Source organism: Argiope bruennichi, chromosome 4 (genome assembly GCF_947563725.1).
Source record: "Argiope bruennichi chromosome 4, qqArgBrue1.1, whole genome shotgun sequence".
Taxonomy (NCBI): Eukaryota; Metazoa; Arthropoda; class Arachnida; order Araneae; family Araneidae; genus Argiope; species Argiope bruennichi.
The window spans coordinates 133,469,471-133,528,569 of NC_079154.1; the positions used below are offsets into that span (position 1 = coordinate 133,469,471).

The 59,099-nt window shown below is 30.3% G+C and overlaps 1 protein-coding gene across 2 annotated transcripts; it reads left to right on the plus strand.

Annotated features, from left to right (window-relative positions):
* Window positions 1-663: 663 nt before the first annotated feature.
* On the plus strand, window positions 664-50,950 carry LOC129966044 (Na(+)/citrate cotransporter-like). Of its 2 annotated transcripts, none has more exons than XM_056080392.1 (13): window positions 664-1,074; window positions 20,593-20,742; window positions 25,231-25,346; window positions 30,366-30,523; window positions 32,091-32,178; window positions 33,593-33,730; window positions 34,933-35,052; window positions 36,851-36,928; window positions 39,492-39,599; window positions 41,073-41,253; window positions 45,041-45,202; window positions 49,064-49,201; window positions 50,426-50,950. In XM_056080392.1, the coding sequence occupies exons 1-13, from the start codon at window positions 964-966 to the stop codon at window positions 50,639-50,641; spliced, it is 1,764 nt and encodes a 587-aa protein (XP_055936367.1). In that variant the 5' UTR covers window positions 664-963; the 3' UTR covers window positions 50,642-50,950. The 2 variants fall into 2 exon arrangements, with proteins under 2 accessions (XP_055936367.1, XP_055936368.1); XM_056080393.1 differs by having other exon boundaries at window positions 33,596-33,730.
* Window positions 50,951-59,099: the final 8,149 nt, after the last annotated feature.

Consider the following 59,099-nt stretch of genomic DNA (forward strand, 5'->3'; position numbering starts at 1 on the left):
TGGTTATTAAGATTTTTGAGAGATACCGTGTTGTCCGAATTCTTCTTAGACGAAAAAATGTAGTGTAATGAAAAAAAGGATATAGTTCTCAAATAGAAAGTATTCTTTCATTTTGATAAACCAGAGAAGTATCTTTATTAAAGTAATTTTCATCAAAAGCGGGATTCATTCATTTGCTTACGACATTTCTTCACAGTTTAAAGTCAAGAGAGTTTTCTCTTTGACACCTGTATTAATCCTATGAACATTAAAATAACCTCTGTCGAGTGTTTTTAAATGTCTTAATTCTATTATAATTTTGATAATAATAATATGGCTTGTACATCGCTATGATTTTATTTGAAGGCTTAATTTTTTTATTCAAAAAAGTTTTATTATACATCTTTTCGAATTTATCAAATTAAAACCCTTATTTAAGCGGAGAAAAATTATTTGAATATCTAAGATTAAAAAAAAAAAAACTTGAATATTTAAAGCGCTATCTGTAATCCTCAGCGCTGAAACAAAACTCATCACTTTCGCTTATGAGCTATTAGTGAAAAAATCTTTTTTAGACTGTGCGCAAGCGCAGTAGTCCTGCGCTTACTGAGTGGCCGCGTTTTGCGTGGATAGCCGTTGAGGCGTATCAAATCAAAACAAATAAGTATATTAAAACGGGTCCGACACTACGGATCTCCTTAGTCAAGCTCCCCGCGCTAGTTGGCCCCATCGCGCTGTCACGATAGGACAGAAAAAAAGGGGAAAAGAATTAAAAATAAAACAAAACAAATCCAATCCCAACTGTGCGGAAACAATCACACGCGGTTTTGTTTTTACATCTCTATTTGCATTCCAAACTCTTCGAAGAATGAGTAACTTGTTCGAAGAAAGGAAAAGTGGGGGAAGTTTTTCATTTGGTGTTCTGTTTTCTACGTGAAAAATTGGATTGCGAATTTTCTTCCTGAAAACATTCTTGAGGCAGTTATGTCATTCGTGAAAAGCTGGAAGACAGTTTTTGGAATTTGGTGGAGACCCGTTTTAGCACTTTTGATCCCGTTGGCTCTGCTTCCTCTCATCATTCTACACGACAGCAAAGTAAGTGGCATTTTTAGAATGGCAGCATGGTTTTGCTTATTTTTTTAAAAGAAATAGACATTTAATATAATTTGGTGATCGTTGTTTATACTGAAATAATAGTCTTTTTTTTATTTCAGTTTTATTTTCTAAAACAATATAAATAAGATCATATATTTATTTTCATTTTTAGAGAAAAAAAAAATGAAGTGTATGTGTATATGCAAGCACGGCGTTATTGCTATTTGCAATGCTCATTTATTCGTTTCTTTAAATTTTGTATGGCACAATTTATCTGAAATAAAGTTATTCTTTTTAAGAATTGATAGTGATAAAATGAAGAGCATTTTTAACTTAAGACATTTTTTACTGTTCATGTATAATATTTTTAACATGTATCGAAATTCTCTTCTGGTATATTTTATGGAATTGTTATTAATTATGTTCATGATATATATGAGTATCAAAAACAAAAGACAGAAATGGATAACAGCATAAATTACTTGTAATTTTGTTAAGAAGAATTTCTGACTTATGGATTTCGTTTCATTAGTGACACTTAAAAATCTAAATATTAAAGAATAAATTTATGTGAAGATAATTTTAAGAAACATTTGAAATTTCCTGTTGAAAATATACAAAAAAAAAGTCCTTTTTTTAAAAAAAGAATTTTATTAAGTTTAAGAACACGTTCACTATAATGTTCAACAAAATGTGCAACTGTTTTTTCATATAATGTAGTTACTGAAACTGTACAATGTCTCACAAAATTTTGCATATCATTTAAGATCTCTATCGAATAATTACAGAATAATATTACTGTATTCTGCTTTTTTCTTTGCTTTTTATTTTATTCCAGTTTATCTCGAAACACTGTTCGTGCTTCCGTTGTTCCGTGACACAGTTCTGTGTGAGCTTCATGTGTTTAATCCCTTTTTAGGATAAATGTTTTATATTCGCTTTAATTGCATTCTTGAATTTTAAGAATTTACTTCGTCAAATAAAAAACGATTGATATAAAATTTAAGGGAAAATGTAAGGAATTTAAGGGAATTAATTATATTTAATTTGTAAAACATTATTTTTTATAAACTAAAAAAAATTCAAAGACTTTTAAACGTAATCTCTGTAATTAAAAAATAAACTTTATAAATAGCTTGTGCATGAAAGAAATTCAGCTTACTGATCAGATTTTATTCATATTTCGCTAACAAATATTGTAAGGCATGAGGAAGGCTTCGTGGCAAATTAAATAGTTTCTTTTTTTATAAATAAAAACTATATTCACATTTATAGAAAATATTATTTTACTTTGAATAATGCCGTTTCTATTGAATGAAAATATTATAGACATTTTATTTTAATTTATTTATTTGTCCCAAATGGATGCTTAGAATTGTTAATTAAATTTTGTCTTATAAAAGCGTTACTTTTAGTAAATTAAAAAACATTTGGTATAATGCGTACAAAATTTAAAAGTGGCTTGACGATTTTTAGTTCATTTTAGATTAAAAAATAATTTTTCTGATTATGAGAGGATGTCAAAATATATTATATAAGAAATTCTGTACACTAAAATTATTAAATAGGATATTAAGGATCTGATTTACTTACAAGTTGGTAATTACGTTGAGATTAATATTAAATATATATTAATCTTTACCACATACATACCTGCATTCTTCTGATGACTTTCAGCAGCTAAAAATTACAGGACACCTGTAGTTCTTTTTTATTTGATAAATATTTCAAATGTTGCACAACAATACATGATTAAAAATTTTTATCGAAAAAACCAAGAAAATTAATTAAATAATGTATCATTTATTAATAATAGAAAATATTTCCATTCCGATCAACTCGCTGGTACATTAGTTAGTTCAGAAGAAAGTAAATGGTCTCAATGGCTTTAGAAATTATAAACTTTAATAAAAAAAACATGCAGATGAGCAAAAAGGAAAAAATTTAATTTCATCAATATAATAATTCTTAATTTCAATAAGAGGAGAGTATATTATGTTACAGCAGTTATAAAAGTTAACTATGCTACACTCATTCAGTGGACAACAGATCAGATAATGATGACTTGAATCTTCTGTCCACTGATGAGTAAAGCATTTACTTCATTACTTAGTTTTATCTTTCTTATTTGCACTGTGAGAGAAAAGGCAGAAGAAGAAGAAAAATATTTTGGCATGCCATTTAAGATACTACGTTCATTGAGTAAACAAACCATTTCTAAAAGTCTAGAAAAATTAAAAAACCGCACAATTTAAGTAAATGTTTCATTGTAACGTGATATCTTAATGTTATTAAAAAAAAGAATGAAACAATCGAAATAAAGAGTTTAGATGTTTTTGTCCTTGTGAATTATTTCTTACCGTACCGAATATTCTTATCAGTATATCCAAGCCAATTCCAATGTTTCGTCTTTCTGTCATCATTTCTTAATTAGGCTGTGAAAACAAAAAAAAAGATCTCAATGCTTAGGGCCACCGTTCGGAAAATAACAAAAATTAAATACTCCCAATATGTCCTGAGCGCAAAATGTTTATTAATTATTATAAAAAAAAAATGTCTTTAAACTTTTACACAAATTTTATGAAACATAATGCAATTTTTAATGAAGTTTCGTAATTGATTAAACGGAGGCCATTGGTTTAATTAATTTTACAGCCGACATTGATGCCTTTTGGTATAGCTAAAATTTGGCCTTTTCGGACATATTTTAAATAATTTCATTGCTACTCAATGAACAGTAATAATAAGAGTTTTGACATAAAAGTTCGCTTGTTTCAATAAAGAATTTGAAAATTTTCAATTAAATTGAATTGAAAATTAAACTTTAAAATAAGACATTTCTGATTATTTCTCTTGCTGTCCATTTATAAAGATTTATTCAATTGTTGTTGAAAAGTTAAAAAATTTTGAAACTGTAATGCTAAAGTAAATGTACATATCGAAATATTACTTTTATATTTGTTTGCTAAAAATTTAACATTAAGATATTTTTAATCAATTTTTACTATTAAAGTTTGCCATTCGTTTTTATATATATACGAATATCAGATTTGCAAAAAAAAAAAAAAAAATGCAGCAGTAAATTGTTTAAAATTCATTTCTGTTGTCTCTTAAATAGAAAGAGGGGCTGCTTATAACACAGCATTTTTCTCTTCTCTCAAACTATGGTGACTGATGAATGTTACTGCACTTGCGCATCGTCAGATATCGGCATCACTCTTTAGATAGTTCTAACCCAGTACAAATTTCGGAGAGCAAGGAATGAGCTTCGTTACTGAGCGTGCGCATAGATACAATCTATAATTATTGGAAATTTTCTTTCTACGAAGGGAGACATGCAGCTTATGCTGCATATTGGAAATAATAAAAACGATGTTAGTTTTAATCCTAGATTTAAACAATGAAAAAGATAATGGCGCAGCAGTTTTGCACCCTAGCTTCCTTCGTCCAACTTCATCGCTTTAATGTGCCTCCAAATTAAGAATAGAACAAGATCAACTGATAAATTCGTTTCAGATATACATTTTTAACGCATACCTCTTCTTTTAAATGAAAATGGCAAATAAGAATGCCATATTCAGTTTTTTTTTTTTTTTTTCGAACAAGATTGTTTACGCGGGAAAATTTTTATAGCATTAGTTTTTCTTCATTTCCGCTAATAAAGTTATGTTTTGTCTGGTATGCAAAGCAGTGCAAAAAAAAAAAAAAACTCTAGCATTTGCAGAACATGATTTTACACATAGTGTTATCTTAGCTATCCATTATGTAGTCTGAAACTAGAACTTTGTTCGTACTCGATGGTTTCCATCCATAGCGCTGAAAGCAGAGGTACAGAAATATCATAAATTGCATTTGGATGCAAATGATTTTCAGAAATGGAAAACCCCAGAGATTGAAAATTAATTTAGAAGAATTAGATGACTGTAACACCAACCGACTGTCAAAGAAGAACTACAAACGAAGATAAAGCGCCTTTGATTTACAAGAAGTTAAAGGAACTGTTAAAAAAAGACACATGAACTATGTGATTTTGCTAAGATTTGCCCATTTGATGAAAAAAGAAGGTATTTCAGGACAGATATTGGAAAAACTTTTCTCTCCTTACAGCGGCACATCAAAGAATTGCAACAGTCATTATCCCAAGCGAAAACCGACAGCTTAAAAAGTTACTATTATATACATAAATCATAAAAGTCCTTTCAGTAAATATATGTTTACTTTATCTTTTAATTATAACAATAATTAGTTCACTTACATTATGCATGCTTTCTTAATTTAAATCATACAACATTTTTTCTTTAAAAAATTAACTTTTCGGAACTCTATTTATTCAATATATTAAAGGATCTTTACATCTAATAAGTTTTCACTCATTTAAGCCCAATTTATAATACTCAATATCCGAGACATCTTCGTCAGATTACACAAAATTATGTATAGTTATATAAATAACATTTTTTAATTACTTACACTAAAACTGCTAAAGTGAATAAATTTCAATGTGAGATCTTTCGATTTCACATAGCTGTATAAGAGAAATTCCAACGCTATTCATTTGCAAGTACTTAAGAATTTACAGATGTAAGAGCAGCTGCCACACGCTGCTTTAAGCCCTGCATATTATTGTAAAGCTTCTGACGTGCGTAAGTCTTTCCATAAACCCATATGATAAAATATATTTAAGAAACTGGAAATCGCATCATTTTACTATTGTGTGTTATTTTCTCAATTAATCATCATCAGCTCTACACACAGCACCATCTGTCGGATTTTGAATAATAATTATATTGGGAAATTAAATTTTATAACTCATGTTGATATAATAGGCAACATCAAGGAAATGCTCTGATTTTTAATTAGTCTTTTACATAATTTGTAATGTATGTAAGAATTCTCGGACACATTAGATAAAAACCAATGACCCATTTGAATGAGTGGATAATTTTAGAAATTAATTATTGTTATACATTCATAGATTTTCTGAAAATCCGATAACAGTTATGAACAAGAAATAAAATAGGAACAAAATGAGAAAGCTAAAATTCGATGAAGCAGATATTACTTAAGTTTCTAAAATATAAGTTTCATGAGTTACAAAAACGCAAAGCAAACATTTTTGCGAAAAACTTTATCTATAATTTCTTTTTAAAAAATTGCAATAAACTTAATTTCAGTAGTAAAAATTATAGAACTAGTGTCTTACATAATTTTTTATGAAAACTGAAAGTTGCGTAAACGATATCGCACTGTCAATTATGATACAGATTTCTTTTCCCTCCTTTTTTTTTATCGGTGAACACAATCTATGCTCTCTCGAATAAACAGATTGCGACTTCTATAATCGTTTATTTATCTTTTAAGGAAAGAGCCTTTCAAAGAACAGAAGTTTCTACATCTAAAAAAAAAATTTCTCGGGAAAAGAAAAAAAATACATAATTTTTCAAATGCAAAATATTGAGCAATTAACGTTTCTAAAAATGCAATTAAACAGAAAAAATTCACCTTTTTATTATTATTATTATTATTATTAGAGTTTAAATTGTCTTTCCTTCAAAAACTATCGATAGAGAACAAGCCTCATTTCTTCGCAATGTTTTTAAAAATTTAATAACTTACCATGATATTATTTAAAATAATCTATGATATTAATTAACTGAAATTAATTAATTGACTCAATTATTAATTAATTGAACTTAATTAATTAATTAATTGAATAATTTTCAGAAATCAATTGAACATATTTAAGAATTATAGTTCATTTTAATAGCATTTTCAAGCATTTAAAAATGTCTGGATGCATAATCATATGTCTTATTCTAACGTGATAATATACATTCAATATAAAACATGCAAAAATTTCTAATTTATCACCGATCTAAAAATAATTTCCTAATTACTGGAACTTCGGCTGAATTTATTTAAATAATCGAATGAAGAAAGAAAAATGGACTTAGAAAAACTATTAAAATAAAAAATGAACTACATTACAACGAAACAAAGTTTTATATCTTGGGAATACAAATGAGTTCGGTCCATTTTCAAAAGATGGCTGTGACTCTTTGAAGGTTTCATAATAACAGCAGGCCGTGGTGGCTTAGTGGTAAGGTCTCAGTTTCTGAACGAGTTCCCGATTTCAAGTTCGAGCCAAGATTCCATCGAAGAGCCGGCGGTGATTGATGAGAGGTTAGACATCTGTCAATAACGATCAGTATATAACGCTTTCAATTTCATTAAAAAAAACTTATTTTTTATTTTGTTGAATATGTCAACATTTGTATTAACTAAAAGGATTTGCAGGAGGTTTAGTTTTCTACTTTAATTGGAAGAGAAGCGTAGTTGAAGCGCTTCAAAAGCTTATGGTGATAATGCTTCAACTGATATATCCTGTGGAGAATGGTTGCGACATTTCAAAAATGATGATTTCAATATTGAAATAAAGCCTTGTTCTGGACAGTCAAAAGAATCCGAGGCATTGCTGGTTGAAGATCTGAGTCAAATGCAAGAGGAACTTGCAAAATTATTGGATTAGCTTAATTTAATTTTGTTATATTAACGTCCCATTTCAAAGCGACACTAGAGTTATTTTTGTAACTATATTGTAACCGCGGACAGATGACAAGGACGATACCTGATCTCGCACCCGCTCTCCAAGCATCCATACCACATCAGCGGGAGAACGTTTGGCCCCTACAGATTTAACATGCATCAGGCCCGCTTGCATGGAGCTTCTTCAGTGCAATCGGGTCTCGAACTAAAAGACTCCGATTCCGAAGCCGAGACCTTACCACCAGGCCACCGTAGAATCATTCCAATTGATTCAACAAGCAGTTTCCGTAATGTTGAAATCCATGGAATAAATCAAAATCAAGGCGATTGGATGCCTTATGAATTGGAAATTGAAAAGTTGTGAAAGGCGATTTTCCATTTGCGAGCAACTGATTCAAAGGAAACATAATTGTTATTTTGTTGGAATTGGAATTTTTTTTTTTCCATCGCATTGTGACTGAGGATGAGAAATGGATATTCTACCACAACACAAGAAGAAAAATACTACGCTATGCCCTGTCAATCGTTCCCATCGAACTTCGACTCAATACCAAAGCCGAGAATGCCATAGTTCAAAAGTCATGTTATGTATCCGGTGGGATCAAAAGGGTGCTGTGTACTATGAGCTGCTACAACTTGGGGCAATAGCTAAACTGACTACAACTGCAGTATAGACTACAACTGATTCGTTTGAGCCGTGATTTGTGTGAGAAACACCCAGAATATGAACAAAGGCATGGTTAAGTTATTCTCCTGCATAACAACACTCAGCTTCATGTCGCAAAAGTCTTAAAAAATAGTTGGGAATGCTCAAGTGGACCGCACCTGCCTTATTTTCCCGACTTTGTTCCTTCTGACTACTGCTTGTTCTGACAGATGCAGCACGATTGTGTAGGTCACCGGTTCACTTTTTTCGCAGGAATCGAAAATTAGATCCTAACTTGATTCGCCTCAAAAGATGAGGCCTTTTTTCGAGATGGAGTTGTAAAATTGCCCGAGAGAAAAAAATAGTAACTAATGTTGGACAAATACTTTGATTAATCTGTCAATTCATTTTGCTCTGAAATAAATGCATTTTCGACCTCAAAAAAAAAAAGGGGGGGCTGAACTTATTTACACTCCCAATAGTAAGAATTAAAATATATTTTGCTCTCAAGTTCTTAACGGAAGAACAATAAAAGTATTATCAATTTGACAGAGCAATGAAATTGATCTAATTTATCATGACATATCTGGCATGTCATTAATAACATTAATAATTATGTCATTTATCATGACATGTCAACATATATGTCATTTATCATGACATATCTGATTTTTATCGTGACAATGCAAAACACTGTTGAAAGTTATGCATAAAATGTTTCTTAAATGTCAAAATCAAGAACAAAACACAAAATAAAACTGGCACCATTTGAAATACCGAAGAGAACTTAATGGATCTTAGTTGCAAGAATTATAAAATTTACAGCGCCTATACATCAAACAAACTTCATGATAAAATGTATGACAACTTTTATGAATTTTACAAAATCGTCTGCATTTCTAAGTCATTTAAGTGCACCATGAAAGGGTATTTTCAAAGATAAAAATGATTAAGAATAGATTGAGAAATTCATTATCTCAGGAAAACTTGAAACTTTATGTATTACTTTCAATTGAAAAGGAATTGTTAAACGATTTGGATTCAAAAATGATTATTGGTAAATTTACACAATCATCTAAAAACTAAATCTCTCGTTGACTTTCTTTTAAGTGATGAACTGCATGTACTGTATTCTGTATTTTGAACATTTTTTGAATTTTTTTTAATAATTAAATTGGTTGGTAATTAGCGCTTTATTTTATGTTTATATGAAAAAATTCCAAAAAATAACAATATAGTCACTTCATAAAAATTAAGTTTCTTCTAAAATTATGCATTCTAAACATAGCGCAGTCAACACATTCTCGAGGAAGCATGGGATACGTTTCAAGCCTAGATTATCAGTCTTTATTTTTAATATACGAAGAGAGAAGTCGCGCTGTCGAATCGGATTAATACCCCAACCACCGACAGACATTTTTGCGCCAATACACTATATAACAGTTTGTTTCAAATCCAAAAAGGAGGTAAATTCACCTCTTTTCAAAGCTCAATTTCTGAAAATAAGATGATGGGAAATGTTCTGCTGCGTCTTCTATTCTGCCACCCGCTGCCTTTGGCGATCAACTGATTCACAGGAATTAATTTAATTCATTCATTTATTTATCGCTTTTTTTTTTCTGCATTTCATTTACAACATAACATCTAGAATAATTTTCTTATCTATTATGTGCGATTTTACTTGGAAACTGTACTCGTGCTAAAATACTTTCTGTATACTCTTTTCATTCATCCCTTGCATTTGAAAATGTTCTCTTTGCCTCTTCATGCTTCCTTCTAATGACTCAATGTAATCTGCATTCATACTTTTGCATTTTTGAGACACTTGGTCACGAGACAAGCATTTAAGTGTTGATGCCTTTTATCACGCTGTCCTTGAAAATGGAATTTTCAATTCATAAATATAACGATGAGCTTGACAGTTGCATTAAGATAAACAGTTAGCTGGAATTCAAAATTCCATCATTTTAAAATTGCGAATGCTGTCACGTCTTTTAATAGCACGAAAGTGCATATATTATTATTATTAAAATCTTTCAATACGCTCTTTTTTTTTTAAGAAAGACTCTTTTCGTGTTGAAGTCAAAACAATAGATATTGTTCGCAATGCAGCGTTCTGGAAGAAGAGATGTTTAAAAGATTCATGAAATGCATGTGATGCGGAAAAGTGTTACATTATGAAATAAAGTGTCATATTAGTCCAGCCGATTTTCGTTTGATTAGAAATAAGAAAAGATTTTTAAATTCATGTATTCTTATTGACATCACCATTGTAACAATTTTTGCATTCCTGAGAGGGTCCATTTAAGATTACGTGTCTCACACCCTGCGAATTACCTCCGGAATTTGTTACATACCGGATGCAAGATTCACTGTTCTGAAGATTTGTTCTGAAGATTCACTGTTGAAACCCTATTAAATTATACTGATTGATAGATATAGTTAATAATGCTTTATAGGGATCTACCTTGTCGTTGATTTTTAGCATATTTTTTATGAAATTATTGTTTATGTCACATAATCATTCGGAATATTATATACTAACTATATTTTATTTCAATTAACATATTATGAAAATCGAATGAAATTAAAATTATGGGGCAATGACAATAATGTGTTTCAAGTTATTTCAGCGGCATACTGTCTGGTACATTTTGAATAAACTGCGGTGAATCAAATATCTTTCTACTTGTTTAACGTGAAAGTTTGGAGAATGTGGTACTAATTCAGGAGTCTCTTCGAGATTCAAACTGAGAAATTGCAAGCGAAGAATAGGACGTCACAACACAGTTTAGAATACCTTTCAAGAAGGAACTATAATTTCTCATGTAAATCCAGCTAGTTTCTTAAATGAATAAGGATGCATACGACGGAAAAAATTTGATAAATATTTCCTATCATTCATTTCTTTTGGAATTTCCAAATCGTGTACACATTTTGGCATTCTTTCCTTTCATCAAAATTTCATATATATTGACACTTGGCATGTGCAGTATTGTATAGAAGTATTGTAGTTTTACTTTAACAAATATACTGTTATTAATATATTAAGAGGCAGACATTTTTTCTACTTTTTAATATTGGTTTATTTTTTCTGAAACGTTGCCAGTTGCACTGAAAAGGGGTAAGAAATTTAAATTTAATTAATAACTAACGAACAATTAAGTTCTTAATATATCAAAATAGCGCACAAAATTTTCAAAACTCTAGTCTATTCTGAGAAAAAAAGAATCAGTTTTTAAAAAATATTTACGTTTCTACCTTTGATTTCATCACAATGAAATTTAAATTATTCTGATTTTTTTTCTATTTTTGTTTTTCTAATGATTTAAACCTGAATAATACTTCAGTTATTAAATAACAAACTATTTATAGTAATGCTATTAACTGCAATTCTTAGAAAGCTTTGTTTATTGACATTTTTATGCGTCGATTATTTTTAAAAACGGATTCGTCGATTTACTAATATGCTAACTCAATATGGCACAATTTAAGCTTCAAAGTATCAAGAAGGAAACCAATTTGGAATTCTGCCCTTGAGTGACCGGGCCCAAAATTCAGTGCATGTCTACAGTATTGGTGATAATATTATATAAGAAATTTCAATTATCGTAGTAATTGCGTTCATGAATAAAAGAATAGATAGACAGTCAGGTGGACAGCCAATATACAGATTTGGCTCACAATCTGGTACTGAATGAAACTCTGAGGACAAAACCATACGTCAAGTTCCACTTATTTAACTTGTGGCGTTATTAAGTTATCTCATTCTTACGTGCAAGGACGAGCAGACAGGCGCGTTCCCAGGAAGCGGATTTCGTCCAAGATTTAAAGTTTTAGTAATAAGACTGTATACCAAATTTCATACTTCTAACTTTTTGTCTTTCTAAATTAGCATGCCCAAAAAACGACATAGTATCCAAATTATGAAAAACCTGTTAAAACTTCGATGTCAGATTTGAGTGTTACAATACTTTCAATTTATATTTTTCGTATAAGTATAAAAAGTGACCCATCGAATTGATTTTCCAATCCTTAAACCAAATAAAAAGCGCCAAATAAATGTAAAGATTACGAAGAGCAGGAAAATATCAAAATATGAGAAAAAAAAAACCCCACTTAAATCGAAATTTTTCTAATCATCAGAATTTTGAAATGTATTTTCTTAAAATCTTTATTTCATAACCAAGTACAGTCAGCCATAGCATGCCATATATCTGCACATTTTGCATTCGGAATTGTGAAACAATGTATTCATAGGCAATTTCATGAGGAACATTTTCGACAGCAGTAGACAAAGCTCTATCACATATCTTAACTAAAAAAAAACTTCGTAATTAAAAGTATTTAATTTAGGCGCACTATTTTAGAGCATAAATAGTTATTGTACTTTCTTAGGACCCTGTACTCGTATATATGAAAGAGTAAAAAAGGGAAGAAAGAAAAATAAACAAACAGATAATTTTGCTAAATGATGAGATGTCGAATTGTCTTTGGCAGTTTTATCCATAACTGGATAGGATTTTTACTCAAAACTATGTTATTAATTTCTTAACACTTTCGAAAAATCGCATGCATAAGTTCTATTTTAATAAGTTTTGAACCTTTTAAAACATTCTTTATAGTCTTTCTCCTTTTAAACACTTCTAAACTAGCCTCATTATCATTCAAATAAAAAAAAAGGAATCGAAGACAATTCAGGAATTTATGTTATGGAAAATATCATAGAATGATCGGCTACACAAAACTGTTTTACTTATCTGGATTACATTTTTCTCAAAATCTTCTGATAGGAGATTTCAAAAGATGACGAAATGTGATTTCCAGCTCTCTCTTCCAGCAAATATTACTATACTGTGCAATAATTGTACGACAAATGAGCGCAAAAAGAAGTGATGTTTAGAATGCGAGACATACTTTTCAACAATGCCATCTTTCACTTTATCGTAAGAAAAATATACAAAATACTGTAATCGTAAACGAATTCGAATTTGTTGCGATGTTAAATTCATACAGTCATGGAAAACTGAAAAGTATTAATTCATCAATATTTCGAAATAGAATTCTTCCTTTTTTTGTGTGCTTCGTGCACGAGAATGTTAAAAACGAAACAAATGTCAGATGTTTTTAAATATCTTCCTTAAATGTTATAAAATATCTTCCTTAAATTATATACATATAAAAAAACGTCGCTGAATGTACTGCAAAAAAGAACTTCACTATCCGCTGAATGGTACTTTCAGCAAACCTGACATCTGTAAACTATCCTCTCTTCACGTTCATATACATGATTAAGCTGTATTGATTTTTTTTGCATCGTCTTCTAAACCAGAAGTGTTTAGTATGGCGTGCATTGGCCCACGAAGGCTGTATGGTAAATATACAATGTGATGAGAAAAAAGTGACATGAAATTAGGTATAAGCATTGAATTGTTCCGTGAATACAATATTGCAACAAAAATTACGATTGTATTCCTTTTTTTTACCAAAATCTGCATAATTTGTTATGACTGATTTCTTATTTTCGTATTCAGGCAATTCCGCTGAAAGGTTATGCAATCACAATAATATATACTTAATTCCTTTTTATATTATTTATATTTGCATTTATTCCGTACTTAGCTATTTATGCGTCATTTTTTTGGTAAAATTTCTTTCAGTTCATTGTGCCTACGTGTGAGAATGCTTGGAAAAAATGCATGCGCATATGGTATTATTTTATATTAGATCATCAACCTCTCGGCGTAGAAAATGTGATGAATGTTATGAAAATGGGAAATGATAAATCTAATAAAAGCAGTTTTTTAAAACCTGCTTTTATTAGTAAGTAAGATGTAAAGTAAAGATGCAAAAAAAAAAAAAAAAAAAAAAAAAACCTTTTACGTTAATTATTTTCTGTTTTTAAAACTTAATTTATAGTCTTGTATAAAAATCTCTTGAATCTTGTGATTTTTCTTGTAATAATTTTTCTTAAATTCATAAGGAGCAAACTCCAAGCATACGGAATCAAAACTTAATTAAATTGTTAATCAATTAATAGATAAATAAGTTCTGAAAATAATGAAGTGATATTTCTCAGGGAGGAAGTACAAGAGAACAAAATTGAAAACTTCTAATACCATCCAAAAGATGAATGAATAAATTATTAAGAAACTTCTTCATCATAAACAAGAAATATAAAGTGATTATAATTAAAACACTTTCATAAAGCTGTGAAAAAGGAACTACTGATGAGAATGATTTGATATTTCATCTGAGTATATGTGAAGTAATGAGAGTTTATTTTGGGAAAGAAAAAAAAATTCAGAAGTTAACCAATTGGCACTGTACTAGTCATAAGATACTAATTAAAAGATATGCATGTTGTTGTGATACTCTTGGCTCAAAGGACATCTATCATGGCAAGATTGGGCCACAGCGTTTAGGAAAACATTGTTTTTAAACTATCCCTAAGCAAAAGGAAAACTTAGTAAAAGCAAAAAAGGAAATCGATGTTTAATTGTCCCTAAGCCGAAAACTGTAGAAAAGGCAAAAATTGATGAAATTATCATGAAAAGGAAATGGGCTAAGGACTTGCTTAAGAAATGCTCCATACGTTGTCCTCTGTTCTCTCTAACAAACTGAAAGCGTAGAACGGAATGTTCACAAGAGATCGGAATGTTTCAATATGATATATATGTTTTGCGTAATTCGTGTTTTCAATTCACTTAAGTTCACTGTTGAACATCTGCACACAGCATCTTTTAGGTAATCCCAAAACCAGCAATCGCGAAGGTTCAAGTCAAGTGATCGTAGCGTGTTGGGAAATCCTGTCATTTCCAGAATACAGTTTTAACAACTGCCTCACTGGTGCTGTAAAGTATGGAGGTGCGCCATCTTTCATAAAAATTGTGTTATCCTCACATCCGCGCTGTTGCAGTGCTGGAATGAGCTAGATGCACAAAAGAGTTTCATAACGTGTTTCCTCGATTGTACAGATTACAGAACTCGAAGGACTTCGAAAAAGGAAGATGCGACAATAAATGCTGCTGTAAATTGGCATCACAAAGCGGTGTTTTGAAAATGAAGAGCCAATGATCACATTTGAAAAGCATTCTTCCTTGCCAATATCTGCAATTTCGTGAATTGATAAAACATTGGAAATGGCTTCCGTTTCTCCACAAAAGGCTCAATAGCCATGCGTTGTCCACTCCTATTTGAAAAAACTCCTGAAATGCGTAATTTTGAATGGATAACATTGCAGGACGTTTCGTAAGGTTTTATGAACCGTCCTAACTAGACAAGTCAGAAATTTTGGAAAATCAATGTTCATCCAACAGCTTGACACTTCTTGCAATGCTGTAATATCCTCCACAACGTCGAAGCAATTGCTTTCCTGCCTCTGCCACATTTCATGTCAAATTTATCAGTCCTTCCTATAGACCGAATGCAGTTATAGAACTAAAGCCTCTTCTTAAACCCGTTAATACACAGAATTTCTTCAATGCAACTGCCGCGCAGCCACCGTTCTTGTAAAACCAAGAAGAGCTCGATCTCATGACTAGCTTCTCAGATGCAAAATAACAGAAACTGCCAGTTCTCTGCCTTTTTATCAAAATTATTGAATAGAATTCGATATAATAATGCCAGCTGAAAAAATTATTCCTGGTATTTGTCGTATTGTTGATATTGATCAACTCTGCAAGTAAATCGTGCAAAACATGTGCAACTTCAAATTTGGAATCAGGTGTATTTGTTTTAAATGATAGAATCTTGAAATGACGACAGAGAAAAGTATATTATCTCGAATTTCTACTTTCAACAGCGTATTGATTCCGTGTGGTCTCTGCAAGGACATGACTTTAATGTACAAGTCAGGATTCGCTTGAATGAATCAAAATTTTCTTCAGTTTCTAAATTTAATTCATACTAATTTTCTTTCTTCGTGCAGTATCTCTCTCGCATGAATGCAGAATTTGAGTAATTAAAAATCTACTTGTAATGTTTTGAATGAAATGAAACGTCATTCAGATGAAAAAAATGGTTTTTTAAAATTTATTTTAAATTGTTAAATTTATTCCATTTGTTGCCCTCGTGCACTTGGTTAGATTGACTCTGTATAACAATCAGGTTTCCGCAAAATGAAAGAATTCTCTATTTTATTTCACTTGATTTGTTTCAGGTAAATAAAATATAAATTTTGTAATCAAATTTTCACTCATTTCTTTATGTATTAAAATTTTGTACTTTTATACACAATCTTTTCTTGTTGACAATGCACTTTCTTAATATTTCCAGTACTTAATTGTCAGCTAATCGTTTCATTTATTAAATTTTTTTATTCTATTTGTGTTACATTAGAATTACATTGTCTAAGGAGGTGTGTGTATTCTCTTTCATTTGTATATATTATATTCATTTTCTTGTACATAGTTCACTTCTGTGAATACTTATGTAATAAACATATATGTTTTGAGAGCTCTGAAGTTTTTTTTTCTTAACAAGGAGTAACGTGATTTGCAAGTCAGCTGCGCCGAGTGAGTCCCCTACAATATGAATGTTACCATATTGTAGGGAATTTGAAAAGAAATTGATTTCAAGATTCCAAAGCATTTATAAAATTAAAAAGAAAATACTAAATGATTTCATTTTAGTAATCCACTCTCATTTCATTTATTGTAAACCACTAATAAAAGTGTACTTAATAAAATTATATTAACCTTTTCGAAATACTGTTCTGAAATACTTCTGAATACCGTGACGAATAATTATGAAGATGATCTCATCAATAAATCAAGAACATAAAATAAATATATAAGCTTGTCTTATTTTTATGTTATTAGGTAGTAGACGTAGATTTTTGAGATTTAAATGTTGTCTGAATTATAATGCAGATATTCAGAATATTGTAATCCAATAACTCAGAAAGGATTGCGATACTTTGATGGCAAAGTTTCGGTTTGTACCACAAATATGAGTGTTCATCGCTGGTTTTCGGCAGAGGATACATCATTTCCGCACGACAAGTCAATTTTGATTTAAAATGCCTTTCGGTGGGGTGAGGAAATGCCAACCCTGATGCAGTCTTCATCACGAAAACTAAATCAATGAGAAATTGACCGGATAAAGTTAAAAGAGGGAACATTAATCTTATTAATTTTACCCTAAAATGCATATTGTTGCCAAATGTCTACTACCACTTCCACTTAATTTTATTCAAAAACCTGAATGTGTCCATTTTCGAACGTACGTTGATAACCATATACAATAAATCATGTGTGAAAGAAAAAAGTTGACATTAGTTTTGGCAGTTTTGATAAGTTATATCATTTCTTTACATTTAAATGTGGCGGGTGATGAATTTCAGTGGGTTACTTGAATATATAGATTCTATTGTCGAGTTCCTTATGAAGGAATGATTTATCTAATAGTTAAAAAATTACTTCTCATCTGTTGTCAGGTAAGCTATTAATGTTTGATGTTGTATTTGAAAATTATATTAGATAGATTTTTTGGAAATACTGTATGTTGCCAAAAGTCTACATACAACTTTTTTTCAAAATACCATATAATTACCTGGATATTTTTATTTATTTTTTATGTAACCTTCGCGTCTTTTCCTATAATGAATGATTTTTTTTTTAATTCAAAACAAATAATCATGCATTTAAGGGTAAAATCTGAAACTCAAAAAAGAATTCTATTTTGAAATTTGATCGATTCTAAACTGTAATTTATACTTATAAAAATGCTTTCATTACGATATTCCATTTATTTTTCACTACACTGTTGCCGCTTTTGATTATAAAATGCAACTAAGGTAGTTGGTGAGAGAAGAAAAGAAAGGTTCTTCCCATATTTCTGTGTTGTTACAGCGCACATTAAAAAGTCAAAAAATAATTATTAAAAGATATTATGTAGCAGCAACTTTGATGAAGATGGCTTCAGAACCTCTTATTAGCAATTTTATTATATGTTTTTCTGTCGTCTGTTGTTTAAGTAGGTTAAATCATGAAATTCAGTCAATGAACCAAATGTGAAATTTAGAATCGAGAGTATGAAAAGCAGCTGGTTGCCGGTTGAAAGCAGAATAAACAGGATGCGATATTGCACATTAGTATCTGAGTCAATAGAAGAGAAGTGCAGGAGACCATCGAAGAAGAGACTACAACTAATATTACTCACACGACAGAACAGCCGAGAAACAGGAGAAAATGACCATTCCTATAGCTAATGTTTGCCAACGGATTCTAAAATTCTCTGCGCTTTTGCTCATGCGTTAGAATGGGTTTAATTCGTCAAAATAGAGGTGAGAGGAAAGGCGAAAGGAGGAGAGGCTTACATTTAGCAATAAAGTAAAAAAGGATTATTCTCGAAAATAAAATGAATAAATTTTGAATTAAAATAAAATGGTCAGAAACAAACACGTCATTCACATACACGTGAAAAAACATCGAACGAAAGAGTATCTAATAGGGCGGAAATCAAGTTCAAAGAATGACGAAAATTTCCAGAAATGCGCTCTTCCTTCCGGGTCTCACCCCTTAGTGAGACAGAATCATCGAAAAGTGATAATCTCAATACACTGAAACGAACAGTATATAACAATGGCCAATTTTGTCTCGAAAATACTAACCGTCATAGTACTAAGTAACCACACAACAATGAAAACCTTTCTATTGTATCTCTTTCCTCTTTTCACCGCAATGTAGTATTGCACAGTTTTTACCCTTTCAAGAGGCCAGAGGAATTGTGGTGTAAATTGGAGACCGTAAATTGCACGAAGTCACTTACATTAATACCATGAGCAGCCTAATATTAGGGGATCAATAAAAAAATATTGTAAAAAACGGAATTGTAAAAGCGTGATAGTATTGTATTTTGTATGGATGCCCTTTATCATGCTATTATCTGCCAACTATTAGAGCTGTTATCACATGACGCTGAATATAGACAGAAGTACAATATCTGTAGACATTTAAAAGTGAAATCTCTTCCAATGTTGGTAATGATGACAAATAGTTATATCTTGCATAATCTCATCAAACTAAAACCTAAAATAGTATCATGCGAATGATGGAAATATTTCTTATATAAGAAGCCTACAGCGAATTTTATGCATTGGGTCATCATTCCACTTCAAAATAGTGTCTAAATTTCAGAAAAAAATAAACTTTCTTTCTACTATTTGATCACTGATGTATACAAAAGGAAAGGAAAATGTGAAAAGAAATTAAAGCCATTTAATGATTAATCTTCAAATAATTTGATCACAAAATATTCGAGAATCGGAGATTTTTTATCTTAATGAACGAATTAATGAACTAAGCGAATAAACTGAAAAAAATGATGCGATTTTCAAGTTTTTCAAGCAAAGTTTATTGCGAAATGTGCAATGAAGTTTTATCTGATGGAATTTCTTTATAAGATTGATATAATCACAATTGATATTTCGTACATATTGTAAATATTTAAATAATCGATTAAGCAGCTGTAAAAAAGAAAATAATCGTTTGTTAATGGCTACAAAGATGCTTAGAAATATAGAGAATGTCTACTCTCATCTTGGCGAAATCGTTGATTTTTAAATTATGAGAGAAAGGTGTAAAATCCCAATGATGTCAAATACTTTGAACGTCAAAATAATGATATTTTATTTCGTTTGATTCAATAAATATGATGATTAAAAAAGTACACTTAAATTTTTATATAGTCGTCTGATTCGATAAATTATATTTCGTGAAATATTCTTGACATACTACATTTTAAACACATGGTTCCAGAATTCTGCATATAAATTGACTGAATTATAAAGTTTTGAATATGACGGTTGAAGAAGATTCTAGATCATTTCGATGGCCTGCCTATTCAAAGAAGATCCATCAATCAACGCATCCTCCTAGACGTTTTGAATTCCGAAGTATACTGCAGTGAAATCAATGGAAGAAAGAAAAGAAATGGTCGTCTAATGTTTGGTGTAAAATTCAAAGTAATGAGAAATGGAACTTCATAATTCAGTCATTTTTAGTCTAGGTAATGTTGAGCATTTTTAACCTTAAAGAATAAACTCTATTATTTAAATCATTAAGAATAATTAATTGAAGAATAAATCTATTATTTAAGATCTCAAAATATATAAATCATAGAATATATAAAAAGTTAGGATTCTTAATTTTTGAGCAGTACATTTCAGCAATATTTTATAACTTTTTATGATATTTAGAGGTGTGTGTGTTTTTCAACGGATGGATAATTTTATCTCTGAGTGCTTAGAAAATAGCTACTGGTAATGATTAGAATAGACGAATATTTCTGAATAATACTCCGCCCTTTTTCTTACTCCTTAGGAAGCGAGATGCGGGTACGTCGTGCTATGGATGGCGTTCTATTTCATGTTCGAACCTATCCCTCTTGCTGTGACTGCTCTGTTGCCGGTCGCCACCTTTCCAGTGCTTGGCATCCTCTCCACAACAGAAGCGTGCACGCCGTACATGAAAGTGAGTGAACCAAATGCATAAGCGCGCGCAAAAAGAAATCGTCGTTTATTTTTAATGATTAAAGTAGGTCCCAATCTTTTTCGATTGCCTGCACTCTTGCTGATTCACATTTGAGTCTAAATTTATTTGTAAAACTCTAACATTAATCAGTAATTTACATATAATTATGCATAAATAATTAGAGTATATATCAGGCTGTATAAAAATTTATTTAATAAACTATAATTAACGATTGCTAAACACACGGATCACTACTCATAATTTGATTTTGAAAACGGTGATTTTAAACTATGCTACTCTCTGATTTAAATACTAGTACCCTCATTTTAACCCTCGCTCTAACATGATTTAATTTTATAACAGCAGCTTGCAAAAACCAGTACCGTTTCAATAAGTAGCAAAAAATGGAATTAAAATTCATTCAGTCCGAAGGTTACTAAATTTTGCTTTTATTGGATTACCACAAGGCCATATTCTTTTTTTCTGCTGAAGTCAATTTAGATACAGAAGCGGTTTCAAATGGATTTTGATACCATACAAATCTATCAATAATATCACTTTAGAAAATTTTTCTCAAATGAGGGAATAGACTGTGATAAGCATTCCAAAAAAAAAAAAAATATCTCGACCTATAAAAGAGAATTCAAAATACGAATAGAATGAAATCATGAAGATTATATAATCTATCACAAATCCACTGTGAGGAATTCGAAACTCTTCAAGGATTCTTTGGGAAGCACTGACTATCAATATTCAGAATTGGATATTTAAAGTTTGGCGATTTTAATTGAAATAAATAAACAGATCCTATCTTTCTTGAGAACATATATGAAGTCTAGAGAGTATTGTGCAATTTTCTTCCTCCCTAATGTTACACGATAATTCAAAAATTCAAGAAGCTAAATGAATGAATTTTAGTGTGGCCAAATTGGAAACCTTTGTCATATTTCGTGCTCAATGGAAGTGATCCGATAAAAGTTTCCAACTGTTTCCGCATTCCAGCAAACTGAGCACAAAATGTCCAGAACTGTGCAAAATATGCAAGAAGTTTGATTGCCACCTCCGCCAGTGAATGGCTGCATTCATTTTCGTGCCCTTAAGGCTAAAAGAATAGTGCATATGATTTTATTTATTGCTTTAAATTATTGCTTGTTTATTGTTAAAAATCAAGCTTTATTTTGACGTTCCTTCGCATTAATTCCAAACATATCATTTCGAAAAAATAATTCTTACATTACTTTAGTATTCTGTTTAAAAAATTGACTTTAAATAATATCAAATTAGTGAGCGTACAATTTTTTCCTGAATTTTGAGAATTTTTTTCCATATTTTATTTTATTTTATTCTATAAATTTATTTTTTTGCATAAATTTTAAGAATACTTAGTGTTGCAATGAAATTCGACGATCATCAAACATTTAATCCCGAGTTTTTCTTCCAATTTTGAAAGTTAAAGTAGAAGGTTCCGTTTATTATCTACGCTGTTCACGTGAGTACCGTTAGAGAAAATGCAAATTTACAGAATTCATCATCCAGACAGTTGCCTTTTTAATGGCACTCTAGGTGCTTGACTCAATTAGGAAAGTTCATGTACACAAGAAGCAGGTGTAAAGCTAATAAAATAGTACAGCTCTAATGATATGTCACAATTTTATGCTTAAAAATAATTTTGAAGAAACCACGAGCATTTAATCCTGCACAAGAGGAATCACTCATTCATAAAATAATTAATCATTCATAAAAGAAAGATAAGAGATGTTAATCAAGCATAAAAAAATAAAACATAATTAACATCCCCGCCGAATTAGCTGATTACCAAAAGCGCCTAGGCTAAAAATTAGTAAAAAGATTTTAAAGGTTTTTACATAAGGTTTAAAAATTAGTAAAATTAGAGCAAAATAGCATGATTATCAAGCTGTCATGCTAGAATAATTAAGGTTTTAAATTTCAAGGAAAAGCGTAAAAGTCTACTAATAAGTTCCGAAGTTCTCAAAATAATGAAATAAAACAATGTTACACACGTTTATTATAAAAGTCAGCTTCGGATACTTTTAGAAAATTCTTAGAGCCGAAAAAAATTTGATTGTCTGAGAGCTGTGCAAAACCAATTTTTCCTCCCTTCGGTATAAGTAACAATTTTATGAGGACGTGGAGTTTGTGGAAGTAGAATAAACGAGTTTCCTCGTTTACTCATTTGATAATTATATTTTATTCCCAAAAATATGTTCCGAGGCTTCCAAACTGTTGAAATTCCATTGTGGAAATAACCCTAGTCAGAGGATTTTTTATGTGAATGCGAGATGGTTATCAAATGTAAAAACTTTTCTCATAAAGTGTAGAACAGCCTAATATAGATTAAGAAAAAGGCTACATAATCTTATTTATTTATTTCGAGTCCTGCGAAGTTTCTATTTATCGGAATAGATCGTTATCTTCTAACTGAGAGTTCAAACTCCTCCATCGAAGCGTCACTTCGGCATTGAAAGGTCAGGTGGAAAATTATTTATAAACAAACGCGTCCCGAAACGTGAAATGAACGCCTGGTATGTTCTTTTTCACAGAATTTGTAATCGTTTGTTGTACAATCGCTAGGAACAGAAATTTCTTTGTCTCTGATTCAAAAACTTTGATCATACGTCAGTTTAAACCGAAAATTTTTTAATAAATAAAAAAAGCGATTTTTTTTTTTTGTAAATAAATTATAGCATCAAAATAATATTAGAAATCCCAATTTGAAAAAATTATTCACTAAGAAATGAAATATCCTAAATCTAAGAAATAATTAAACTCCATACGGATGTCAATGTGTGTTAGGTGATTCCAGTTCTGTGTTTTCTTATATTTCAATAAATCAATCTTTAAAATAAGAAGGAAGCCCGATGAGCTTCAACTCGTTCACCGATTTCTCCACATTTTGTTTCCTATGGCATCGAAATGTATCATCGTGGGTCCTCCATCCTCACTTTCAGAGAGGAATCGACAAAACACTACTTGATGAATGACAGAACTCGCCTGCCTCAATTAAGGATCGATTTCTAAAATTTTAATTTTATTTTAAAGCTCATCTTTGATCAACAGTCTTGTACGGCCTTCCATTTTTGAGAGAAATCGAAAAACAACTACTTCACTGTGCATTCTCTAAAAATAAAACCGTGAGAGAGTTCTCCAACCATAAACATAGCACTTATTTCTTTGTTGTTTTTTTCATATGAATGACACTAGATACGACATCAATGGTCATCCACTCCCTTTTGAGAGATTTTCCAAGATTAAATTGCTAATCAATCAGAATAATGGATCATTATTGTGTAAGTGCATTTTAAAATGATGATTCTGTTCACTTTTACTAATATTATTTAAAAAAATTTATTAAATTTTTATTCAGATAAGATGTATTTTATCACGGTTGATGGACAGACCTGAATGAATCCTGATAAAAGCCGCTTTCGACGACCTTATTGGTGATTCTAATTGCCATTTAAACGAGTACTGAGATGCATATTATCAAAGTGCAGTAATAAATGTCGATTGCATAATAAAGATACAACATTTGTTTATGATTATGTTATGATTTTAAATTTTAGAAATGAATTAGCAACGAAAATGGGTGAAATCGATGCAATTATTTTGCTTTCATTTGCAATATATCTCAAAAACAGAACCAGAAGTTAAGATCATCCTTTATGACATAGTCATAGGTTTTCATCTCTACTAATAATAAAGATGAATATATGTGCGTTTATATGTACGTACGTGTAGAATTTTGTTAAATATCAGTGGAATTTACAAGATAAATAAAAAAAAATTCAGTCCCAATGCTACGAAATGAAGATGACAGAGGAACCGACATTTACATTTTTAATACCGCTTAGATATCATGAGAACTGTCTTCGTTAGAAAAATTCATGCACGCACTAAACAGAACTTGAGTCAAACAATTAAAATAGCACGGGTTTAATATTTGACAATTTGGTGGAATCATGGGCATGGGGTTATATCTAAAAGATTTTTCTGAATATTAAATATCACGAATGTTTCCAATGAACTAGCTGGTCCCCAAAGGTAGTTAATACATAATATAAAATTACATAATGGTATTCAGATATTTTATTAATCCTATAATGATATTCAGATATTTTATTTAGTGGTTGTAAATTGTGAACTTTTTCGAAGTTTTCCCCAAGGGTTTCAGGAATATGAATAGTCATTGAAAGCAGTGAATCATTGATAACTATCTGAATATCATTATATTTTATAAGAAAAAAAAATGGAGAAATTGGCATAGTGGTTGTAGTTGGAGATCCGTTTCTTTGATTTAGAGAATTATATTATATAGAGATGGATAGTGAACGAACAGCGGTAAGTGAGTTTTTATTTTATCTTTGCATTTTTTTCTCTCCTAAGATTCCCCCCATGCCATTTTAAGAAGTGAATTGTGGAAATTTCGCACTCTCTCCTTTCAGGAGAATGACAGTTTTCTTTTTGCAGGACACTATCATGATGTACGTTGGAAGCCTGACGCTCGCCGTGGCCGTAGAGCATTGCGATCTGCACAAAAGGATAGCGCTGCGAGTGTTGCTCGTCATAGGCACGGGGGCGAGATGGTGAGTTCACTCCATTCAATATTTCTAGATTATTATTATTATTATAACAGGAGATTTAGAGTTGAAGAACAGCATCTCAGCGAATCTTCCCCAAAAGGAGAATGTGAACGCAGAATATCCAAAAATAACTTTCTTTATGTACAGTGCCAAGCTCTTACATCTTCAATATTTCAATATGAAAAGATTCGTTTCACGAGAATTAAGGGGCCGAAAGAACATTCGCCTAATTTCATTCGGAATTGCTATCAGGATCCATAAAAGCATTATTTTTCTAGTAATAACAAATGTGATAAATCTCTCCATAGATCTCATTCGGAAAATTCGTTGATTCACTCATTCAAATGGATTTCATTTTCCTTCAAAAGAATTCAATAATCATAATTTAGGTTTCTTGATTCTCGCTCTCTAAAATTCATATCTTATCGATAAGTTATGCAGTTATTTTAAATGAATGTCAATAATCGAATACTTATTATGCTAGTGAGATTAATCCTTTCTATCAAGAGCAAATCGCCTTGTTCTCTGAAACGTAACTTCATTGTAAACAACTTCAATAAATGTTCTCTTCTCTTTTCTTTCCTTAATATCTCCGCATAAGAAAGTATTTTATAATGTACGGGTAAAAAATTAAAAGAGTCGGAATAATTTAATAAAGAAAACAAATCCAGTTTGTGCAAATTGTTGCTAGAATTTACTTTAATTATTTGCATTAACGTTTCATAGTGAACCATGGCCAGAAAGCGTGAATAACATTCCGAACCAACGGCCATTTTTCATAAATTTTAACACTCTTCAAAGCGAAATACTTATTGAGGAATCTGAGTCTCGGGAAGAGAAAGTCCTAAGCAATAGTTTAGAGTAAAGAACCACCCCAATAATTTCTAGATATTAATTGATTGAACAATGGGACCATTGTTAATTTATAATGTCATTAATAGTAAAATAAGTGTTTTCATAATTTAAAGGAATGGTACTTCATGCGCAACAGGGACAAAACTTTTTAGGATAATTCTTTTTAGAAATTAACAATCAGAATTTTACAAATCAATTAAGCAGCATAGCCACCTTGAAGAAAGACGGAGCCGGATTTAAGATTTATATAATTAAATGAAGTAGAAGAAATATTTTTGCTCAAATGAAGTCATCAAAAAAGATTATTTAAATATAAATAAAGTCAAACTGCTCAAATAAAGTATACAGTTAGAACACAAATTTTTCAAAGTAGGGTCTGGTCAAAATTAAAGCTAACGAAACCTTTTCATCTGGAAGAGCCTTTGGAAAAATTCATAGAAAACGTTTTATTGGTAGTTTATTCCTGTTACAAATTTCTGTTTACTAACCGTTTACGAACTTCCATTTCAGTGTAGGAGCTTCTTGTAATTAACTAGGAAAGTGTTTACTGAATGTGATCTATTTGCGAAGTGTCAATCGCGAACTTCTAAAATAGAAAATAGGTTGATAAGAGTTTTGTGCGATAGTAGGAAAGGAACTGTCCTTAGTTGCCAATAAAAGTTGGAAACCATTGCTTTAAATGCTTGCCTTTTAAAACTTTGTCTAGTCTAATAAATAGATATAATTTTAATAATTATATCTAGTCTAATAACGTTTTAAATAGCTCATTTCATATAAATTTCTCTTTATTTATAAGGATAAAATTAAATTATTATGCCACAATATTTTTTCCAGTCGGAATTAAGATCGGAATCAATCATTTTTCATATATGAGCTCTGCGATAACAATTGAGTCACTCCATTTTCCTTTTATTTATCTAAAGATGAAGTGTGTAATGCATGTCCTTCTGAAAGAATTCAACACTACATCTTGTGCAAACGCCGAAATCGACGTTTGTTGATACCGACAAGTAAGTCGAAGAATCGTGCGAAAGAGTGACGCACACAGCAAGTTCGGTTTGCAAAAACTTTATAGAAAAGGAACATAAGTATCGGATTGATTATCTTTTCCTTCTTCCAAATGAAATAAAACACTAAACTGTAATTAATGTGACTTTTTTAAACGAGATGGAAAGCAAAATGTAAAATATATGTTTACATAAAGCGTTTTGAAAGTCTAATTATTCTCGATTTCATTCTATTTCTGCCATAACAACTATTTTGAGATGTACTGTGAAATGATTTAAACAGCAAACGTGAATGAAGTTTTGCACTTCATCTTTAACCTTCTGGCTCTTCTGAGAAATCCACGCTGGATTCTGGAGTTGGAACAGGTCATTGTGTTTTGATTTTGGATGAAAACTCATCTATCATAAAAAGGGAATATAAGACATTAAAGAAGTTAATTGCAACGACATCCTATTACTTGAAAAAGGTAAAAATGATCCTGTAGCATCCTCTTCCTCTTAGTAGATGAAAGCGGTTTCAAGATGGAATCAGCGAGGAGCATTTGATGCGTAAGTATGAATTACATTACGGATATCACAAGCTATCAATATTGATTGTTAAACTGAATTGGAATCTAGATTCACGTGCAAAAGGTTATTGTCAATTATCTATTACTATTTTTTTAAGGTGGCATCGTCAGATTGGAATTTAAATATTTTAGAAAATTTAGCCTTCATATAATTTGTTCGTTATCTTGCCATTTTCTTGATTTATAAGTTGAAAATTTTATGTAGTTCTTTTCCCAAATATTTCGAAATTTTTACACAATTTTTCTTCCCCTTCTGGTGAATTACAGCTTTAAAGTCTTTTTCACATTATTTTCGAATAATAAGAGAACAGAAAAATTAGTTAAAGTGAACATTGATAGTGATACATTGAAAATAGAAAAACTTTTAGAACTTAATTACCAACCAATCAGCTGGTTTAGTTAAATTTTGATTCACCACTACAACTTTGACACCTAGTAGTGAATTTGAGAAGAAACAAATGGTTACGAGATTGCATATTCATAATAATGAATCATAACTTAATGAATAAAAACCATTAAAAATTTTAAAATATGAACTTCTTAGTACATTAATAAAAGAAGGTTTTTTAAAAGTATGTTGTTATTCGGGAGGGGGGAGGTTCTTTACCCCTGTATACTTTTTGGTAGGAATCAGGTTCTTTTTTGTAACTCATGATATTGCATTATTCCGTAATTATTTAGTTGATAATTCTGTATTAAAATTTATCAACTAGATAATTTTTAATTCCGTATGAAAGCTTGTGACCTCAAGATAGGTTATCAAGTGTTCTATTTTTATTTTCCATCACTCTCTATTTTGGGGAGAAGACATCGAAACAAAATTTTACTCTACACTGTTTATGGGGGAAAATCATAATAGTTTCACAGTCACAACCACAGCACCGATTTCGAAGTTTTCTGAGTCATATAAATGTTCATGACTTCGAAATACGCCATCAACGACACCTATCCTCAGCTTCCCCATTTTGAGAAATATTGTAAAATAAAAAGGAGCCCTCAACTTCAACAACTGAGTCGATTTCACCCATTTTCATCATGAACTTAACAATTTTGCCACTTTGACGTTTATCTATCCAAGCAAATTGTACTATCATTATTGTGCAGCTTTTATGTAGCTCTATTTTTATTATACTTTTTGCGATTAGATGCAATTCATCAAAGTTGAGTGACATGACTAAACTTATCTTTTTGATATTAACTGTCTTCAATGGCCATCTTAAATGCATTGATAGAGACATGCCGACCCATTTTAATGAAATAGGTCTTATAAAAGTGTTATTTTAAATTATGATTGCATAGTAAAAGTATAAAATTCTGATTGGTTAGCTGGGCTTGTGAAATGATGTAATTGTTAAAGTGGCGACGGAGTTCGACGAAATCGGTATATTTGTTTATGTTGGAGGGGGAGGAGTTTCTTTAAATTTCATTTTGTAATATCTCTCAAAAATGCAAAAGGATAAAGCAAATGATTCTTGATAACATATCTAGGAGTCACGAACATAAAATAAATAAAAAAATAATGAAATCAATAGTTACCTTATTTACAGACTGTGCTTGGAGAACTGTTTCAAAGTTTTTCCATACAAAGAAGTAATAATAAACGAAGTAGTACTTCTGTAATGTCACTCGAAAATAGATTGTGTTTAAAAATAGGGCGAAACCTATCTAAGTATCATTGACTTCTTGAGTAAAATAAAACCCAGCGAAATAGGAGCAGCGGTTGTAGCTGTGGGCATATTCTTTGAACTGGTAATTATTTAAAATACATAAATGAGGAGGGATAGATTACCCTTTAAAGAGGGCTAGTAAACCCATGAAACGCAATGTGATATTGCATGAGAGCTCATTTTAACAGCCACCGATTTGAGAATCAAAAACACGGTGCATTTCAAGCGAATATAATAGTTTTAAACTTCATTTAAACTCAGCCAATAACAAAACATTTTTTTTTAAATCGAATCAAAACCGGATTTATATAGATACCATTTTGAAAGGAAAGATTTAAACAATGATTTTGCTATATATGTTTGATAATGATTTTGAGTCGATTAGAATTCAGATTTCTAAATGACACGCTTATCTTTTTCGTTTTCTCAGTTTTTGTTTTTCGAAAATGACCCTATTTCAATCATAATACTGGTTTATAGATTCTCTTTAGATCTAATTCTGGAGATTATAGATGGAAAAGCAAAAAATACATATTTTGATCTTATTAAGTTTTACAATAATACAGACTGAAGTAATACACGCCATTCGTAAAAAACTTAAGTGGAACTATATCTAATTAATTTAATCAAGTTCTTTTCTGAAACCGATATTGAAGATGGAGTTTTATAAACGCGCACTAAATATAGTCGAAACAAAGTAGGAAGCAAAATAAAATTGAATCGGGTCTAATTGAGATGGTAGACAGTTACGCTTTCGAAAAATGTTATCACGTACACTCATATACAACAATATGCATAATGTTTGCTTCAGATTGTTCCTGGCACACACAGCCTTCTAACAAAGAAATCTCTAACATGGAGAAACAATTTGTTTTGGGACAATGATTCTAGTGCCATATACATTCCTTGATCTTTGTGTTGCAGGCTGATGCTGGGCTTCATGATGACGACCATGTTCCTATCGATGTGGATAAGCAACACGGCCACCACCGCCATGATGGTGCCCATCGTGGACGCAGTGCTGGACGAGCTCGAAAAGGAGGAGAAGAAGACGCTCAAGGGCGATGGCTCGGGCATCAGTAGTGAGTACTTTTCCTTTGGGCTGCCTTAGCAACGATCTTAACCCATTAACTGTCGATTTTTTAAAAAAAATGTTTGGCCAGATCAATTATATAATTATTATAATTATATTCAAATAATATTTTGTTTTGAAAGTATTTGATATTTTTGAAAACGAGTTTCGATATAAAATGATCAATAAAATCATTTCATTAAAAAAAAGGACTGAGTAAGTAACAGATCTTTACTATAATTTCTAAGTTACATATTAATTTAAAGTATTTCATTATAATGTAAAAATCAAACCAAAATTAAAATGCTTTAAATATAACAATTCTGTTGCGTCCCATTTACAGATTAATTTTAAATTTGTTCGCTTGTTGTAAAGAAATGAAACACAGAATTCACACATGTATTAGATGCCGAGTGGCGTACGTACAATTCCAAAATCCTCAAATGGGGGATCTGACAACTAATGAGTTAAATTCCTCCGAGGGTAGAGATTCATTTAGCTATATTTACGATCCGTTTTAAAGCAACACTAGGGTTATTTGAGCACAGACCTCATTTGAACAGCGGTCAAATGACGGGAACGACACCTGAACTGGCACTCCCTTTCTAAGCTTCCACACCATACCAGCGAGAGGGTACTTGGCCCCGATGGATTTAACATGTACCAGACCCGCTTACACGATAATTCTTAGGTGAAATCGTGCCTCGAACCTGAACTCCTCATACATAGAAGTTGAGACGTTACAACGAGGCCACCGTGACCCGATTTTTGGGTTCGAGAATAGACCTCGGAAGCAAAAGGTTCGGTCAGAAGAGTGTCACAAAGAAATGTCTCATTAGAAAAATGGCTTAAATTGAACAATGAATAAAAATGCATCACCAAACTAGAAAAAAAAATTTAACTTTAAAAACTAGATATGATTTTTTAAAATCGAAGATAATTCGTGAAATATGAGATTTAAATCAATTCATTTAATATTTCTTAATATAAAAGTCCTATATACTCTAATTTAAGTGGATTTTTGCTTACCTTTTTAATTCTCGAAACATATTTTTCAGGTAATTTCGTAAACGTAATTGGGAGCTTGACGCTGCTTACAAGCATGGAAATTTTAAACATTCAAAATCAGAAAAAGGCGCTTGTGCAATATTAGGTGAATGCAAAACATAATGAGCTTGTAATTGAAAGGGGAAATCGAATATTTTAAGAAGGTGCCTTGTTTTGAGAGAATATCGCAATTTTGATGACGGAAGTATCGGATTCTTAGTTAAAACCAAGAGGTCTGATATGCTGTCATCAATCATGAATTCTTATACTCCTATGTTTTAGTTAAAAATTTAACAATCTCTATTTAAATAATTTCCTAATTCCGGTTTTAACAACATTACAACTAGTATTCTAGATTCTTAATCTTCTTAGAAGCTATTTATTAATAATATTTTTTTAAAATTTAATTCTGGTAAGGATATACCGAATTCAGGAAGACTGAGTCAGTATTACCATTCTTTCTCTTGCATCTATTTTCGAAAACTATAAATCTTAATACCACTTAACAGTAATACCTCTTTATCCTATAGTGATAACTATACGTTCCAATATGTCTTCATCTCTCTGGACTCCAGAATCCGACAAGAACCACTATAAAATCAATAAGCAACTATCGAAGTAAGTTATTTTGTTCTTATGTGCTCATTTGTGAAATAGATTATTTGCTGACATTTTCTGCACATTCATTTACGTTTCAAAAAAATTAACCCAAATTATATAGCACTCTTTGCAATTAACGAGACTTAATGTCCTACTAATACTTCGAAAAATGCTGTTTGGGCGAAAATATTACATCATGAAATAAAAATAATTATAATTTATCGAGATGATGTTTATTTTAAGTATTAAATGGATTATTTCTTTCGTATAATAGCATGTTCCAAATTGTTAGGTTTTTGCTTGTTGCATATAGGACTTAAGTATGCTATAAAGGATAGTGACTTATAAACAGACAAAACGATGGTCTGCAACAAAATTATCTTATCTGAAATCAACTACATTTATATAAAAAAAAGATCACAACTAAACTAAACCAAGATTATAAAATTGTCTTTTAATCTCTGCATCACATAATTTAAGATGTTGGCCTTGTGTTTTTTCTGATATTTTTGACAAAATTAATTATAGTGCGCCCTAAATTAACCAATATTTGCTGCAGTAATAAATTTCGTTTATAAACATTTAATGAGCACTTTTATTATACTCACGTAATATGAATACCAGAAGCAAAGATCTTTAAATAAAAACGATATCTTATAACAAATAAATCTCATATAAAATCTAAATGTAATTTTTTAAATGTTATCTTTTGCCTAAATCACTTTTAGACAAACAAAAGTGAACCATAGTCATTTTGACTAGTGAATCTTATTCAAGTTTTTAAATTTCAAGATTCTGAAATTTCTGCTTCCCGTTTCAGTTGTTATATTACTATGATTAATCCAAAGTGATTAACCAAAGACTCAATGATAAAAATCTGGTTGCTTCTTCTTTAGCTGTATTTAGCTCCAATTCGCGAATGTAAATGGACTCCTTAGAGGATGCTCAGGTAAAAGGGCTCCAAATTTGTTTTTCGTGGGAAGAAGGCTTCCGTCAGCCTATCCGATTGTTGCAAATAATACATTGCTCAGTTGCCCATCGGTCAACTAGTTTCTGAATTTCTTAAACTGGCTACTCCGACCCGTCTGAAAGCACACGAAAAAATCTGAATGACGGGACCGCCGCAACAGCAACATTGACGGGAACTGTGGTTGAGTCCTGAGAGCCATCATCGGCCACTGTACAACCCTTCCCTTGGGAAGTACGTCCCATCATCGATGAGAGGAGCATCGATGATGGGACGTACTCCCACCTTTTTTTATACCCACCAGGATGCGAGAACCAATTACCATGCCAGGAGCTTCTGGCATGCGTTCCTCAATTCGCTGCGATCCTCAATTACGAGCTGCCCCCCCCCCCGTGGGACTAAGGGATCGATGAGCATCGCAGCGATCCTTTATTTTTACTAACTGTCCACTTCACTTCTTTGTAGCAGCTCAGGGACGAAAAAAGACTACAGGCACCTTCGGGATTCGCTTCTGCTCAGTATAGCTTATGCAGCCAATTGTGGAGGAACCGGAACTGTGATTGGATCTGGACCTAATTTGGTTTTCAAAGGCTTAGTTGAGGAGTAAGTATCATCGATTCGTTTCGAAAATTTGGCTTGAAAAAAAGATGAACGAACTGATGAGAGAAAATTTTGAACCTTTGACTGTTTTCTACTTTTCCAACATATGAATAGGAAAATTGAATTATTTGTTCTCAGGAACATTTGTGTTTTAAAATTTTTTTTAACTATTAATTTATCTTATATGAAATAAGAAAAGGCCAAGAGTACAAAAAAGTATGACTTGTACTCTTGTATTTCTCATTTTAGATTGGTAAAATTATATAATAAATTTAAATATAATAATAATTAATTATATAATAATAATTTTAAAAATTATAAATAATTTCAGAAATTTTATAAACACTTTTTTAGGAAAAGGTAGAATAAAACACATTTTTAGAGAAAAAAAAAAGATTTTTTTTATATTTTAATTTTTTTTATTTTTTTACTTTTTAGTTATAATTCTTCAATAAAATTATCTAATTATCCTCATAGACTAGATGTTCACTCACCATATTAATAATATTAATCTAATCATGTCAACCAACTGTGATGAATTACGTCTTTCAAAGACAAAAAAATTATTTTAAATTAAGCATGCACATCAAACATCAAATATTCAAATCGGTTAGCTACATTTACAAAATGGCAAAATCGGCCATGATGTTGAGGTTAGAGGTTGTACCAAAGATTCATTTTGCAATATTTCCCGAAATTGGAAGACGATGTAAGCAGCCCCGTATTGATGACTAGTTAACGGTCATATGCTGTCACAAGAAAAATAAACTGGCGAAATCAGACCAATGGATGGAATGAAAGATTGGTTCCTTGTATTCACCATTATTCTATATTTTATATAGCATGGGTGATCCAGAAAAAGAGGAATAAATCTGTTCTGACCATTTCAAATTCCGTTGATATTAATTTTCTATTGAACTTCATTGACTATTAAAATATTAACATATTCAAATTATATGTAATGAAACTGAAAACAAATATGCTTTTTTTTTTCAAATTTTTTTAAAAATAAAATCAATAACTAAACAACAAAAGGGTTTTTCCCCCCTACCTTAATAACAAAAGGCTTTGGTACAATTCTAACACTAAAAATCGTAAAGATTTTTTTCTGAGTTTCAATGCATAAACGGTGAGTTCAATAAGATAAGATTGTCAAAAGTACAACGCCTTCCTTTAAATTTAATTTAAAATGTCTCAATTTCCAGACTGTATCCGGAATCGAACGAGCTGACATTTGCATCGTGGCTTATCTACAACGCCCCCGTCATGGTCATCTGCGTGTTTTTGTGCTGGATTGGACTGCAGTTTTTTTATCAGCCTTGCTGGTGAGTACAGTAGGTGTTTACTGCTCGCTGATATCTATTGTTTAATCTCCCCTGCTTAATACATTTTCATTCCGGCGTGCTGGCATAGGAGTAGCGCGTCTTCCCCGTGATCTGGGTTCGAGTCCCGGTTTGGGCATGGTTGTTCGATGTGTGAATGTGCCCCCCTGTAAAAACAGGTTGCGCAAGCGAATGAGTGATGCATGAGTAGCAAAGTCGTACTCTTGGCCCTAGTTGGCGCTACTATAAAAACAAGAGACTTAAATCACTATCTTTGTAACAGCGGGCTTGTCCATGGCAAGTGCCATAAGAAACAACAACAGCATATATTTTCATGGACAAATATTATTAAAAATAATACGAAATAACTAAGTGATATATTTGTTTCTATTATTTTCATTAATTTTTCTCTTCATAAAGTATTTGGATCCCGGTTGCTTAGCGATAGAGTATACGCATCGGCTTCAAGACCCATTTGATATAATGGCCCATCTAGTCAGAATAAGATTCATGTTTAGTGAGCATCATATAACTCCAAAGAATATCTAAGCTAACAAATGAATAGTAAAAAGGTTTAAATAAGCGTATTTTGAAAATTAGCAATCAAAACAAGAAAAGCATCTTCCAGACCAATTTTGAAATTCAAGAAAAAAATTCCTGAAATTTTCATAAAGATTTTAAATGGATTAACATATTTTTTACAAATTTCCATTATAATTAAATAAAGATTTTGTAAGTATCAAACTTAATTTGTTCTTAATCGTCCAAGGAAGTCCACGATGTCAAAAAAAAGTTGATTTGAATCATGAAAATTAAGAAAAATCACGGATATCTGTTTGATTAACAGCTTTCAGTCGTGACTGCAGTGAACAATGCAAAATTCCATCATGATTAAAGCAAGGGGAAAACTTTAAAACCTTTTTGTTAGAAAATCTTTTGAATTAATTGATGATAAACTTCTTTACTGAATCTTTCTTCTTTGATGAGTCTTTTCTGCAATAGTTTCCCAAAATTCCAAGAAATTTGTGAAGTGCGTGCAATTTTGTTAAGAACAAAAGCCATTGACAGCCATAATGTTCCGATTTCAGTTGCGGCGCCAGAAATTTTGGGACTGACTCAAATCACCATGTCTGGTTCATGCCCAGTTCGTTGAGTGTCAATCATCCTTTCTGCTTGCGTAATGCAGAAAGTTGGGGAAGGGCCGTCTCAAGAGCTGTTTTCATTATATGACCACTATTCATAATTACGAGGTTCCTCCTCAATTACAATCTTAAATTGCCTTGAAATCGGACAGAAAAACAACTCTGTTGAACTGATAATGTGCTTCGAAATAGGTTTTAATCCTTACACATAATTAACTTTCACTCATTTCATAAAGATTCTAGGACTTTTGAAAATCGAAAATTGAATGGAATCCATTACAAACGCGTGCAAAGGAAATCATTCCCTTTGTTATTTGTTCTGCTCGATCTATTGCAAAAAAGGATGAAATAAAAACCGTATAATTGCGTCAACACATATTCTTCCCCTTCCCTCTCGAGGAAAGGGAAAAAATAAGATCATGTGTTACAAAAGAAACTCATAATTCCCACGATTGCAAAAGGAACTCGTAATGTATATGCTGAACATGCAGGAAGGACGAGGATTATAAAATAATCTTCTTAATGTAAAATCGTATTAAAATAAATATAAGACGCTTGCTTGCTATTTGGAAACTGCTTTTTTATATGTATCTTATTATCCGTCTTAAGAAATGATGAATTCAATTTAACTAAAAAAAAATCCATATCTTATGTTTTAGCCCAAAAGAAGACAGTACTACTGAATCAGCGGCGAGAAATGCTGTTCTTAAAAGCTACCAGGAACTTGGATCTATCACGTATGAGTTTTTTTATGCACTTTTATTTCACTTAATTTCCTGTTTGTAATAAGTAAATTTAATCATCTGTAATAAAAAATCTGCTTGTTGAAGGAAATTTTCAGTCTCTTCTAGATGAGCTAGATTTCTTTAATTATGATTCCTCTGTCAATATATTGTTTTAATATTTTTAGAACATAGATATTAATGAATTGCTACAACAATTTTTTTTTAAATTCAACATTTCGCAGTTTTTACTATAATGAATTATAAATAAAGCAGTAAAGAGTTTATTTGAAATGGAACAAAAATATTCGTATTAAATAGAAATTTTCGAAATCGGCACGGCATTTGTGCCTTGAAGAACCCTATCCCCACAGTGCATGTATAGTGAAATAATTCTTTCTAGATTTCTTCCCAAATTAGACAGCGCTGTGATAGGTGAGGAGCAGGTGGTCACTGATGACATATATGCGAGTCATATAGAGATTTTCATGTGAAGAAAGAAAAACTTTCAAATTCGTTTCTGTGTCGAGGATTGTCGCCAGTTTCTTTCGTAGGAAATAAACAATAAAGTAGAATTTTTGAAGCTTCAAGCCATCTTTCCTTTAAATTAATTCATTTCATTTAGGAACCCCGCTCAATGAATAATTCTTTTCAAACTGCAATCCCTACAACATATTTATAAACCACTTAACTCAGTGACATCTGACAACAATTTGCTTGGAACGCTAAGTATAAAGCAAGGATTGTATCCTAGAAGATGTAAAATTGATGAATGTGACAGTCTACATCAGAATAATATGTCAAATCTAGACGTTAATTGAAAGAATGAAGATTTAAAGAGGGTTGTGACACTCTATATCTACCCATAACTCGCATGACAGATGATTTTCAAGTACTTGTCGGGCTTCAATTTTCATTTAGAGTGTATTAATTATAATACAGAAAATAACAATATGAATCACTGTGCTAATTAATAAATAATAAATATTATTTAATTTTTTATGGCCAGTTGATTGTGACTGTATAATGCTTTTTAACTGTGTAATGAAAGTGTGAAATGCGAGTATTTAACATTAAGCATATTTCATTTTTATTCAATCCAGCAAAAACCCTTAAAAACTTATCATTAATTTGAAGCATACACTAGTTTTAGTGGATTCCCTTAAAAAAATAAATCCTATTTTGTGTGAATGAGTGGGCTTTTTTATTTCATCGCAAACAAACGAAGTGAAAGTCTTGTATCAGAGAATGGAATCCTGTTTAATTAATTTAATTTAATTATTCAGAATCGAATTTCGAATATTAGCTAAGTGTTGTTAACTAAACGAATATTAGTTAAATAAATTAAGCAATCCTCACCCTTGAAAATAAAATGTGGAAAATATTTTTTTAATTTAACGTATAAACGATGGGTGCTAATTTATTATCTGCATAAACACACGATTATTAAGAGTAAATTTATAATTACCCTTATAATGTTTTGAATAGTGGACTAAATTATAGTAATAAAAAAAATTCTTACCTAAAGTTTAATATTTTTAATTTTTTTTCACCTTCAGTTATTATTTATATGAAATTGCATTACATTTAAAATTTAAAAAAGAAAATGATTTAAAGTCCTACAACTGAATTCGCTACAAAAATTGCAAATATTAAATTTTTAATAGCGCCTTCGGCAACTACCTCTCCGTCAACCATTTATTTATTTAAAATGAACAGTAAAAACAAAGAATAGTCACAAGGTCCAATTTAGCCAATTTTTATTTCATGTGAAAGTTTTTGATGCCAAAAATGTATCTTCAACGGTAATTCTGTTCCATATCATGAATAAAATCTCAAAAATGCAACTCCACTGTATATTATCTACGAGAGAAAAAAAACGCAACAGAATTCCCTATCCTCCATCACTATACGGATTTCGCACATTTATGTTTCATTTGAAAACTCATGATATCTGGATACATCATCAAAGTCACCTGTTTCTCTTCCGCCAACCACTTACGAGACATCACGAAATAGAACCTTTGTATAATTCTCAATTATAATCAAATTCGCCGATTTGATTCTTCAATTAATTTCTTTGCACAACTCACCAGTCAGAATGTTTGTAATTCTATTCATTTGGTGTGATAAGATGCAGCTCACTAAAGTTGGCTGGCATCACTAAATTTATACTATTATTATGAAGGATTAAAAGTGGGTCGTTGAAGTATTGTCCCTTTTAGTGAATCGGGACATCACGAGCTGCCATAAGAAACATAGATTCTTTTATTCCGATTTGAGGCTGGAAACTGCATTTTTCTCCCCGAAGAAAATATATACCGAGGCAATGTATTTCAGATTTCTTTAAAAAGGAAGAGGGATTAGAGGGCGTCGTCATGAATTCTCCAAATGTAGGAAATGAAGCAATTGAAAAAAAGCGCTTTCAGGATATCTCCTTTTCATTTCACAAAAGGATGGCATATACGCTGCTATATAAAAACAAAACATAGAATAGCAGTGATTTCCTTCCATATTTTATTTTTCTTTTATTTTAATTATCCAGACTGACGGCCTGTCTTTTCTTTTCTCCTTTTAGATTTCATGAGGCTGCTGTCGCATTTTTATTTCTGCTGGTGGTGCTGCTGTGGTTTTTGAGAGATCCTCAGTTTGTTGATGGTTGGTCGACATTCATGACAAATGGAAAGTATGTCCTAGCACTTTTACTAAGACTTGACTCGCGATCTCCTATCTTCTAGAATCTATGTAGAGAGAAAAAGAAAACTTCAGATACTGTATAAATCTTTATCCAAAATTCAAATATAAGGTACTCGGAAAATTATATCGTGTTTTGAAATGGTATACTCACTGCTTTCTTAAAAACTAATCCGAGAGAAAAAAAAAACGCAATCTTTCCACCCTTTCTTTCACTCAGTGGCGGACTTCATCTTTTATGGGGACTACAGCAGCGATGCATAAAGAAAGGAGGGCATTTTGAACCTTCGGGGAAAAACTAATTGGTTTCATTTTTATGAGGTATTGTTTATTTTTACAACTGTAATATTTTTCTTTGAAATATAATGAATTTAAACTCTTTAATTATTTTGGTATTATTATCAAATAAGTGATTTCCGCAAACAACAGACATGAAACTCAATTTTATTTTTACCATATTACACATAAAAAAAAAGAGATGAATATTTATTCGGGGCCAGAATCTTTTAAATAAGTATAGCAAGTATGTGAGTTTGCAGGAAAGCTTTGAAATCAGGGTGCTTATTTTAGTTAACATTCACTTTCGGGCTCTGTTCAGATCTATCCAAAGCAAAGCAGTCTTGTGACATACGTCAAGTGCTCTTCACCAGTTCTGTTTTGTAACGTATTCAGCATCATGCTGGGGGGGGGGGGTCAAGTAACCCAGAATTGGATGGATGGTGATGTTGCACTTGTTTCTGAAAATATACTCGACTGCATTTATCGAAATTTACATCGATGTGATATCGTGTGGGATTGCTGCAGCCGTTCATTGCTTTAATCTCAAACTAAACCAATCTGATTATTTCTTACATTACGATTGCACATCTTTTGGAGCTTTAAAAGCCATAAATGAATTGATAATATTGATTATATTTTCGTCATATTTTCAAAATAATGAAATGAATTTGTAAATTTCACTTAAAGGAATATGTTCATACAAATCTGTTTAAAATTCGCTGTTTAATTTATTAAAAGATTATAAAGTTTTTTTTTTTTTTTCCTTGACATGACTCTGTAGAATAAAACATTTTTTGACATTTTTATTTAACATGACTCTTTTATGATTGTAAAGATGAAATTTGAAATCTATAATAAAATCGATTTCTTCTTATGTGCTAGAATTCAGGAATTTCGTAAATTTTTATGTTCTTGGTGACAGCGCTCCTTTTAATTAATTCTCGGATTTACTTATTAGTTAACTGAATAGTTTTGTAAAATTCTAATTTCATACACGCAGAAAATACAAATAGAGAATTTGAGGAAAAAATTTAATGCAGAATTCCATAACATTTTTTATAATGAAATATAAATTAAATTTTAAAAAGTAAAAATAATAACAAAAAAGATCTGTTATATTATTACTTTTATTTATAAGTGAGTTTTTATCAAATTTATTTATTTACAAAATTATTTTCGTATGCAGGAGCATAAAAGACGCCACCCCTGCGATAGCTGTGTGTATACTGCTTTTCATCATTCCATCCAAGCCCTCCTTCACCGAGCACAGCCCACCACTCCTTAACTGGCGCACCGCCCAGAGGAAAATACCCTGGGGAGTGCTTCTCTTGCTCGGTAGTGGGTTCGTAGTGGCAGATGCTGCCAAGGTATGACATCCTTTCTACTAAGTGTTTATTCGAAAGTTTCGATAAATCAGTTTCAATCAATCTGAATGCTCAATAAATCAATAGTACTTTCAATGAAGTTATATGTAAAGTAAATAAGTAATTTTAATGAAATTATGCCGGGTTTATACTCGGCCAATTGTAAGACAACCAGTAGGCAGCGCATGCGTAAAAAGACTTAAAAATGCTGTTCGGTCCACGGCAAGTAATTCTCCCGACGGGACCACAACATGCCGCTGTATTGTATTCTTTTTCTTACTGAGTATGCGTTTGCAGAATTACAGAGTTTTTTTGGCTTGAAAAAAATGAAATTTATCATAGATTAATTCCGACATTTTTTGCTCTTAATTCTTTTTAATGCGAGTTTTTTTCTTTCATTTTATTTGCCATTTTTTTATAGTTTTCCAAATTTAGATATGTTGACTTTTTTTAAATTTTACCATGTTTATTTGAGTAAATATCCATCATTTTAATACGATATGTAGTGGAAGAAAAATTTCAGGAACGCCTAAACGACAATTTAAAGCTAAGCATGAAATACCTGAATCCATCTTATGAATTTGTGGCAAACGCATGCTCTGTCTCGGCCGTCTTATAACTGGCCGAGTGTAAACCCGGCATTATTCTGGCAGTGTGAGATATTTAAATGAACGGAATACTTTACTTGCATGTGATTGAATTTTTTAATATTATTAGCATAATTTTCGTAGATGTATCAACTGGCTGAAAATGTAATTGATGTGCAGCTTTGTGTCATTAAGTTATGCGGCATCTTTTTATGTTATCATAAAGTTTAAATATTTATAAAAGGAATCCGATTGTAATTCCCGAATTTAAAAATAAGATCAAAACAATGATGTTATTTATAACTCCTTATACACATGACAATACTTACTGAGATATCTATGCTTCTAACAGATCTTTATTTTATTAGCTCAATAAATGTTATTGCTATTTAGATTGGCATTACATTGAATAACTCTCCCAGTCTTTAAAAATCTTATCTTTTTGCGTATGTATTTGCAATTCATAGTAATATTTGTTAAGTAGATTAATTTATTGATGGCATAGATATACATAATTTAAAATTCAAAGTAATTTCATTTGAAAAAGGATCGGACCTGGTCGAAAGCTAAATTTCCTCACAACAAAGTTTAATCTTGTAGGAAAATCCTATAGAATTAAATGCTGCGATTTATTATTTTTTTTTACAATACGGCAATACTCAATAATAAATAATAAATTTAAAATAGTATATTTTTCTTCATTCAAAATTTCTGTTTAAACGAATTGAAACTATCATGTGTTTTTAATAGATATGAGCAGTGCTAATTGATCATTATTCGGTGAGTAATTATTATAGTTACTTTCTTGCTCATTTGATGAGAGATATGCGCTACGAAACCGACATTAATTCGATTCCTACTATTAGCTCACACTCTCTCTATATATATATAACTTGTTCCAATTTTCAGTCGTTAATCAAATACTTTTTTTTCATCCACTCAAGTTCAAATACATTTTTTTAAACTTTTAGTGGATGACAATTGATGTTAATAGAGTTTTTTTAAAAATATTAATTAATTAATTAAATTTGTTCAGTAATTTCTATTTGGCCGCCAAAGTCACCAAATCCGTCGTCAAATGGTCACCAAGTTTGTCGCCAAACTCTATTTTGCCACTTAATATTGAAATTCTGTCATATGTACATATATGTGACAGAATTGTATATACATATACATATGAATATACAATTATGAATATAAGAATATGTATATACATATACATATTTATATTAATTGTAATTATTTAATAAAAAGTAACTAAAATAATTTATTTTTTTTTGTTGACCTAAGAAGGAATTGACTTAAAAAAAATTATATATATATATATATATATTGCTTGTTTTATAAATATAATAAAATTTATTATGATATAAAATACAAAAGTTAGTTTTAAACGCATCTAGTTGCTTAAAAAAACATTATAACTAACTTAAAAACAAAATGAAATAGCCCGTAGGTAATTATCATCTCGAATTCAAATATATATTAATATATACAAGTATATATTAAAGTACTCATTTCACTGTTCTATTTTACTTGAGCAATGAATTCTAATTTCTTTTAGTATTACTGATCCAACATTTCATGCCGGCTTTTATAAGTCCAAATGAGTTTAAGAGTTTTTTAAATTTTTTTCTTCCCTTTTTACTTTCTCGTATATATAATATACAGAAAGTATAGTACTCGTCAAAAAATTCGAACTCACGCTTTTATTAAATGCAAGCCCTATACTGAAGGCTATTCAACACAGAAAAATACACCGAATCTTGGTAATTTGATCATCAGCAAATGAAAGAAATGTCGGAGTGAAATATTAATAGCAACAATGAGAAAGATTTGAGTTTAAATTTTGTAATAAAATATATTGCTTAAGATGTGCAAAAAATATTTTTAGATTTAATTAAAAGTAGAAAAAAATCATACGGTACAAAAATTGGTATCATTCATACGAATATTTTTTTGAGTTTTCTGATAATGTAAAAATTATTTTTATGTTGCAATATTTTTATAAATTATGATTAAAAAAAATTGGGAAAATTCCACTTGATTTTTAATTAATTAAAATTTTAAAAAATGGTTTCGAGATGCACTTTTTTAGTGTTCAAATTATCTGTGCATCAGTTTGGTAACTCTAGTTTTTCCTGTAACACACGCAAATATTCATTTCTATTATGAGTAGAGTTAAATGGGTGTGTGTTGACGTTCTTCCCAGCTGACCGTTAGAATTAAAGTTACCACATTTAGCACAGATATACCTTGGAAGATGAAAATGAGCATCTAAAAGGTTTTTTCTTAATTTTAATTCAAATTATTAATTAAAAATTAAAAGAAAATTTGCTATTTTTGCATCATAACTACCAAAATTATTACAATACAAAGATAATTTTTGCACCATCTTAGAGCTCTAAATATTGTTTTTTCAATGATACAATTTAATTCTTATTCTAACTTTTTATATATTTTTGATTCATTTAAAAAGCATTTTAAACCCGTTTAAGAGCAATATATTTCATTTTTATAAAGAAGATCAAGTTGTTTACACTGTTTTTACATGTCATCCTGGAGTTTTCTTCTAATGTTGAAGATAAGGATATGATGGCATGGTTTATTTTTCCGTTATGAGTAGGTTTCAGTACAATTATGCTTTTAATACAAATTTTGAAATCTTATTGTACATGCAATGGAGGGTTTAATATCGCAAATAATTAAGCAATGAAGATAATTGTTGAATGTGCCGGGCTTTCCACACATTGAATGTATAAAAATTATTGAATGTATAAAAATATATTTCCATTATTGAATGTATAAAAATATATTATCATCTTCCGCTATGGTTGAGCCATATTTCTTTATCGCGAAGGTCACTGGTTTGAAATCCTGGCCAGTATCATAAATGTTCACAGCTACTAAAGCCAGTATCGACAGAAGTGTGTTATAGAAGGTTTGCCTATAATTTCATTTCAGAATTGATGTATGCTGTGTAAAGCATACTGAAGATCTGTGATGCTTGCATTCAGAATATGAAGATATTTACTTTTTTGGCATAAATCTTCCAATTAAATAGAACTTTTAATTGATGAAATCAGGTCATGCTAAATTATTTATTCCATTCACACGCCTTAAACTTTCGTTTCATTCACCGATGCGTTAATGAATATTTTTGTAAGTTTTATGTTTCACCATGTGACCTATCTCTTTTCCAGAAATCTCACCTGTCCGTATGGCTGAGTTCTCAGCTGTCTTATCTTAATTTCCTCTCCCCCGCGGTCATCTGCATCATCTTGACCTTCATGGCCTCCATCCTCACAGAAGTCATCAGCAACATGTCCATGGCCACCATCATGCTTCCGGTTGTCAGCGAAATGGTAATCTCATTCTGCCTTTTAAAAAGAGGTTAAATTTTCAAAAAAATATAAATTTCAACCAGCAGTTATTTTCGTATCTCGAGGACTTTTAAATTATTACACACATTGATATACAAAACCGAGACTAAATTTACATTTCTAAAAAAATATTTTTTGTTCATAGTAATGAAATTTTCGGCATGAACTGCAATGTGAGACATTGAGCTATAAAAAGAAATAAAAATTAAATGAAGCTTTAAGATAAATATAATAAACTTCTATGCATAAAAAAATGGCAACCAAAAGTCTTGAAGAAAATGATACATCACTGTAGAGCACTAATGAAGAACACTTTCTACTAACAAGAATCGAATTGCTATTAGAAAGTGCATCCGATTCTCACAACTTTTACTAATAGATAATTTCCCCAAAAAAGTATTGCCAGAGTTTGTATCAATATATTCTCTTCTTTAAAAGCCAACATTTAAACTGCTGAAGGAAACAAATTTAGAGCAATAGCGTTTCGTGAACCTTTCCAAATATTTTTCTTCATAGGAAAAAAAATTCACCTATCACTTCATCTGTTGAGTACAAAGTAGTTTACATCTTTTTGTCATTCAACACGTGATTTATTTATAAAATATATTTGCAAAAATGAAAGTTAAGAGCAAACATCAATTCCGTCGATCAGAATTTTCTTACTGCGTAGGAAGCGCGTTGCCTTTCGAAGACTTTGTCATTTCGTTCTGTGAACGTTCGGAGAATTTACGCATTCTTTCTTAATTCTTCCAACCCTGGTTTATCTCTATGGATATGACTAGTTGTATCAGAGTAGCAATCATTTTTCCTTTAGCATCTTAGTTGTTATACAATCACAACAAAGAATCGGTTGTAGAACGATGGCTTGTTTCCACATTTGTCTAGAGCGATGTGTCTCTTAAAAAAAGGATTGCGTCACTTTTTCCTATTTTGGATTGTTTAGGGTTTTTTTTTTTTTTTTCAGATCGTTTAATCGATTTCTTAGACTGAATTCCTTTAGGCTCCCATCATTTTCTTTAGCTTTCCTCATTCTATATTTTGCATGGGGGCTCCAGCATCAACTGGTGATTGTTTTCCCTCAGATTAGGAAGCATGGAATCAGAAAAAGGGTGATCCTTATCCTTTCAGATTTCTTTGGCTATTTTAATTTAGGTGATTTTAATTTACTAAACTGACCATACGAGTATTATTTTCAATCTCATGTGGATCTATAAAGGTCTGAAAATTTTCAGCATCTCACGATGATATTTTAGGGCCCTCCCCTCCACCTTTTAATTTATTATCAATAACTATTGTTTCCCAGATTTGCTTAATTCGATTCAGCTTATAGTTAAAATCTTTGATAAATACCCAATGCTCCGCTGATCTATTCATTTTAACATTAGTATTGGAATGGTTACCATTAAGAGTCCAAACTAGATGTGAGGGACACCAATGTAAATGATGGTGATGTATATTAGGGTGCCTTAGCCAGTACAATGGTCCAATACATACCATTGCGAATAACAATTCAATCGGATGATGGCAATCATCAGCGGGAGCTGCTAAATTGATGTTTTTATTGCTGTTGCTTTTATAGATAATGTTGATATCAGTAGGAGCATGATATACTTATTCTCATTATCATAAGCTTAAATTAATATTTCAGACACTTTGAATATTAAAATCAACTAATTTCAAAGCATTAGTAAGATTTGAATGAATAAACCTTGACTGGATATCAATATCTTGAATATATCTTATTAATTTTCTTTGCCCTGCTGAACGGAAGATCCAAATGTTAGCTGCTTAAAGATATACATAGTTAAAGTTAGCATCTACTTTAATTACTTTAGTTTGATAAGACTTTTTCTTAGGACAAATGGATACTTGATGTTTCCTTTTACACATAATACAAGGAGCTCTTTCTTTTCAAGAACATGATTTCATGTTATGACCTTTGTCAATTCACAAAAAGCAGCATTTAGTATTTTTGAATTTATGTACTCGATCGTCAATATCACTTATATTATTATAATTTTGTGACCAAATTACAAAAAAGGCTGTCTGGTAAAATTGCTGTCAAATAACAAAGCAGGAAAACAGGTGTTTTTTCATGTTTCATGTTTCTTTTTCCCCCTTCAGGATTTAAGTTTAAACTTGCTGCATATCATAAAAAGTTTTAAATCAAAAAATTGGTTAAAAAGTACAATCAATCGTTTTGAATGTTCTCAATTGTTAGATCACTTTCTACTTCACCTATTAGAAACGTCAAAAGTTTAGAATGTTCCGAGATTTTTCTCTCTTAACATATATTAACCAGTTTTAACCAATTTTCATTGAAAAAAATATTTAATACTTTTGACATCAAAACAGCTTGATTCTAAACATTTTCGCCAACAGCGCATAAAACTTATATTCTTCTATTACACTTTATATATAAATTACTTATAGGAATGCAAATTTAGAATCAAATTTTCCAATGAATAGGTGAGTCTGAATCATTCTTTTCTTTTTATCATACTTATTAATTAAAATATTTTTATAGTATTGCAAGTGCTTAGAGTTACACTTATTTTCCATCAACTAGTTTTTTTTGGGTTCGTCTTATAAAAAACCTCGTGAAAAAACTCCTCAATATCGAAAAGATTCAGATTGTCATCAATTCGTGATTTAAATCGCTTCCAAACCCACTGCCATTCTTCATTATCACCATGAAATGGTTCCAGTTTTATCGTAACTAGGGTAAATTAACTACATTTGCCTTCCATTCAGATATAGCAATATAAAAATTTGAGATGGCAAAATTTGAAAAAGCATTAATAGCAATTTATGAAGAATGATTGTGAAAAACGTTTCCATTCTGTAAATCTATATATAATTTATTCATATTCCAAATATAATATTATAATCTGAATCCATCGGTAAATCATGAATTTCGTGACCTACAACTGTTAATTCGTTAAAAGAGTCAGTCAGGCATTTAATATTATATCTTATATTATCTTGATCTTCATTACTTAATTCTTACAGTAAATTAAAAAATCGAGAAACAGAAGTTCTTTTTTTTTCTTGTTTTCTATTCAGTAGCTTAGTCTTCGCTTCAGTGATCATTTTGAACAAAAAATTGAACTTAACTCAAATCAAAGAACGGGTTTCGATACCAATCTGTTGAGTATCAAATGTGCTTATGTTTCCCTGCACTTAAAATATATTACAGAACAAGCGGAAGAAAGAGAAAGCGGTTTATTTACAAGAAAAAACGTTAAGAACAATATGTGAATTTCGGCTATAAAAATGAAAGCACATTGGCATTTCATTCCATAAGTTTGTGAATTTTTTTTTCCCAGATTTCTAAAGAATTTTCTGTAATTTCAGTTTGGTTTTGTTTTCCTTTAACCCACGAGAAAAATTATATCCTCGCTAGGAATTCATTAGAAAGATTTCATATCTGGTTCAAGGACCCCAAGAGATGTGTGGTCATAATACCGGTATTAAAGATGTGCAAATGTGTGATCGCCCAGCATAAAACTGAACACAGATATGCAACGTCAACTAAAATTGGAACGTTTTGTTGCATTACATAGAACACACATTGATATCGAGACTCAGAATAACACGTATTTATGAATGCAGTAGCTCTGTCCAACCCTTTAAAGGAGGAAAGAAAAATCTGCTTGTTTTGATTGACTCGATCCATCTCTTTAACACAGAAATTCATTTTTTTTTTTTAAAAAAAAGATTAACTTTAAGACATTTTAAATGAGCTCGGTGTATTTTGTAATGTAACATAATAATTTTACACCGTTCCCCCCTTAAGTCGTTTACTAATGCAACATTTTGTAACATTTGTGTATTTTTCAGGCGGAAGCTGTCAAAGTGCACCCGTTTTTTCTGATGCTTCCGGTTACGATTGGATGCTCCTTTGCGATGATTTTACCCGTCGGAAATCCATCCAATGCCATTGTTTTCGATGCCAGTAATATGAAAACATTTGACATGGTGAGTTCCACTGCCTCTTTAGTAAAAGAAACATGCAGCAGAGACTTGTTCTTTTCAATACAATGTTTTGAGATGGGTTAAATAATGGAAAATATTATGCATGTAGTGAGATGGACTTTTCTACAATTTCGTCTCATGATTGCTCTGAAAACAGTTGCCATGAATTAGAAAAAGTAAATGGGAGTGCGCTTAATTTCTTTTCCTAAGAAATCAACTCTGTGAAGATTTCTAATAAATTTAACATATGTATTTATCATATGAATACTTATCATGGTCAACTGAATAAAAACTAAACTGTCATGAATATAATTTTCTCAAAATGTTCGCCAAAAGAGGCCATCATGGATAGAAGCAAAAGGAAATACCAAAATTTCGCTTAGGGGCATTCAAATTTCATTTCTTTATTAGGTTGCAACTGAAATTGTCTGAACTATTACAATTGGCGAGTTATCTGTTTCAAAAAAATTCTAGTTTGGCGATTATAAGGAAATCTTGAGTCAATCTAGACAAAATTGGAAAAACTTAATGAGCTTCAAATACAAAAATTACGAATTTCGAAAAATTAATCAGTTTTAGCAAACATAGTTAGTTATATGCTTCATGTTTTTATTTTTTTTTTTCGTACTGTAATTTCGTACTGGTACCATCAGTTTTTTTTTAATTAATATCGATGACATCACAGTAATTTGCTTTGATTATCTACTCCTTGAGGATACATTTTTCGTAAAAAAAAAAGATTTTTTATCGATTTTATATGAATAGTTACAATATATATAGATTGTTTTGATAATTTACTCTTTTTTTTTTTTTTTTGAAAGCGTATTGGTGTTTTGAACTGGAACACGCAGGACTTAAGGAGGACGATTTAATCTCCGATTTCCTCCTGACAAACTGAAGTACAGGGGGGGGGAGGCAAATTTCAGACGTATGTGTTCTAATAGAGTATTTAGTGTATGTGCATGTAATTGCGAAATTGACAGTCATATTGCTGCTAATTTTTAAAATGTGTACTATGTAAAATCTCTGATCCAGTTCATGACCATCGAACTTATTCTGGTCTTGCCCTCTGAAATTCTTTTGAGAGTATCAAGAATTTACTTCTTTTTATGACAGTTTCTGTTTAATAAGTTAAAATATACGTAAAACCTTTTTGCATGGAAAAAATAAACAGTCATCTATAAGTACTCTTAATGAGCTAATGAATTCCGTTACTTTTTTTTTCAGATGAAACCTGGTGTCATTTTGAAAATTCTGTGTTGCATAGTGGAACTTTTTATGATACAGACTCTAGGAGTGGCTCTCTTCAATTTACATAGTTTCCCCGACTGGGCCAACAGGACTGAAATTCTGACAAGTACTACCCACAGTATTAACGGGACTTTCCTAGCCAATGTGTCTTCTTCGGTCAATACAACTATTACCTCCATACAGAACGGGTGACCGTTGGTCGAACAGTATAAAATTATTTATTCGAGAATTATGTGCTTCAAATTGAAGATAAGAGATTTCCTGTTTATACGGGTATAGCAGGCCAAGTATTTAACGTCTGTTGAATTATATAAGAATGTTTGGACAATCAAGAACTTATGCCCAGAACAAACAGGGGAAAAACACTTGCGGTAAATCAAATCAAGAGTGTACTATACCTTCCAAGAATTTTTTTAATCATTTCTGGCCATTGAAATTGAACAAACAATCAATCGACAATTATCGAATCAAACCACCCATTAAATATTTTTGTAACTTTTCTACAGGGGAGCACATTATTTTAAGAAGGCTTAAAGTAAGTCACTTTTAACCAAAGAGTTCGGGATCAGTATGAAATCTGCTTTGAAATAGGTACAGTAAACTGTAATGAAATTTTGTTATAAAATTATTTAAAATATATTTATATTTTAAAGGAAATTTACATGAGCTTTATGAATCAAATTTTGATGATAGAAGTGTCAAAATGTGTGTCTTAAATTAAATCCTTTAACATAATGATATTCATATTCAGCGTGTGAGCTGAATATGCAATTCTGGCCCTTAAGACGTTGACATCAAAACCACTCGAATATTTTTGTAACTTCTCATTTGTTTCTGTAAAATTTTCATGAATCAAGTTTTCATTCATTATTATGCAATAAAAATTAACGGATCCAAATATATTGGCGCGTTTCATCAATTCGCAAGAAATATTGCAGAATTGAATTATTTAAAATAAATAGTAGCTTAAAAGTTTTTATTCTGTTTGTGCAACTTTATAACCCCAAAGTAAAACCTTCAGTCTCACACACGAAAGTTTATTTCTTCTAAAATTAATTTCTTGGGTTTTTTTTTATATTCTTTAAATCAAAACACATAGGTAGTCGCCTATATAAAAAAAAGTTATTTGTTAATTAAAAAAAGTTGTTACAGGGCAAGACATGAGAGACAAATCGTAAAATGTCATATTTATAGATATGAAGCTAGTTACATAAAAGCTGGTAAAAATAATTTATTTATGCAACATAATTAGGGATTTATTTATGCAACATAATTGAAATAATTTATTTGTCCCACACAAAAAATATATTAAATGGGACAGGCACTAGATTAGGCCGTATTTTAGACTCTCTACTATTATATCCCTCACGAATAAAATCAGTTTACTAACTTCATTTTTATAAGCATTGATTATTCCTTTAATATAATAGCTTTCCATTCGGCATCTAATATACGAATGATTCCATTTTACACAATACGAGTAAGAAAATATTAATCATGATACTGGAAGTAAAACTGAAGCATTAATTCGCATTACGAACTAAAAAAAAAACTTTCAGACCTTTTACTTGGTAAATAGCAAAATTTGTACTAATACCGTTTTTGACCCCCCCCCCCTCCCTTCTTATAATGATCAAGTGAGGTAAGTTCACTCAGGCATGAGCTATAATAATAAGAAGAAAAATTTTCTCATTGCGCATTCAGTTTGACAGAAATCAAGAAATATCGTCTATATGGTTCCTTTTTTATATATACTATAAAATATCATTATTATTAGTTATATAAAATGATACAACCATATCCAAAATGTCAGATTTCTTTCATTAAAAATTTAAGGAGCATGCAGCTTTTCAAAATATGATAGATTTGCGTATTTAAATTTTCTATACTTTTTTTATATGTAAATGTGTGGACATTTTTACATGTAAATATATTACATATGTAAAAAAGGGGACTACAGTCAAGTTCACCAAAACTGTTATGTACAAGACATGGGCTTTAAAGTGTATATTCATGCATGACGTCACAACCAATGAAATACTCAGTGTATAAATCATGACGTCATGCACATAAAGAGTAGAAAATCTTTTATGAAAGTTAACATCTTAATTTCGAACAATTTTAAATAAAAAAAAGGTAGGCATTTTTACGGAGATACGAATCTCCAGTCTGAAATTTCATAGCATGAAAATGTTTGATGCTTCATTAGTTTGTCTTTAAATTATTTTCAATAACTTGCTCTTGCAATGATAACACATTTACAAAAATTGTGTTTAGTACAATCACAACAACGAAATAAAAAACCAATGAAAATTATTGTTGTAAAATATACATATATTTTAATTTATTAAAATTAATGAAAAGAAGTAAGGAAATTAAAATGATATCACTGAAAATCTAATTTGTTTTTCTATGAAGTTGTATAAAAATGCTCTTTTGTGTGTGATTGATAATACGTTCTGAAGCTACTGAGAAAAAATATTACAATTTCTCTTCATTTTTAATTATATCTAATTAAAATTTTGAAAAACTTTTTCTGAGAACCAATTACATGTGAAGTATCTACTAGCCGATTTTGGTAGTTCTAAAAAAAATCTCAGGAAGAATTAAAGGAGGAGGAGGAAAGACAAATATGAAACAATGTAAGCAGAGATAATGAAGTGGTAGAGGAATAATTGTAGGCCAGGAAGAAATTTTCGTGTCAGTTCTACCAGATCTTGACATTCTCATCTAAACTCAACTGGCTCTGTGACACAAATTTTGTTATCGTTATAAAATTGTTCTGGCTATCCCAGAAGAGAAAGGAAAATTATTCAAGGAAAAAAGTGAAGACTTAATGACAGATTGAAGTGTAATCTATAAATGCTACAAAATAATTGGAAAGGATAATTTTATAATTCACAATTTTTTTAAATCCTTGAATTAAAATTTTAAATTACTTTATTACGAAAAACTATACAATTTCTTTGGTACTTTGAAAAACTATAATCAAAAAATTGTATTTGAAATCTAATAAACGAAATACTTAAATCATAATAATTTTAATATAAATAAAGATCATTGTTGCTGTGTTTGTGTGTGTGGCAAGAGAAAGAATATTAACAAAAGCTAATTAAATATACAATTAATTAGAAATTAATTTCTTGCAGTAATTTCGGAGCTAATAATCTTACAAGAAATATTTCAATATCTTTTTAAAATTCAAAATTTTTATATTTCAAGGATATTAATTCCATTTGGGCACAAAAATTTGAACTGTAATCATTAATTTTAATGTTTTTAAATTAATAAAAATTTCAAAGCATTAAAATTAATTTTACCCTTAGTTTCTTAAATTTCTATTTTAATATATATATATATATATATATATATATATATATCTTTTCACCAGGTTTTTCGTTTGCTTCAAAGCAGTGCTGTGGCATGAACTAAAAGCAAACATAAATCAATCGTTGAAACGAAGCCTAGAGTAGTATAACACTTACGGGAAAATGAAACAGAAGTAGAAAGTCGTCACTTCAAGTTTTGAGAAATCATTCTATATTTTGCCTTTTTTCACAGAAATTTCGGAGAAAATTATTCGAAAAACAATTGCACCAACGTGAAATTAAAAATTTTATCTTTATAACGATACCAATTGCAATTCTATACAGTTTTTCTTCCAAATGTTATTAATTCTTTAGAAAATTTAACACAGATGATTTTAAAATTAGGAGATTTGTCGGATCTACTTTGTTGCACAACGTTTAGACTTTGAATTACTCTACTATTATATTTTAAATGATTCTTTTATTTTATATATATATATCTTTTAATATCAATTTAAAAGCACTGAAATAACTATTTAACGTTGTTTTAAACGAACTTAAGTCAATCGGTCTGACGAAGACAGAAAATGTAAAGCCTTTGCGAGCAGATTTTAATGAAAGCAGCAGCTTCAGGCTTAAGAAATAATCAAAATTTTGCTCGTCTTCCATAATAACTTCGTAGGAAACTATTCCCAAAAAATATTTTTATACCATCGTAATAATCATAATTCGCCTTTTCACCGATACTGTGCAGGATATGCCTAAAAGTAAGAACTTATATCTTGCGAATACCGTAATAAAGTGTTCTGGAGTTACCAATCTGAAAAAGGCACAATTGGTTGATGATAACTTTTTTTTCAGACATGGCACAAACTTAGGAAAAAAAATCTGACCTTCATAAAATTATGAATTGTGCTAGAGGTATACACCAAGAAATAAAATAAGTGTGCTTAATACAACAATAAAATGAATACATTTGTACAAAAAGTACTCGAGACATCCAAAACATTGTATATTTATTACATAAAAGAAAATTAACTGATCTCGAGAATGATAAAATTCAATTCTAAAAATGCTGAAATCCCCAAAAATGTCTTAAATTACACCTAAAAAAAGCATAAATTTTATCACCAGTTCAGCATGTAAAAAGTTATTAAAAATGCAATTAATAATATATGTTAATCGAGTTTGTTCCAATTATTTGACGGTTTTCGAAGTTTGAAGCCATACTGCATTTATGCGTTCTAATATCTAATTAATGAATCCCTAATGAAATAGATATTCTTCAAAACAAGGCAAAAATTGTATATTTGAGAAATATTTTCTTCAAATGAAATATTTCAATATACTTGTACTGTATCTTTGTTTGATACATCTTATCAAACAAGGATACAAAACACTGACAAATGGAAGATCTCTCTCTCCTACTATCCATGATGCAGAGGTTTTAATGTATTTTGTGTATCTAATGGTGGCCACGTAAAAGTATGTTAAATGCGGTAAAAAAATCCTTTGTTCCATATTTTACAATAATTTTAATAAATCTGTTAGTTTATTTTTGAATAACATCTTGAAATGACAAAAAAATTTCATAGACACATGTATTATGTACAGGTGCATAATGTGGTATGGTAATTTTACTTAAGTACTGTTTGAAATTCAAGGAATCCAATAGTACAATACAGTCTCTCTATAATTTATAATTTCAGTCTAGGAAGTTTAGAAGGAAAGAAATACCTGAATAATTAAAAAAAAAACTAATAATTTAAACAATAAAATAATTCTTCTGAAAAGAGAATTATCCAATACCTTGCAAAGCAATAAAAAGTGCTTAAAGATATTCAAGTATAGAAACTGTTTAAAGTTTTGCTAATATTTGATAATGCACCTAGAAATTGAATTGAATTAAAACTGCCCAAAAGTCAAGTTGGTTTTTTTTTTTTTTTTTCTTTTTTCATTTCAAAATTCTAATTTAATTGTAAAACTTGAATTGTTATAATTGTTAATTTTATTTTAACTTTTAAATAAAAATTGTCATTGTGATTTTTATTGTAAAATTTTAAATTTTAATATCTTGCAATTTTTATTGTAAAGTTCTATTTTAACCCATAAATCAAAGTATAAAAACTAACTTATAGGCTTTCGAAATCAGGAAATTATAACAGAGAATTTTTAGAGAAACCAATGAAAATCAAAAGAGACAGATGAGCCATAGAAACTATTTACCATTGTGGTCTGATTTCATCTCATAAAAGATCCACAAACGAAATAACATAACATTATATGCTTGATAGAAAAATTAACTATTAAAATTTGTTACTGACTATTCAAAGTATTCTCGCTAGCATAATGCATTATAAAAAAAATAATAAAATTTATTAATTGTCAAGTAAGAATAGATTTTGACAGCATATCTATTCAGAAATATTGGTAGAAATACTATTTGAAACCTGACATATAATGCTGGATATGGTACCACAGATGAAGTTAATGACTTTAAAGAGCACATATTTTATGGTTGGATTTCCAAATGATTTTTTAAAAGAGAACACAAAACTTAAGAGTATGCTTTACAAATATGTCACACCAAACAATCTAAAATAAAAAGGGTTTTTTACATATACAGAATGGAATTTAAAATACAACTGAATAATTTTCAGAGCAGGAAAAAATCTTGACTAAATGAAAACGCCACTGAATAATGAAGCTCACTAGAGAAGAAAGATAAACAATTACTTAATAAATCTTGTATGCTACATTTTCGATAAATAGCTAAATCATATAACAAAGCTACTAAAAATATAGCATTAATTATTTTAAATAATGAAAATGTGCTAACTGATTAATGTCTATAGTGTTAGAACTGCTTTATTAGATCGGCATTTAAATTAGTAAAAAAATGCTCAGTAAAATTTGGAAAAAAAATAAATTGCGTTAGATTGATCATCTTTGTGACACATTTTAAAACCTTATCCCACTTTCTCCTTTATTTTTATTATTATTATTTGCGAAGATATTCGATAAGAACCGGCTTCACAATACAGATAATTCAGATAACAGTTAGAGCAAATTAAATTTAGCTTCTTATTACATTTTATAATTTTTTTCCAAATTAAAAAAAAAGAAACATACAAAATAAGAAGTATACCAACATATTCAAAAACAAAATTATTCATTATTATACTAATATACAAAGAATTCTGCAAATCAGTTATAGAAATCGAAGTTTTCCGTATTTTAAATTGGTTGAAGCAAAATTAAACTTTTAAATCTAAAGGAAGTTTTAAAATATATATCAGATTCAATAATTAATTATCAATTACAAACTAATATGATAATTAAATAAGTTAAATTCCTTATTTTGCTTTAAAAGGCAATAAAATTAATTTTTAAAGGCAATTTTAAAATAATTTTTTAAAGGCATATATTACAAATATGAATTATTAAAACGATTATTCAAATGCCAACTTCAATTTTTAGAAATAAGATCCTTTTGATCACACCAGACTGTTCGAATTCATTTGATAAACTAAATACCCATTAGGAAAAGAAAAAAAAAGGAAAAAAAAAAAAACATCTGGTAAAACAATCCTTTATAAGGAAGCAGGGAATTACAGTCACAAAATACAAGGGATTTCACAGATAACTAGCCAGGGCCCAAATTTAAACTACAATTCAGTTTTCAAAATACAGTGTTGTTTTATATTAACAAATAAACCAGTTTACTAAACAAATATTAATCAAACGATTAATTACTAGAAATATATCATTAATGACCTTCCAAATATTATAACAGCAACCTAATTCATAAAGGGAAATACGCTTTATTTGGTATATTATCAGCTCAGTAAGATTTTTACCACAATTCACGAAGAAAACATTTCAAAACTTAGCATTCTTAACGCACGCAACTCAATTTGATTGATTAATTAATTGATGGATGGGTAGAGATTTTTAATCTATAAATTTGTTGAAGTTGTAGAGTACAAACTTGTTTCCTTGTAAATATTCTAAATGATTTACTTTTGATGTCTTCATCATCACCGATACAAAATAAAAAAAATTTTGGCACGAAACGTGTCGTTTTCTTAGAAGGTAATACGATAACAGATAAGGGCAAACAAAACTATCGAAGAAAATTTTAAAGTACAAGAAAAAAATATAGAGACGATTTCCAGATTAAGAGCATGCCTGCAGTTCCACAAATATTCAATATCTTGGTATCTCTCTCTAAAACAACTGATAGAAATTTAAAAAATTAATTGCGGTCACTAGTCTAAATATAAACTTCATATTGAGTTATCTCAAAAGAGTTATATGAATGCTCACAGTACTTCTTCCTAAACAATTGTCAAAATTGTAAGTATTTCCAAAATTAATGCAAATTGCCTGTTAACGGCTAATGTGAGGATTCCAGCCCCTCAAAATCATATTCAACTTCCTTGCCCTATTTCAAGTTTGGAAGAAAATTGAGCAATATCATTGGCTCACACCGTTGCAAATTCAATAAAGAGAAGGTGATGTCTTTATAGGCGAAATTCAAATTTGTTTCGGTTCTTGTTGCTTGGACTTCGCATTTTCCAAACAACGAACCTCACCTTTGTTAAATTTAATAACTTCCCTTTTTTTGTTTTTTTTATTGTTGTTGTTTTTTACTGATGATTAAAATGAAATGGTTGTAATGAATATGGCAACCAGAATTTGTCTTCGAATTTTGGAAACAGAATTGTAGACGACAATGATGTAGTTTCCATCAGATGTAACTTAAAATCCATACTCTAAATAAGTAATTTGTTTTTTAATAAGTAATATATATTTTTGAAGCTTAATTTACTTTCATAATTTATCATAATAATTAAATTCTTTAATTTGTAAGAAACGAAATAGATAATTAATAATTATAGTAAGTTTTTCGGGGTTTCAATAATGTTTTCTTCTCATCTTTGGAAATAAATTCCTTTTCTCGCAATATATCGACCAATTGTTGAAAAAAATGGCTTTATAATGTACACTATCGGAGTCTCAAATCCATCACTGCTGTGATGAATGTATTTTGAAAAATTCTTTTCTATTGTTTGCTTAAGAATAAAATAAAATTTCATTTCAACACCGTTAATAAATTTATAGTCTTAGTTTCACGCATAAGCATTTGTCAAGAAAGTAATTATACTAATCTGTAAGAAACAGAAATGTAAAATTTTTCATGTTTATTTAGCGATATATAGGAATATTAAAATGAATCATTTATTCATTGTTTTGAGTTCATGCATGAAGCAATTTTTCCCGAGTTTTGATATTACTGCATTGTTCCATACAGCAAAGAAAAGGGGGGGGGGGATTTT

Coding starts and splice junctions, on each gene's coding strand:
- LOC129966044 (XM_056080392.1), top strand. CDS start 964: ATGTCATTCGTGAAAAGCTGGAAGACAGTTTTTGGAATTTGGTGGAGA. Junction 33,731..34,932: donor TTCAAAGGCTTAGTTGAGGA/GTAAGTATCATC, acceptor CTCAATTTCCAG/ACTGTATCCGGAATCGAACG. Junction 36,929..39,491: donor CAGGAACTTGGATCTATCAC/GTATGAGTTTTT, acceptor TTCTCCTTTTAG/ATTTCATGAGGCTGCTGTCG.